Here is a 65880-nt window from a genome sequence, read left to right as displayed (position 1 = left end):
CCATGTGTTGGCACAGACATGCTGCCTTTTAGGAACCCTCTCCTTTATTATTTTAATAAAATTATCTGAGTTGGATTGAAAGTTTTCAAATAAAACAGGACTTTAGGATTTTCTCTCCATTATTATTTTATTAAAATTATCTGAATTGGATTGGAGACTTCCAAATAACAAAGAAATTAGGGTTGTGTTTGATGACTTTTCGTCTTTATCCAAGAATATATTCTTGATCTAAAATGCATATCGAAATCAACTCTTCTCTATTTTTCTTGGTTTTTTAAATCCAAAATTTATTCCAAGCATGTAATAGTACACTATGGAATTTCTTTTAGGACAAATGGGAAATAGAGTAATAGGCAGTAAAAACCATTACCAAACATGAGCACGACCGGTCTTCTACCACGCGTGGAGATCTTCTTGTCCTTTCAAGTTTCAAGTTTGGACCCGGATGGGAAGTGGGGTCCAGTACGGACTGATATTTCTTTTTGGTTTTTGGTAATTTGCTGATGTTTCTTTCCTATCATAAGAAAGTAAACTAACTACAAAATGGACAGTGAAATATACGTATATGGTTTACCAAAAAAAAAAAAAAACGTAAATGGGAAGGAAAGATTAGCCTGACTCATGGTTTGTGAAATTGGTATCGAATCGGTGAATTTATATAGTTATTAGTAGAAAATTTATAGATCAAAATTGATTTCTGATCAATCCCGTATCGATAGATTAGTATCGAACAAGTTGGGATCTCTTCTCTTGCATTCTCATTGGTGTGATTCCAACTCTCTACAAAATTATGGGTTTTATATTGTAATTCATAGTCCCACTAGTGTTGTTAGAGTATACATAATAGACTATAAAGAATGTTGTTGTTCTCTGTCTCACGTTTGATGTGTAGAGCTGAGAGCTGTGTTGTTGTATAAATAATGTGAAGTTGTTACAAGTTATCACTCTTCCTAGCGAGTAGTTAGGAAGGATAAGAGTTAAAGAAGAAAACAGATGAGAATTTACATTACATGGGTTTTGAGAGACTCGGTCAATGTTAATTGAATCTTATCATCATAGAGTTAAAGTGGCGGTGGTTCTTTCTACTAAAATGGTAATCCGCTTAATTTGCAAATTTGATTTTGATCTCATAAGTAACCTAAACCCTAAATAAAAGCCAAAATGGTTGTCCATTTCAAATTAAACAAAAATAACGATTGGAATTGACTGATTCAACAGATCCACTAAATTACTTGAACCATGCTCTAACTCTTACTTGGAATGGAGGGTATTTTTATCACAAGGGTAGGGATATAAGGATACACGCCCAGAAGGTGTAATAAAGATGATACTTATTCGAATCTTGATTTGACAAAATAGAAGATATTGTCCATAAATATAAGTATGTCTTTTTCATTAACATCGATCCCAGATATACTCTGTTATAATTAGGGCAGTCAAACCAACTCTCATCTGATCCTTTACGTCTGATCAATGCTGATACCGACACAAATCGACTGATACGATACCATCTTCGAATAGGAAGATGGGAGTAAGGGGGGGGGGGGGGGTTGTGTAATTGACCGAGTCAGAGTGAACACTGTAAAGTACCATTTTGAATCTGATGCTCTGCGCTCACGTGAGGGTGAGAGACCGTGTGAGTGAGACCACCACCCTGAATTAGTACGGACATTACATACTTACTTACTTACTTACTTGTGTTGTAGAAGACTCTCCTCTAGTGGGAGGGAGTGGTCTGACCGCTTCGATGTGCGGAAATTGGATTGGCTTCTCACTCATTCACCATTAGAGGGGGTACATGACTACACACAACACACGGGGGGTGGGGGGACAGACTACAGAGGGAGAGAGAGAAGTCCTAGAGATTTCAGAACCAAATTGAAACACACTATTGGTTGGGGGTTTACCTCTGTTCTGTTTTGGGTGGGGTTCTTGGGAATGGGGGAAAGTAAATGTCAGACACGCGATCGATACTTTACTAGTTTTTTGTTCTTTTACTTGCCTACTGCCAACTTACACTGTTACGGTTTAGGAGTTTGGCTTTAGAGCTTCATAGATGATTGTACGAGAAAAACTGTAAGAAAAGAGAGAGAGAGAGAGAGAGAGAGAGAGATTGGTATCTGGTACGAAAAAGTCTGAAAATAAATAATTCAATTCTACAAGGAAAGTCAAGAAATTACTTTCAAACTTGATACAAGTAAAACATGCAACAAAAACAGTCATGGGAATGAAGAAACCACGGGGGGAATTTTCTGTTTGTAATTTCCACTTTCATTGCATCGTCCTATCATTTCAATTGTATAATAAATTATAATAAATAAATAAATGTGAAAAAAAAAAAAAACCAAAAGACTTGTCACGTTGCAGATTCCTGCACATATTCAAAATCCCTAGATGGTTTGGTCATTAGCCAAAAAACATATTAGATGGTTTGGTTCTTCACCGTCACCGCCTCATACTTTCTTTTATTTCTTTTTGGGTAAGAACTAAGAATCGCCTCACACAATGCACGGCGTTAGGAAGATGGTGTTGGAAGCATGTGACCAAACATAAATGTATTTCGTATCATTTTATTTATGCACATCATTATTCAATCTTTTTATTTGGGGCGCTGTTCTCTGTGCCGCAGCGCAGGCTGCACTCAGACACATGGGGGTGGGCGCAATGATCACCCTGCCCCCTACACAGGCTACCCGTGTGCCTGGACGCAGCCTGCACTGCGGCACAGAGAACATTCTCCATTTTTATTTTTATTTTCTTATGTGGCATATGACATATTCTCTTTAGTTAGGTCGAAAGCGACTCATTGTTATTGATAAGCTAATTCTCTAGTGAACTACCTTACTAAAGAAGTGGTGAAACATGGTCTTTCCACTGATTTGAGTGTTTTTTCTCCTTATATGTTATAGAGGAAACTCAGATAGGCTTGTTAAGTAAACCAAGATTTCGTTTTAATTAAGACTGTTCACTTTCTATGCCTTGATTTTTTGTATCCATTTTGGTAGAATTGACTTCCTCTACTTCCGCCTGCCCCTACTTCCGTGTGTATATAGCTCTGAAGGTTCGGGTTCATAAACAATCAACGATGTGACTACTTATGTACATATGTTTTTTATTTTCTTAATTTAATTATCTTTCTCATAAATAAATAAAAAAACTTGTATAAGTCGTATTGTATGTTTTGCTTCATTTTTAATGAATATTTGATTTTTAGACAAACTTACTCTTCCTACAAACCATTCCATCGATACAAGATCGATCAAGTATCAATCTCGGCTTCGGCCAATACAATTGATACTTATATTGGCATTGCAACCCTCATCACCAATTTTCTTTAGGAGTTAGGAATTGCCCACCACTTCTTTCTTTCATGGGATTGAGGTCCTAGTCTAGCAGCATATCGTACGTAGGTTAGCACTTCCTGTGACTATGTCTCACATCCCACATAAAGGCAGATATGTCATTCCGTGGGAGAGGATGAGAGGCACAGACCCAGCCAGGCATTAACATACGCTACGTAGCTTGGCGGCATTCTTCGTCCATGTTTTTATTTAGAAGAAAGTATTCCTTCAAACATGGGAGAAAGTAAACTCACAATCTGACCGTCATAATGACACCCTCTCTTTCTCCAATATAGATCGTCTACGGCCCAGCTGCCCGTAGCAGCCTGTGCGGCACAGACTGGGCCGTGCGTGCAATGACCGCCTTAACCCCTGCCCAACACCTTATCCGAGCAAGGATAAGGCGGTCATTGCGTGCACGGCCCTGTCACATCGCACAGGCTGCTACGGGCAGCTGGGCCATAGGAGATCTGGATCCCTCTCTCTCTCTCTCTCTCTCTCTCTCTCTCTCTCTCTCTCCCCCTCTCTCTCTACTAATTGAATGTCTAAAATACCTCTCTTATTTATGGCATCCATCACACCTCCATTAATTCTCACATTGAAGGAATACCTCTTTTACCATGGGTGAAGGAAAACCATGCCTTTATATTTTATTTTTGTATGGTATGGCATTGTAATATTTTAGTGGCTATATTAAGAAGGGTTTCATCTTCCATGATTAAGGGAGTGATATTAACTTAGGTTTTGCTTAAGAAACAAAAAAGAAACAGACATTAAGCCTAGGTAAATGGCTCACCTAATTTTACCACATGGATAGAAGACCTAAAAATCCCCATTAGATAAATAGGGTGCATGGTCATGTGTTATATTTCAGATGAAAACAACAATCACCTCCTCAAAACCACCACAATATATTTGCATTTTTGTTATATATATATATTTAACCATCATATTCTTCAACCATTTTTTTTATAAACCTTTACCACCCCCATGGGATGGACTAATAGGGTTCATATCTACTCCTTTCACTACATGACGCTTGCCTAGTCAACGGTTAGATTTGGTTTTATCTGAACTTTTCTTTGTTCATTCTAACATTACTCACTTATATATCCAAATATTGTTGAGCAGTTTTTGGATTTAAATCTGGCAAATTTCCCCTTTTATATTTAAAGATTTATTATAATAATAGATCAATTCTACTTGGAATAAAATTTGGTTTATAGATGGGTTATCATAGAATATATTTGTTTAATAAATTTGGGCTACATTGCAACTTTAAGGGAGGCTTCTTTGGGCGACCTATTTAGGAAAACTTATGCTAAAATATAGAGGCTAACGCGTGAACATAATGTAATGCTCACAACTTCTCTCTAGACCTAGTTGTTGTTGAAGCTCCATCAATAAATGGATAAGACTTAGGGTCTTAGAGTATGACACATTGAAGGGGGTGACATGGCAATTCTAGCTGCTGTATAGAGAACTTTGTAATTTTGACACCTTATGTTCGATGCGCTTTACTTCTTACGGAAAAAAAAAAAAAAGATTAGTCATGTGTAAATTTTTAGAGCTTACTTGAGTCAAATACCCTCTCATTGGTACGTAGCCCATACATTAGCTAGTTTGCACCCCTTTGATAGTCTTGAGCTTTTACAACTTAAAAACTGAAATTTAACATGTGAACAGGAGGTGCATTTCGCGGCAAATACCTATTCGCTAAATTTGGGCTCTATTTTACCATGTGACAAACATCTGAGCCATGCTGGAAACCCTTTCCAAGTTGGGCATGTAGGAAAAAATCATTTTTTTTTTTAAAAAATACCTTTAAATCCAAAATTAACATCTTTCACCAACACTAATAAAGGGATCATAAATTTTATTTGAAAATCTATAAATATTAGTAAAGGCTACAAGATTAGATTTCAATCCTTAAAAAAGACGATGAATCAAAGACCCACGGAAAGGGTTCAAATAAAAATGAGATTTGGAGTACCAAAAAGGAATGAAAGGTCACTTAAGAAAGCAATCTTTTTAACGTGCTTGACTTAGTGGGTATAGATTAACAAAGTTAATAAAGAATAAAGGTTAAATATTAGGTCGAAATATCCTGTTTAGACTTTAATAATGATGTTGTCTTTTGAGGGGGATCACACAGGTCACTCTCAATTTTACATCTCCATATTTTTTTGACTTATCAATGATTTTACCAATCTGATAATGTTGGGTTTGTCTATAATAATGGTCTCATAAACTTTTTACTGATAAAGAAAATTGAGAGGGAGAGGGGGGGGGGAATTCTGTCATTGATTCTTGGTAAAAGCCCACTAATCTGTTTTTTATTTCTGTTTTGGGTGCAAGGGGCCCATTATAGGGGTTATACAAGGGATCCCCAGAGGGGTCAAGAAAAGACCCACAGAGGCCAGGAAGGACCAACAAAAGGACCAAAATTGGGATCAAGAGGATCAGACACTTCTTGGTGGTGCGTATTGAGAGGAATTGATCGTTCCACTGACCAATCTTCGGGTAAGCTCTTAAGCGAGTATTGCTTAACTTCCGGGCCAAGGCCCACTATTCTAAAGTCCATGCACGTCTTAATTTTGATACTATGCCAAAAACAAAAAAACTCAAATACTTGAATGGCAAGAGAATACTATTTGATCGTGTGGAGCATGCGTGTAAGCATCAAGGGTAGCAGGATTTTTGTCTTTCATAGGAATGGGACAGTCATTTCATGTCTCCATGTGTCTAGGTGCAATTGTTAGAAATTTTTCAAATTACGACGAGTGGGCTTAATTAATTATTGGATCGATCATTGATGGGATCAAGAAATACAAGGGCTGACGTGGCTTGTTACTATTTATTGAGATGGATCGGACCAGTCTGGCCCATTGTGGAAGTGGGTTAGGGTTTTGGGGAGTATTATAAATACTAATGATGAGGGGTCTTTGCAGTCACTATTCTCTTTTCTCTTTTCTCCACAAGAAAGGGAGTTGTGGGAGAGTCTAGAAGACTGTAGAAGATCCCCATCGCGGATGTCCGAGATTATTTGAGGACTTGCATTCATTCTCTGACAGATCATTGCTGCGATTGGGTGCGTTCTTATCTGTTCTTCATCAGTATACGTGGGTGCCAGGTACACTTTGTTTCCCTGTTCTTTTTAATTCAATCGTATTCTAAATATCTGTATGAAAACAGATTCGAATTTGACAAAACCCTTACTTGTTAGGATCGATAATGGTTGTTCACATGATTTACAACAGAAAAGAGAATGAATTCCAACAGGGGTAAAAGGGGGAAAGACTTAAAAATTTAGACATGGTAAGTTATGACGCAGAAATGTCCAGAAATCTTAACACAAAACCAAGGCTACCAGTCTGACAGGTAGTAGAGGAAGTAGCATAGGTTTTGGAATACTTGGACGCCCAAAAGTGCTATAAACCTGCTCCGTGAAAACAATATTTTTTTTCTATATTTATTTCATATTTCATTAAAGAATAGGACATAACTTTAGGGCACACGGGAATACGGAATATGGGTGGAGTTTGGATCATTCAGGGGATAGATCAATCATTTCATCCACCTCTATGTGTCTGATTGTATCCTATACCTCTGTAGAGGATTTTATTTAGGTTTTTTTTCTTTTTTTTTTATGCTTTTCTTATCTTTTAAACATAGCCTCTCTCTCTCTCTCTCTCTCTCTCTCTCTAACCACCTCACTTGCCCCCTTAGGAACTTAGCTTCATCCCTCATCGTTGATGTGCTCCCCTATGTTGCTTACCTTGTTTTTTTTTTCCGATGATGAGCCCTATGCTGCTTACTGAGAGACTCTCTTACTTATCAAGTTACAATTGGGAAAGTACAGATTTCGATCAATCGAAACCTTAGAAAATAGAACCAAGAAGAAGGAACGTTTATCATAGATTTTTATTGTTTTATTTATTATTTGAAGTTTTGAATTTTTTTATTCAAAAATTTTGTAGATCTAACTAGGATAAGTAATTTTCATTTATTTTATGTTATTTATTGTTTAGAAGGAGGATAATGACAAAAAACAACAAAGATCAAAGAATAGCAATGGCAATAGAATATAGACAATTCCAAAATAGATAGTCGGTATGAAAATTCAGTCGATTCCCAATTGAATTCTTTAAACCATGGTTTATAACCTAAATTATAGTACTGTTCATCTATGCCTTTGGAGATCAATAGGCAATAGAATATAGAGTATAATCATGAGATGACAATAAAATCCAAGGAGCTAATATTTGAAAGGAGAAAAATCCTCCATAGAGAATGTATCGCCCAACTCAGATGCAGAGTGGGAAAATGATCGCCCCACCCTCATAAAAGGCGAATATCCTGACCGCATAATGCTAACATTGGTGCTGTCATTGGTCCTGCACGCCAGCAGAGGTCACACTCTTCCAAGAGAATGCCGACCTATTTAAATTATGGAACAAATTGTTGTTTTCCTAAATTCCCCATGCATGGTGACACATCACTGGAGCAAATTATTTGTCAAGTGGATTCCCAGATTCTGTAGAAGTTAAGTAATGTGACATTGATCAATTAAATAGTGATTCAATAATAGTTTGTTTTTAGGGAAAATTTTCCTTTCCGTGGTGGGAGGAAGGATTCCGGTGATCGATGTGACTATTAAAGGAAGGACTCTTGTCCATTATAAATTCTCACCTTTATTGTTTGAGGTCAAAACTACCCCTATCCTTGGCATCTGGAACTGGAACCTTGGTCCTTCAATTTGTCTTTTCAATCATTCGTGTTTTCTTCGTTAATAAAAGATTTCCATAGGATCAAGTTTTCCTTCAGCTATGGTAGGGAGAATCCCTTGATCAGTGTGATCGATCAGTGTCGATAGAATATCACGCAATTTAAGAGTACATTTGACCATTCATAAATAGGGGGTTTTTTAGGATCCTAGGATGATGGGTTTCCCTTCACTCCACTGTGAAGAAGAAAGCATTTGTCCATAAAAAATATATAAATAAAAAAGTTCCTACTGTCCATCACTCAGTTCAATTGCTTGGTTTGCTTCATGTGTTTACAATGGCTGGGTTAGACTAGATTGGATTCATACCGAGTTTGTCCTTCATCAGACAATAGGGGGACTTTTTTGTTTCTTCTTCTTTTGATCTTGTAAAGGACAAAAAAATTGTATACAAATTTGTGTACCATATAATTTTAGAGAATAAGATACCGTTTGATAATGTTTCTGTTGTTTCTGTGTTGAAAGCAGCAGCAGAAACAGTTTTCTGTCTAGAACTTTCATGTTTCTATCTCTCTCCTCCTCAAAACAAGGGGGTAGAGATATCTTTTCATATGAGAAGGATAGAGATATATTCATGGGAATACTGGCACAGGCCACACCCCCGGAGAGAGAGCTTTCTCCCATAATTTTATTATTACCCTTTATTTTGTATGATCCATATCATATTGTGAAAGTTCAAATGCATGATCACTTGGGGAAGAATAACCTTTTGTTTTTTCGAAGATAAACTGTATTGAACAATTTGATATCGATCATGTGTTCGATTCTGGGCAGAGAGAGAGAGGTGGGTGGGGCTTTAGCCTTTAGATGTGGAAATGAACCATGCACATCATCCCCAAGTGTTGCTAAAGGCAGTGGAACACCATCTTTGAAAACTTTTAGAAAAGAATTTCAAAGTTGAAGTCTTTTTATGTTGCTTTGAATATTAGAGAAGGCAAGAGGCTTTGACTTTTAATTATGAAAGAGGGTTTTCCATAACGTCAGTGTGGGGAGGAATCTATAATTTGTACATCCTATCAACGTGAGTGCAGACAATGGTATCATCCATATGGGACTCAAATCGTTATCCTCTCCAATTCCTCAAATTCCTCATATGGAGGTGGAAATGATCACCCTACCCTTGTCCGAAAACACTGCCCAAGGTGGGCTCCACTCCCCCCTATTAAAGGAATTGGAGATGCCTGCAAATTGGAGGTGATAATTCAACATGAGAAAAGTGTTAGTATGGACCCCCACATCTCAAAATGTTTTTGTGAGATGGTGTATGCTAAACTTTTTATTTTTCCTTTTTTTGTTTTTTTTTTTGCTTACCTATCTAACTACTCAATGAAACTTTAACTATAGCTATAAGAGGGGGAGGGGGAGGGGGAGGGGGAGGGGGGAAGGGGTGCCTTATGGCACAAGGTGAAGACCGGACCTGCACTCTACCAGAAAGCTAGGCACCAACTAACTGAGCTAGTAATTGTCTTCTTACACTAGGATGTCTTTATGGATAAGATCCATATTGTTGGACTGGCTTTAGTTAAGTTCTTCAGGAGTTAAGATCCATTTGATTCCGTCCTCTGAGAGCTGGCAATTTATTGGGCTCAGGTCTGGACTAGCTCGGGGTATGAGGACCTTGTGCCAGGCCCAGATTCTGGGCCTGATGTTGAGGGCCAGGCCTCCCTAAACAATGGGCTTTCATGACCATTTGATAAATATATATTTTGTCAAATCTGCAGACTTTGAAATTACTGATATAGGTCGACCTATAGTTAGTAGTTAGTTCTAATTTCCTTTTCTTTCCTTGTCATCTCACAAGCATGTGTCACTATCCTAACCTGGTATCACACTTGATACGACCCACTTTTTGTTTTAATATAATATCGGTATCGAAACATTCTTCTTGTTTTTTAATGGGCTTATGGTTTTTGTGCTGTAGCGCAACCTACGCCTAGACACATGGGCTACTGTTAGTGGGGTCAAGATAGTCATTTTGCCTATCCCATGTGTCTGGGCACAGCCTATGCCGACAATATCATCTTATCTGGTGTGGATCAAAATCCTCCATGCCCAATCCCAATTTTGACCACACCGGAATGACAGATTCTAGGGTTTTTGGAACCGGATCCCTGAGTTTCAGATATAACTCAGCAATCTATCTGTTCCGGATCAAACGTGTCTTGTTTTTGTCATTTTTAATAGAGTTTTTTTTTTTTTTTTTTTTTTGTTTGTCACTTTTGTAAGTACTTAGGTGACAACCAACTTTTCCCGTACAGCGATACTCCAAAACTTCTCTCGTTTTGTTATTTCTCACAGCCTTATTTGATAGATAGATAGTCACACCCGAATCCTCCTTGTTCAGAGTTATATGCATCAAAATGACTTCTGCATCTGCATTGCCCACCTCTTACAGACCCGTCATCAGCTTTTCTCCAACTCTTCCTTCTTGCTCTACTAGAACCCCTAAAACCTTTCTTTCGCCCTCAATCCCCACGTTAGCACCGCCTTCCATTGGTGGGTGTTCCTCGAGAAGCCCCATTTCTCAGAGGAACCTGGTTATTTGGCAGAAAAGCAAGATTGAATTTGTTAGAACTGCATCTCATAGTGATGGTGTTGAGGGTGATGAGCTTATAAAAAGAGAAACTGTCTTGAGTAACGTATCATTGGAGTTTACTCCAGATTTTGTTTCCCGGGGACTGGAAGCCACTGTTAATCGATTGGTTAGTAGCGTCTGTTTTGCATTTTTTTTTTTTTAAATTTCCCGCTTCTGGATATTTAGTATTGGAATTGTTATATTCTGTGCCATCCATGAACATAACAGCAGTAGATGATTTAAATCATATATGGTTTCCTCCAATGACATGGTTTTTTGTTTTTTCGATTTGTTTTGTTTTTGTTTACTGTCTTTCTTAACTTCTGCTTGTGCCTCTGCCATCCTTTCACGTGGGTTCCAGGATTCCTAAATGTTTGTGAATTTTACTTCCTGGAATGTTTGCCCGCATTTGTGCCTGGAGTGAGTTGGCCTTGCGTTTTTGCGCCAATGCTTTGCCGAATTTTATATCCTTTACCAAACTAATGCTTTCATGTCCAAGATTGAAACCTAAAGGTTCTTACGAGAGTATTAAGTTTTTAATGTTGTATGACTCTTCTCAATTTTTTGGGTTTCTCAACAGAAATCCCTCTATCAATATTTTGAATGTTATTCTCTTTTGATTGCAGAGCAAGTGGCTAGTCACAGCCATTTTGGGGGCTTTCATCCTTTATAGGCATGATGCTGAAGCCTTGTGGGCTGCAATTGGGATTATCGTAAATTTCAGTCTCTCTGTTACTCTGAAGCAAATTCTCAACCAAAAGCGACCCATTTCCAATTTGAAGTCTGACCCTGGGATGCCATCTTCACATGCACAATCCATCTTTTTCGCCATCATTTTTCTAATACAATCATGTCAGTTCTTCATAATTACTGCTTCATTTATGCTTTACTTTGACCTGAATGTTAGGGCCTGCATCGCTTCGATTATTCCAAATTGGTGTAGTTCCTGTATTGGATGTCATCTTTGCATGCACAACTTATCTTTTTCTCCATCATTTTTGTAATACAATCATGTCAGTTCTTTACAATTACTGCTTCGATTACGCTTTACTTTGACCTGAATTTAGGGTCTGCATCGCTTCGACTATTCCAAATTGATGAAGTGCCTATATTGGATGTCCTTTCGTATTCCATTCCTTGTATGGCATGAATTAATATCTTTGGTATATTATGAGTTTTTATTATAATGGAAATAAGTCATAGTGATGCAGGACAGGTAGGGCTTAGGCCAATTTTTTTTGGCTATGACTAAGAAATTAAAAATAGGGGAACAACAAATAGAGGTAATAGGATTGATGGGAGAGGGAAGATTTAGGGAAACCAGAGAGGAATTAAAGGGTTCGGTTGCGGTGGGTGAGATGGGGAAAATAGGCTGATATGCTCGATAGTGTAACAGAAACATGTTGGCTTAGGCTTAGTCAATTGAATTTGAAGGAACTAGAAAACAGAATGAGACCATGTCAAGAATGACATCAAGATTTAGGATTCTGCTTTAAAGAAGCACACTAAAGCATTGCCAAAATTAGATCTAAAGATCTAAAATTGAGATTCACAAAGTAAAAGTTTCAGGTATTGAAAATCACAATTCAAGAAACTAGAAAAGGTATAAAGAAGTGAATCTCTTTCTCTTTTTGGTGCAAGGTGAGAATTTGGATCAAATCACAGCACTCAGAGCTCTTGAATCATATCACATCTTATAACACCAAGCTTAGAGAAACATTTTCTTTCAAATAAACCATGCTCCCTTTAGAAAAGATTAGGATAACTTAGCCTCCTCCTACTTCTGTTGGAACTCTTCAAAAGTGGAAAATAAAGACTAAAGACAGAATATTTTTTCTGAAATGATTTCTGTTACTTATGTAAAAACTAAAAGAGTTTCAAAAGCAAGCTTGGGCAGCCTGTCAGTGCAGACAACCAAGGTCATTGGATGATTGAATTGTGACTCAGCTACAGACTGCAGAGTATATAAAATCATCCCAGGTGATCCCGCCGGTTCAGAATATTTCCCTTTGGACCTGCTGGTCCGTTCCAAAAGTCCTCAAGGTTCTCCGTAATACCATATATAGTTTTAACTCTGACAGGCTGTGCAAACAACCTAGATTCTTGGAGATTTTATTTTTTTTTCCTGTGAGGCCCAAGGAGAGTTGAACTCATGACCTCTAAATTGTGAGGTATTGGTCCTTGCTAACTGAGCTACCCCCTTGGGGTTAAATTTGAATCTTGACTCAGTGACGGAGCATAGAAAATCATTCCAAGTGATTCACTTCAGTTATGCTGACCCACAAGTTTCTTCATCATACCGTCTACAGTCTAAATATATTTCCTCAAGTGAGGGTTAAACATTTTGTAGAATAGCTCTTAGCGAAACTGGTCCAATGAGACCCAAACATCCTCCTTTTCATCAAAATGTTTAAATATGGTTTCATAATTTTTGTGCATTAAATCGCTTGAATGCCATTCAATTATTAATTTATTTTCAGTTATTCCTTGTTAAACCTTTTCTGGTGTCAAATGTGGAGCCCTTGTCACTCCAGAAACTAACAGTTTTTCTTGGTCATCTATTGAACAGTATGAGACTAAGCAGAAAATAGCGACACTTAGGACCATAAGAAATTTGAAGAATTCATTATCTGGTATACTTTCTTCAAACCTGAGAAGATAATATCAAAGGAAACCAGATCCTGACCATCTAAATGAATCCCTGCACCAGTTATTTGGCATCAGCTGTGCTTAACATATTTTGCAATTTCACTATCCATAAGGCTGTATAGAGGGTGGGCCTTGGTGCAATGGTAAAGGTTGCTCCATTGTGACTAAGTGGTCACAGGTTTGAGTCTGGAAACAGCCTCTCTGTAAAAACAGGGGTAAGGCTGTGTACGTTATGACCCTCCCCAGACCCCGCAGTAGCAGGAGCCTCATGCACAGGGTGCACCCGTTTTTTTTTTCTTACTATCCATAGGGTTGTATCTTCTGTAAGATTATAAGCCCTCGTGTTTTGTCTCTCTGCCTTCGACCAAATTCCTTGAAGGATGCTGTCACAATATATGAATATCCTATTCAAATTAACTATTTTGAGGCATCTCTAGGTTCTTCGTAACCTTTATCCTTACATTTGGTCCCTCAAAAATGGTTTCAACTTAGGGACAGCCACTAGACTCAATTGGAAGTGGTATAATAGCTGCAAAAGGAAACTTGAAATAAAGTATTCATTGCCCAAGTTGAGTTAGTTGTCCAGTTTTGGATTACTGAATAGTGAATAGAATGGTGTTCAGACAGTGAAGCTGGTTCAACTTGAATACACATTCATCCACTATTTTTTTTTTTTAATACTGCTGAGCAGTTTGCATAACTTGGTGATGTTGTTCACTTGGGCATTTTTAGCTGAAGAATTTGCATGGAACATGTATGATGGCCATTTCTATTCACATATGTTCTTTGGAGCCAGGTTGATTGTGTACTATTTTGGTTACTTTGTTCAGTATTGAAACTAGAGCTTGGTTTGCTGTTCTTATCAATTAGACATCATTACTGGCAACTGCACTTCTCAGATGTGATGCTTTTATCCTTTTCTGTGCCAGTGGTTGAATGGCTGGGGGTCAATGAACTCACAGTAATTGTTGGAACACTTGTATTGGCTTGTGGCTCATATCTTGTAAGTTCCTAACATTATGTCTTTCAACTTCTTATAACAAGTGATTTTTAATGTCAGTTGGTTAAGGCCCCACAAAAGAGGGTTTATTTTTTCCCATTCCATTTATTTACTCTTGACAATAGGGAAGGGACATGTGGTGAATGAACACATAAGTGCATTCAACAATAATTATTGAGAAGATAGCTGGAAATGAACCATTCTTATGAATCATTTAATTGAAACCATAAGGATTAGGTTTTAAAAGCCAGAAACGGTGAAAGCTGTAAAATGAAGAGGAAAGATTAAAGTAAAAGGTAGCTGATATTATGCATTTCAATGTCATCTGTGTTGGCAGTCATGGCTACGTGTGGCTCAACAAAATCATACCATCAATCAAGTCCTTGTTGGCGCCATCTTGGGGTCCATTTGCTCCATCTTGTGGTTTTGGTCATGGGATGCAATTGTGGTCGAAGCATTTTCTTCTTCTTTGTGGGTTCGAGTCATTTTTGTACTGGGGGGCGCTGGATGTTTGGCCTTTTTTCTGTGTGTAGTTCGATACTGGCTTGAAGAACAGTGAGCTTGTATATAGGATTCAGAACTATAAATTGATATGCATTTGGAAACTGAGAACAAGATGGTTGCACATTAGCAATCCAAATTTTGTGTAAGCAAGAGTTAAACCAATATTCACTGCACTTTTTCTAGCCAGATGCTAGCTAGTATTCATGCTCACAGAACCCAGTTGCCCCGTCGATCCTAAATGTTGATTATCCATACCTAAGAGAAGGCTGATTTTGTTTGGACCGTGGGAACTAGATGGCCATAGTTAAAAACCAAATAAACATATGACAATCTTGCATAGTGCACACTTAAGTACGAGTTGGAAGTACAGGACCAAGCATCCAGATGGGCTAGAATCATGCTATGCTCCTATTATTTGTGATCTTTCAGGTGACATGTTGTTGATTGGATCTTGATTCAGACTGGACTTTTGGATCACTAGTGCTAGAAAGAACGGTAACTCTCAATGGTATTTGCATCACCGGCATTTCTGGCTGGTTGTTTGAATTGTTTTGTACTGTTTTCCTGTGGAAATCTCCATATGACATCCAACTTTCGACGATGGTACGATTTGAGTTCAGGTACCAGGTGATATGTATTTTATATACACAGGACGAGTTGATGAGTTTCCTTTCATCCACAATGAAGAGAAAAACTCTTAATCCATGGGATCTGACCCTCTGATTGAACTAAGAAAGTACATCAGACCTTCAAAAATAGGGGCAGAAATTAACGATGACATTTGTTGTTTTAGGAGTCCAAACATAGTGTCAAATCTCCTTGGATGAAGAGATTTTCTCTTCCCTGGGTGGCGGGAAAAATTTTCCATACATAGAAATGAAGGATAATCCGATCAGATCTTATTTTTTCGGTTAAATATGTTGGGCTGCATTGGGGTATAGGGGCTAGGGTCTAGACATTTGCCTGTGAAATAATGAAGATCCGCTCAATCCCAAGCCATGTGAGCACTGACTTAACAAATTACATGAATGCATTAGTACTTCGAAAAAAAAAATATGGGCTGTATATCCACCAAGTTGCAAACTAAATAGGATGTGTTTGGTTGCATTCTTGGAATACATTCTAGATTAATAATGCATTCCACTAAATCATATCACATGTTGCCTAAGATTCAATACTTCAATCCTGCCGTTGGATCAAAATCCATAGAAACACACACACACATGAAATTTTGTTAGAGGCATGGGATGAGAGGAAGGTCCCCTATAACACGGACACATGCATCATTAACTAGTTTTGGTAAAACTAGTTCGTGATGTTAAGGTTTTCACCACTTTTTCCTTGCTTGGTTTTTTGTGTCGATAGAGTCCTCGAATAAGGAGGAAGCAAACATTGGAGGGCCAATGGACACGGGAAGAAATAGAGTGAACAAAATGGGTAGTTGAGGAGTTGTTCCATAGTTATATGCAGTAATGTAGAGCATTTTCCTTGCCCCAAACATCCGATTTTTTTCCTGTCCTGTTCCTTGTCTGGTACAGTGGTTCAGTTTCACTCATAGGGAGGCAGAAATGACATTTTAACCTCCCTCGGGCAGTGTGTTCGAGCAGTGGGTTAAATCGTCATTTTTGACTCCCTATGAGTGGAATTGGATCAGTGTACCGGGTAGGGAACTGGAGGCGATAATGATCCCTCCTTTCCCCCCCCCCTCCCGAAAAGATGAAGTTGGTGACGACATCCTAATACTCCGGAAGTCTGGGCTTCAGGATGGAGCCGCACACTAATGGCAGTTTATATCGTTTGGTGGGATTGTGCGTGTAAAAGGGAATAAATAATGAATGGATCAACTATGATAATGCACAATCTCAACGGTCACCTAAGGATTCAAAAGAAGAGTCTTCAAGCAACAAAACTCTTCAAACGTCTCTCTCTTAGTTTGTAGATAACAAACTCATGTACATCTCCATCTCTTGTAACAGTCACAAAGAAGTTCAAATTGTTTATAAATACAAGATATCCGAAACCACTAGATAAGGTGTGAGGACAATTCAAATCCCATCCGTTTTCAAACTCTATCATGGTATCAGCCTAAGTGCCTAAGCACTCGATCCTCCCTTCTTGTCTCCTTTTTTTTAAAATTTTCAAAGTCTCGTAATGGCCACTTCCCCTTCGTTGGCTTCCTCTGTCTCATCTTCCCTAATCTCTTCTTCTCCATCAACTCCTTTTGGTTTTGGAGGAAATATTTCTCATATCCTCCAGATCAAACTTGGCAAAAATAATTATCTGTTGTGGCGAGCTCAGTTTTTACCTCTCTTTCGACTTCATGGATATCTTAAATATGTTGATGGAACGTATCCTTGCCCACCCGCCACTGTCACGGCAACACCCACTGCCAACACCACTGTTGCTGCCTCAACAACCATGGACAATCCAGAGTATGTGACCTGGCAGCAGCAAGACCAAATGCTTCTTTGCTGCCTCATCTCTACCCTAACCGAATCAGTTTTTTCATTGGTGGTTGGTTTAAATACCTCTCATGAAGTTTGGAATGCTCTTGAGAAGCATTTTGCATCCCAATCACAAGCTCGGGTTATGCAACTCGAATTCCAACTTCGATCCTTGAAGAAAGGAAATGTCTGTTGCTGAATATGTTCAACAAGCCAAGACTTTGGCTGTGCATCTGGCTACCGCAGCACACCCAGTCCCTGATTACCAAATGGTGCTCAGTATCTTAAATGGACTAGGACTTGAATATGATGGGTTCGTGACTTCGATCACTTCACGACTTGAACCCCTTCCGTTGGATGACTTTCTTGGCATTCTCAACAACCAAGAGGTTATCTTGCAAAGTCGAGCAACTGACGTAGTTCCAACAGCTCCCAGTGCCAATGTTGTTGTCAAAGAAAGCACTACAACTCCTTCTTCCTCTTACAAAGGACGAGGACCAGTCGTGGAAGAGGTCGTGGTCGGTTCTACAATGACAACATGGACCATCGATCCACAGTGTACTACCAAGTGTGTAATAAACCTGGTCATACAGCCATTAGATGCTATCAAAGGTTCAATCCGAATGTTACACAACAGAATCAACTTGCTACCATGTATGCTGCTTCACCAAATACTGCACCTGATGCTGCCTGGTATCCTAATTCTGGTGCAACACATCATCTCACATCCGACCTGGCAAATCTCTCCATTCCTTCCACCTATAATGGCACCGATCAAGTTCGGGTAGTAAATGGTTCAGGTTTGCCTATCTCTCATGTTGGTTCCTCTACTTTGCGTACTCCTTTGTCTTCATTTGCACTCAAAAATATTTTTCATGTTCCAAATATACAAAAAAATCTACTCTCTGTGGCCAAATTTACCAAAGATAATGACTGTATATTTGAGTTTTACCCTGATTTTTGTTGTGTAAAGGATCGATACTCGGGGAACCTCCTCATGCGGGCCAGAGTAAAATGATCTCTACCTCCTCAATGGTGCAACTGCCTCAAATAAATCAGTTTTCTCTACTGTTCGATCGTCTGTTTCAAGTACTTCCAATTCTGCCACTGCCTATGTTGGTGAAAGAGTTCCTACAATGGTATGGCATGATCGGTTTGGACACCCTGCTCAACGTGTAGTGACCTCGATTATTTCAAAACATGCCTTACCTGTAGACCCTTCTTCATCCTCTTCTAAGTTTTGTGAACCGGCCATGTCAGTTAAGCAAGTCTAGTCTTTTTCCTTTCAATAATTCTGTTTCTCGTTGTAATGCACCATTGGAATTGATTTGTTCAAATTTATGGGGTCCATCTCCACTGCCATCTCTCTCTGGTTTTAAATATTATATCTCTTTTGTGGATGATTATAGCCGTTACACTTGGATGTTTCCACTGACTGCCAAGTCAGAAGCTCTCTCTACTTTTGTTATTTTTAAAGCACATGTGGAAAATTATTTTGGCATTAAAATCAAAAGCTTTCAGTCAGATGGTGGAGGTGAATTCAGGAAATTCAAAGATTATTAGCAGCCAATGGCATTTTTCATCGATATTCTTGTCCACATGCACAGGAACAAAATGGAATTGTTGAAAGAAAGCACGGGCACATTGTTGATTCTGGACTTGCACTCTTGATAAGAGCCAATTTTCTCAAGACCTATTGGGATCATGCATTTGGTATGGCAGTATTTTTGCTCAATAGAATGCCTACACCGGTGCTGCAGAATATTTCTCCATATGAGAAACTCTTTAAGAAGGCACCAGACTATATTGTTATGCGGGTTTTTGGATCTGCATGTTACCCTTGGCTACGCCCATATCAACATCACAAGTTGGAAAATTGCTCATTGCAATATGTGTTCCTTGGTTATTCCATCCAACACAAGGGTTATAAATGTCTTCATCGTCCCACCGACAGGATATATATTTCGCGCCATGTAGTGTTTAATGAGAATAAGTACCCATTTGTGGATCCTTCCCCATTACCCACTTCCACCTCAAAACCATACTCACCCGTCATCTTACCATTACCCGTACCCATTGTGACTCAGGGGGTGCAAACAACAACCAGTTCACCATTATCTATTTTATCTAACCAATCTCCTAGCATAATACCACTACCAGCCCACCCACAGTCAAATTCACCATCAACCCAACCGGTTCAGTCGGCAATTATTCCTTCTCCACCATCACCCCAAATTGAACCCACCACTTCCATCATAAGTCAACCATCACCTCAAACTACAACCGTGGAAGCTCATCAACCAAATCCTATCTCCACTCATCCACTGCAAACCCGGTTCAAAAATAATATAAGAAAATTGAGAGCCTTCAACTCTGAGTTACAAACTGTTTGTCCACCTATATCACCCAATACCACACCCTCTAAATGAACATGTTTCACCACAGCCAATAGGATCCACAATGGCGAGAAGCTATGGTCGCAGAATTCAATGCATTGGTTAGAAATGGGACGTGGGAATTAGTACCATATCAACCTTCAATGAATGTAGTTGGGTGCAAGTGGATTTATCGGATCAAGATCAAGTCTGATGGTACTATTGACCGATATAAAGCACGTTTGGTTGCTAGAGGGTTCACTCAAGAGCCTGGTTTTGACTACGATGAAACATTCAGCCCTGTGGTTAAACCCACTACTATACGCCTTGTTCTCTCTCTTGCAGTCACATACAGTTGGGATATTCGGCAATTAGATGTTCAAAATGCCTTTTTAAATGGCAACCTAACTGAGAAGGTGTTTATGGTACAACCACAAGGGTTCATTGATAGCCGGCACCCTAATCATGTTTGTTACTTGCGTAAGGCGCTATATGGGCTTAAACAGGCACCAAGTGCCTAGTATCATCGATTAAGTTCATATCTTATGTCGGTTGGTTTTCAAGCTTCACAAGCCGACTCATCACTGTTTATTCAAAGAGAGGCTGGTCACATACTGTTGCTACTTGTCTATGTTGAGAATATAATAGTCACAGGAAACAATTCAACTAGCATCTCTTCTCTAATCTCAAAATTGGGAGTTGAATTTGCTATCAAAGATCTTGGGCGGTTGAATTACTTTCTTGGCATTGAAGTGAGTCACTCTAGCACTGGTATTCACTTGACTCAAGCAAAATATGTAGCAGATTTGCTCAACCAAACCAGCATGATGGACTCTAAGCCATGCTCCACGCCTATGGCTCCATTGGGTTCGAAGCTCACAAAGGACACAGGGTCTGAATTTTCAGATGCAACCTTGTACAGGAGCACGGTTAGTGCCCTTCAATACCTTACCTTGACACGGCCAGATCTGTCATTTTTAGTCAATAAGGTGTGCCAGTTCATGCACAGCCCAACATCGGATCATTGGATGGCAGTCAAGCGTATTCTTCGGTATATCAAAGGCACAATCAATTATGGACTCTCACTTAGATCGGATCCAAAATTGGACGTCACTGCATTCACTGATGCTGACTGGGCAGGGTGCCCTGATGATCGCAGATCAATCAGTGGCTTCTGTGTCTACTTTGGTCCAAATCTGATCTCTTGGAGTTCGAAAAAGCAACCAACCGTAGCACGCTCAAGCACTAAGTCCGAATATAAAGGAATTGCCAATGCCGCTTCGGAATTAATATGGATACAGTATCTTCTCCATGATATGGGCTTTACGCTATCCAATCCACCGTTAATATGGTGCGACAATATTGGTGCGATTTATTTAGCCGTCAATCCGGTTCTTCATGCTCGGACAAAACACGTCGAGATCGACTATCATTTTGTTCATGATCAAGTGTCCAAAAAATCCCTTGATGTTCGGTACCTGTGCGCCCAAGATCAAACGGCCGATGTCATGATAAAGCCGTTATCTCATTCACGATTCAGATATCTCAGGGACAAGCTTACTATTCAAGAGTCCCAGTTGTGCTTGAGGGGGTGTGATAACGCACAATCTCAATGGTCACCTAAGGATTCAAAAGAAGAGTCTTCAAACAACAAAACTCTTCAAACGTCGTTCTCCTAGTTTGTAGATAACAAACTCATGTACGTCTCCATCTCTCGTACCAGTCACAAAGAAGTTCAAATTATTTATAAATACAAGATATCCGAAACTACCAGATAAGGTGTGAGGACAATTCAAATCCCATCCGTTTTCAAACTCTATCAAACCACACGTAGCAATTGATGAACGTATATCTTAGAGCTAATAATCATATTTTAATTTGTTTTCATAAAATACCGTCCTTGTAAATGATAAAAATAGTACAGATGGTTGATTCTCACATGTAGGTTCACTTGTTGACACGGAACCAAACTCATAAATAATAGTCGAACGAGTCTACTTTGCTACTTAGAATAAGATGTTAGATGTGTCAGAAATAGAATAATATTTTCCCGCGGCTTACTCACGCGACTCACGCCAGGTGATCCCCTTGGGCCTTTGTACTCATTCCTTTTCCCAACTGGAATGACAAGGCAGCTCAGCAGAGTACTCGCAGCAGCAGTCATCAGTTCATCACTCTTCACTGTCCCCTTACTTGGCTTCTCCCTCCGTCTCTTGTAGCCAGGTAAGAGCTGTGAGCAACTGCAATTAGTAGAAAGGGAAAACGTAGCGAGAAATTCCTGTCCTCGAAAATTTTTTCTTCTTCTTCTTCGTTTGCGGATTCGTATCTCGTCGTGGAAATTAGGGTTCATCATCATCTTGACTAAGAGATACCGGAGACTTTTTTTTATATTATGAAAGATTTCTAATCGTGTCTTCGAATTTGCTTTCCCCTCCCAATTTGGTCTTTTCAACATCTTCTTTACCGAGTTTGATCCTTCTGTGGATGGCATTGCAGGGGATCGATTGAATCCATGGAGGTTGTTTTAGAGGAGAAAGACGCACCCAACTGGATTTACAGAGGAGAAGGGGCTGCGAATCTTGTTCTTGCTTACAACGGATCTTCTCCTCATTTTGTACGTTTGATTAACTTCCATTCTTTTGCTTTTGACCTTTTCTTTGTTATTTAATATATTTTTTAGACCCGAGTTTCCGTTTCAAGGAGACTTCTCGTGTTCCAGACCTTTTTTGTGTCATTGATGTACTGGTCCAGTATTCTGTCTGCTACGAAAACTAGTTGCGAAAGGTAACCAAAACGAACACTATAACAACAAAAATTTATAACTGCGAGGCAGAAATAGCAGCAAAAACAGCTTTACATTAAGACCTGATCACCCAGATAACAAAATTTCAGTAGCAAATGAACAACTGTTACAGTAGTAATCTCTGTGTTCCTTTATATTTACAACTCATAGTAATTTCATTTTACCATGTTACAGTAGCAATGTTTTCTACTGATTTTGATTTCATATTCTACAATTCCCCAGAGTGTTTTTTCCCCTTTTAAGATAAAACTCAAACAGAATGAGGAAACTAAGAACCCAAGATTCTTGATTCTATATGTCCTTAGAAATGATCAAACATGGTAAAATGAGATTGCTATGAGTAGTTTTGTTTTAAATCCTATTATAAATAGGGATTTGCTTATATAGTAATCCTAATTTACTGAAATAATACAAATCAAATATAAAAATGAAATTGTAAAAAAAATAAAATAAAATAAAATAAAAGATCTTGCTTCTTTGTTAGAGCTCCACAGTCCACACTTACATGCACCACCTATAGTTTGGACTGCCAATGTATCCTTTACTTCATCTGCACAATAGGAGACATAGGTACCATGTGGGACCCATACGATCATCGAATGTCCAGCTCCACAGATATTAGTAGTGCCTTCAATAGCTCGAATAACTCCAGTAAGAAAAACTGACTGAACTTAGGTTGTATTGCACCGCATTGGAATGATCCAGAAAATTAAATCTCCATGTTCTATCCACAGTTGTACTTGTAATCCTTAAAAAGTATTGGTGATTTATCAATTATGAAGGCCTAATAGATTTTGGGATTCCTCTTCCCGAGGAAGTCCTACAATGTTAGGTCTCCTCCTCACTCTCCCTCATATAATCTCATTTTGTTCCTTTCTATAAAAAGGGAGTGAGGCCATGAGAGGGGTATAACCCCTTTTCCTATGCGAGAGTGAGTGAAGAGAAGAAAGGGAAGAAGATAAGGTGCTCTCTCTCGTGTTAGTCTTACGTGTGTTGTGGCGTGTTGGCGTTCTCTCTATCTAGGAAAGCAGGGAAGGTACTATTTCTCTTCATGTAGTTGTCATGATGAGTTTTCAGGTGAGAGTATTATAATCTTGATCCACCTTGTTTGGTGAGTTATTCTGTTATCCAAGAGTAGGTTGTTATTCTTGATGTTTATTAGCTTTTAGCACTGCTTAGAGAGAAGATCTTGTAATCCCATTATTGATTTATTATTAAAGGTTTTACCTGGACGAGGTCCCGTGGTTTTTCTCTTTCGCCTTGGAAGAGTTTTTCTCCTTAAAAATGGTGTGTGCTTTTGTAGTTGCCTTGATTTGTTTCAATGTATTATTTATGTTGTGCATACTTGGTTATCGTTGTGTATCTCTATTAATTGCATGATAACACAACTGACTTCAGTTTATATGATAATTGTTTAGAATTCATTGCACATCTATCCCATGATAACACAACTGACTTCAGTTTATATGAAAATTGTTTAGAAATGATTGCACATCTTCCCCATCACTGAAAATCAGAGATTTGGATCTATGTTCACCTTTGAAGATATTGATTTGAGAATCCCCAAATCCAGCAATAATTTCATGTGTGGATTACCCACATCAATTGAAGGAGAAAAATGTACACAAGAGAAAGCAGATCAATCTCGTTCAGCAGCAGGGTTTTGACACCTCTGGCTGGCTTCCTAATGCAATTGTGCCTTCACCTCTCTACAATAGCTACAATAAAAAGTAACTTAATTTTATGCATCATTTAAATCAAATATAAGAGATTGGGTCGTCATTTGAAAGTCTTTAGATCACATTTCCAATGCATTTTGTTTCACAAAAGAATATTTTATATGAAAGTTATGCCTATTTTAGTGCAATATATTTTGTCTTTGCCAGGATCCATGTAGCCGACCCCATTTAGTTGGGATAAGGTTGAGTTGTTGTTGTAGGGTCATACGAGGCAAAGGGAATATTGAATAATTTTGAATATAAAGGTCAGTTGGCTAAAAACAGTTATGTTGTATAATAAAGGTTTTGAGGATGAGTCAGGATGATATAAGCCTTAATGCATCTATGTAACTATCACGGCCTTTCGCTCTCAGGTATGCATTTTTTCGTTGTTAACCTGTGTCAGGTGAGATCATACCAAAATTGGGTGTGTGCAGTTATACATCTATATCATATCAAACCTGATCTTGGAATTGGAAACCATTTCCTCATTGCTGCATCAATTCTAGAATTTCCAATTTGTTGTGCGTTCTTTATGGCTTTTTTCCCGTCATCGATTTATTGTAATGAACTGGTTTTACTCATTGGCTGTGGTTCGTTGTACAAATATGCTTCAATTTGGATCTCGTATCCATTTCTATTTTGTGTAATCCATCTTTGGTTTGATGGATACAGGTCGGAAAAGTGATACGCATACAGAAGGCTCTCCGGAATGGTTCCCAATGTATTACTGATACCTCAGTTTTGTCCTCACATGAATGTCTTCTTTGGAAAGATACCAATGACCTTGTGTCATCCACTTCAACGGAAGCTGTTCGGCAACTATTTGTGCACTATGTGATGAGACCCTTGCTAGGCTCTGAATATGTTGATGCTGGGGTATGTTACTTTTGTAAGCGTAATTGATATGATTTAGCCTTTGAGGGATACAAGGAAGAGGGTTGACTGAATTTTTAAAATCTGTACTGTGATCAATTTGAATAACTATCATATATATTGGTTTGCCCTTTCTAAATTTGTTGAACTTTGTGACTTTTATTATGAGTTAGGAAGTGACTTGATTCATAGTAGGTAGAGACTTGAGCTTGATGCATAATAGCATCCAGCTTCTTGATGAATCTGGAAGTCTAAAGCCCTACTTTATTTCTGATCTGGTTGGAGTTCAGGTTTAACTTGTTAATTAATAATTATGACCTAAGCCTGTGACCTTTAACTAAAACAAATGCTACAAAAACTTACAAGACTACAATTGGAGCCCAAACAAGTCCACTTGACACCAAATACTAAAACTACCCCTTTAATCCAAACAGAAACAACCTTATGCCCCCTATGTAATTAATTAGAGATAATATTGAAGATGGTGTTGTTCTTTCTTGAAGGCAAGTTGAGAAGCTATAGTGACTTATGTGATTTGGTGGCTCCTTCTTGGTTGCTTTGGCTTGGTGTTTGAAGGAGTTTGTGAATTTTGACATAGCTTACTCAGGGAATCTATGGCAGTCCATGATTCGCTCCTGAGAATCTTCTTATGTTTTGAAGTTGTTTGTAGATTTGGACATCTTTTATTTTCTTTGTGTAGCACCTAGAATTGAAAAATAGTTGTACACCTTGACTATTTACATATTAATAAATATTTTTTCCGTATTCTTTTTTTTCCTGTTTATAGTTCTCCTGGATATTCATGTTTATATCTTGTATGGCACATCATATGCTTGATTGCATATTCATCTATGCTAACTGTTCATTTATTGCTGAGGAGAGGGGGGGTGAGGGGGAGGAGAGGGGGGAAATGGAAACTGGCAGCACTGGTCTTACAGTATGCAAGAGAGGGCATAAATTGGACATTAAGGAATATTGCTATCAAGGTGTGACATTTGGCTGTTGCCAAGTTTAGAATTGGCCAGCTAAATGATTTATCTGGATTGATTCATTTTCAATGTAGTTTGTTGATATAACATGGAGTTCAGCCGATGTTACATTTGATGGTAAAGATTAACCTGAAGTTCATCTGAAAATGGCAGGCCGGTGTCCTTGTGTCTAGGAAATTCTTGGAGTCTGTCGAAAACAATGTTTCCGTTCAGCGTCCTGCTTGGCGAGTAGATGCTGCCAAGGTTAATACCCTGTGTGATTCAGCTCTTCTTATTTCTGATCATTCAGTTTTTCCTCATGGTAAACCTCTTCACTAAATGTTTATTTTGCAGAATGTTTTTTTTTTTTTTTTTTAAATATTTATTCTCACAGAATTTCACTTGTGTGAACTTACAAGCTATTTTACACAGGTAGGGATGCAAAGGTCAGCATCCCATGTGGGTACAGAATTTTTCTTACCGAAAATGATTCAAAAAGAACATCTAAGGTGCTATTAGGCTGTCAGCTGTCAGGTTGGAATTTAGTTGGCATCCTTAACTGCAGGTATATAAAGTAATGCTCCTCAGATTCCTATCCAGCTGCTGATAGCTCGGTAGCACCTACAACAGTGCATTCTAAACTGCTGAGCTTTGTTGTATCTTTTTTCTTGTTTACAATTAAAGCATCCCATCGGAGAGGAGGTTTGGCAGGATCCAGTGTGATTAGTACAGAAATATGTGAATGAAATAAAGTGGGTGGGAAAGGGAAAAGAACCCCACCCCCCATTGAGCTAGATCATTATGTGAGAATTTGAAAGTAAGATTGTTCTTTCTGGAAGCAGGTTTTTGCTGTATCGAAAATATTACTCCCTCTGTCCTGCAAAGACAGTCCTTCTTCCCTTTTTTTGGCTACCCCAAATTGTTTGTCCATCATACAAATTACGTAATAGGCTTTTAGGAAATTTACCATATTAACCCTTGTATTTATTATCACTTTACATTTATTATCCAATTTGAAAAGCATTTTCTCCCAAGTTATGTAAAGGCAATTTTGGAAAAACAAAGGGACTTTTAATGCTTTATACACTTTTTTTTCTTAAACTTCATGTTTCTCCAAAGAGGATGGTCATTGCAGGACAGGGAGTAGTAGTTCTACTAAAAACAAAATTTATTGGGACTATTTCATGTATAATGGTTAGCCATTACCATTATGGTAGTTTGTTGCTTTCTGTTTCTTCTGATATTCCCATACAACCAAAGCAGCAACAAGAGTTAATTTTTGACGAGGAGCCATTGATGGGTGTGATGGTAGAAGCTTGGGTTGTCAGCATGAAAATATGGCTTCAATTTTGAGAGTGGCCACTTCATGCATAAATTGACGAAGTGTAGGACAGAATCCAATCTACCTCTCCCGGGACTCTTCAATAGCAGAACTCGCACTAGGTTTTGGCCCTTTTATGTATTTATTTTTTTAATTATTTTTTACAGATAAATTATTGACAAGATCATTAGCACTAGAAGAAGTGCAAACAAACAGGTTTGTGTTATGCTAGGGATATCTTTGACTTAATCTAATTAGGCAGTTGATGGAAAAGTTTGGAAGGAAGGATAAAGATCTTCCTATTGTATTTAGTGAATCACAGCAAGCATGCAGAGGGTTCATTGACACACTAATGAAAGGTATAGGATCCATTGAAGTATTATTTTCTGTGTTCAGGAAAAAAAATGTTTCAAGTTGCTGTATTGATGAATTAAGAATATGTGGGAGAAGGATCACATTCCTTATCCTTTGCACCATATCTAGTTTAATATGAGAAGGAGTCTAGTAATCGATTAGGTGCAAGGCACAATAATGGGGAACCTCACTGAAGTAGACTTTGAATGCCCTTGCCTTCTTGGTTTTGAAAGAGTGGTCTAGTAATCAAATATATGCTATATATTGCCGACAGTGGCTCAGTTCTGCTCTGTTTGGCTCCTTGGCTTGTGCCCTAAACCCTTAGAGAAGAAAATAGGGAACAAGAGAAAGAAGCCAGAATCTAATCTAAAGACACATCTTTTCAGCTACAAGCTCAATTTGCTTTTTCCTTTTTTCTTCTATTTCCTCTCCAGTATTAAATTCTGCTTTACCTAACACCCCTCTCCTAATTTTTCCGAAACAAACCAAGTACTGTCTTCTTGTTCTTCTTCTTTCAGCTCTGCCTTCACTTTTTTTTCTCCTTTGCTTCTCTCCTTCTCCTCCTCCAACACAACCAGGTACTTATTCTTTTTCTTTCTGTTCCCTTCTCTTCTTCTTCATCTTTCCCGACTTTTGTTTTCCCAGCCAAAGACTGCAAGGCTTTTGCCTTGTTGGGGAAGAGCCCTTGGTTGTCACATTAAAACAACTGTGCTAATATGCTAATGTTGGTCTTTTTAATTGTCATTGTTGACTTGAACCGAGAATGGGTGAATGGCTTGAATGATCTATGAGATCAATCAAGCTCTCTATTTATAATAATAAAAGAGATAACAAGGGGAAAACACTATTCACTACACTGTTCATGTGAACAGTGTCACATCCCTAATTACATTTCTACCCTTGCTCATAAATACATAAATAAAACACCCAAAAGACCAGAAAACTTCCACAGTATTCTAGATTACATATTCCAACACTCCCCCTCAAGCTGGATTATACAAATAAGAGAAGAAAGAAAAACCAGCTTGAACTAAAAAGAAAAAAATAACTCCATAATAATGCTAACACTCCCCCTCAAGTTGGTGCATACAAGGTACTAATGCCCAACTTGAACAAAATGGGAAGAAACTAAGTTGCATAGAATCCAGCTTGACGAGAGATGAATGCAGCTCCCAAATAAACCTTCAAGAACTTTAAATATAGATCTTCAAAAAAATAGGCAAACTTGATCAAGAAAAAAAGGCAGCTTTCAACAATCTTCTATAGCTATCCGGTGATGAATCTCGATGATAATCTTGAAGACAAGCAACTAGGGCAGCAAGCGGCGAAACAAATGAATCGAGCGACAAAAAGATCAACCCTCAGAAACCTCATATAGGCGGGTAATAACCAAACATCTTCAATACTCTTCATCTCCCCCTTACGGAAAATTCATCCCAATAAAGAAGGATTCCCAATAGCAATGGTGGAAACACTGATCTTCTATGTTTTGCACCAAGTATTCCCGCAAGTTCGCTTCTACAATGTCTACAGGTGTCGTACATAATCTCCCCCTCACGTGTAGTAGTACACGCGGACATAACGATGATAATGTAAGAGATAAGGCAAAAATATAATATTCCAGAATTTTCCAAAAGGTGCTAAGGGAATGGAAAAGGAAGAAATGGCAATTTAGAGAATACCATTATTGTCCAAAGTGGTTATGGGTATATGCCAAAGGTATGTTAGGGGAGGTGGTCAAGTGAAAAGAAAAGTTGTGGGATAATGAATTATGGAGAAAAACAATGCAACATAGAAATTGTCCACCATCTTCAAACAACCAAACAAACTCCTTAGATGGAAACTCCTGCAGGGGAGAAACACCGAACTCCAATATTCACATCTCATAAGTCATAAGTATACAGATCTGATTTGAAGTAAGGAAAAGCTCCAATCTTCAAGGCTTGATCAATCTTCAAACAAGGAAATACAAGTGTGCAAAAACTCCAATTTATAAACTCCATCATGCTAAATAGAACTAACGAAGATATCTGGACAGAATTGATGTAATAAACTTCAACAAAAAACTTGGATCGGATTTGAATTAGTAAACACTGCTAGGAACGAGCTCCAAAGTAAGCCGAATATGAAGCAGTAGAAGAGCTTCACAAAACTGAATAGGTTCGTAGTTGCAACCAATAACCATGGAACAATGCTGTTGTAATCCCAAATAAGCTGATCTCCAAGTTAGCAAATTCGAGTCTTCAACAATGAAAGAAATTCAAACTCCAATAGTAGGATATTCAGACTCAATAATAGGACAGCAATAGTCCTCATAAAGGCAGCAGTAACATGTCAACTAGTCATGCTTACAGAAGCCAATCAATAGAGCAAGGTATGTAGTAAAGCTTAATAGAACCAGCAAGTATAAATTAATTAACTCAACAGATCCATAGGTAGTTGAAGCAGCCAGCCACATAGGAACAAGTAAAAGAATAGGTTGATAAATGATGAAATCGAGCCATAAGTGTGAACCTGAATTTTTTTTCAAAATAAATCCATGAATGATGTTGAAACTTGGGTCGAGTACTCCTCTGATGGTTATAAAACTCTCCTAAAAAAATCAGCAAGAGAGGACTGCTTTAACCCTTAAATCGATTATATACCATGTTGACTTGTCAAAGATTGTTGATGGTTTGTAATAGATGCTGTCCAAAGCTGCTTGAATGGATCTCCAATACGAATAACCAACCTCTTTTTTTGATTGAGACTTGATCTTCAAGAGGGAGAAACACAAAAAAAAATGCAGAAAAATAGGGCAGCAGCTATCTTGTGTAATATAACTTCTTCAAGCCATGAATAGTTGAAGTAGAATGTCCCTCTTGATGGTAGAAACACCTCCAAAAAAACTCCAACAACAAATCAACCCTAACCCTAAAATCGATATGTGTCGGGGTTTTGTAAAACCACGAAAAGGAGGATCGATTGGGGTTAGGGAGTCTTCAAACACTTGGAAAGAGGCTAAGACTGAGGTCGAGTGGTCCTTGTAGTTGGAGTAATCATCCCTCAAAAAATCAGCAAAAACTGAAACCTGTAACCCTTATTTCAATTGGAGTCAGGGTTTTAGCAGGTAACCAAATTAGCAAATTAAGAAAGTTTTGCTGTATAAACAAATCCATCCATCAGAAAGGGTCCAAACTTAGGTCGAGTATGGCTTGTAGTAGTAGGGAATCACCCCCAAAAAATTAGTTTCATCTGAAAAGGGAAACCCTAAAATCAATTGGAGTCAGGGTTTTGAAAAACCTTGACAAGTTGAGATCGATTAGGGTAGGGGTTGGAAAGGTTAATGAAAGATGGAGAAATAGAAAAAAGGGAAGGAGGTCAATGGAATAGGGTAGGAAGGTGCTGGAAAAGAGAGCAAAGGGAGCTCCAATGGTGGAAGGTCAACCTTCATTAGTGATAGGAAGTTGATCTCCAAAAAATTCTGGAAAGCTCCAATTCGCAAAGATGGTTCCAGCAGAATTTTAATGGAAAAAAGAGATTGAATGGAGGAGGGCAGCAACTAAATCATTGGTTAAGGTTTTTACCTCATTAGTGCTGCCCCCTTACAAGGATGAGAAGAAGAAAACCAGAAGGAGGAGAAGCCGAGAAAGAGAGAAGGAAGAAGTCGATTGGAGAGAAGGAGTAGGGTTTTTTTCCTCTTTTTCTAACCTAGATCAGACCAGCTCTGATACCATGTTGACTTGAACCGAGAATGGGTGAATGGTTTGAATGATCTATGAGATCAGTCAAGCTCTCTATTTATAATAATAAAAGAGATAACAAGGGAAAAACACTATTCATGACACTGTTCACCTGAACAGTTTCACATCCCTAATTACATTTCTACCCTTGCTCATAAATACATAAATAAAGAATAAATAAAACACCCAAAAGACCAGAATACCCCCACGGTATTCTGGATTACATATTCCAACAGTCATGTTCATTGCAGTTTAATTTTAAGCTTTATAATTACTATATATATATAATATAGGGGAAAGTGTTTTCTACCACGCCAGAGTGCAGTTTCCCACCAATGAGAGTGTGGGAAACCAAATCGTCCAGTAAGGGGTTTTAATGAGAGAGTGTGTATGTGGGGTAAACGGGTAGGAAGTGAGAGGGTTTGTGCAGGAATCTGCACACTGGCGTTGTGGCAATATTTTTTTCCCTATATATATAATTGTGCCTGAGAACTCTTAGGCATGTGCCTTGCCTTGAACCTGACACAAAAGGGGGTTGTTCCTTGAGTGCACTTGTTTCAAAGACGTTGCAGCTATAGTTGGCTTCTTTTTTACCTCAAATAGAACTGATTGGAGGGCGAGGATCCATGTGTCTGACCCCATTTAGTTGGGATAAGACTGAGTTGTTGTTGTATGTGCAATGGTCTTAGAAATGCTTTAGTCAATATTTCAAGATAAGAATGGAGATTGTAGTCATACAGCTAGAGAATGTCATTTATTTCAAGTAGTTTTGGTGGTGTTAGAAGTGGCCTAATTAGTCTTTTCATTTCAGGTCTTCTTAAAGATAGTCCATGCATATCAGTGGAAATAAAGGTGCTTCTCTGCAATTTTCTCTTCATCTTTGTTCTTGATGGCTTCTGCTGCTGCATTTTTTGTAACAATTTTTTTCCCTTTAAGTGCCTTATCATGTCCTCCTTTGTTTTTGTTTTCATCTTGAGGAAGCACAGCCCAAGTGTGGATTTATTCCATGTTCAAGATTCATAGCTGAAGGTAATGCTATTAAAAGGAGTATAACTCGTTTCAGAATGCACCAAGTCCTGAAGCTTCATCAAGGAGAGGTGATTTCCCATCCTTTACATTCTTTTCTAGACCAAATTATTGTAATTTATTTAAATTGTATTATGAATTGCAAGGTACTCTTTTCCTAATAAGCAATGCTAAGATGCCTAGATAAGTATATGGATGTGCAAAGGGGATGTGGTTCTGTATTTCTAGACTTGGAACTGGGGTATGGATATTGATGTTGAATCCAATATGTGGATGCTAATCTTTAATTACCCTTTTCTTGGATACTCAATATCAAATCCAGTATGCTATGCTGTGCTTTAATTCTATAGTTTGTATAAACTACTAATTTCATTGCTTTAGAATTATATCGTGATAAATTTAATGAAATTTTTTATATTGCTCACTATAGAATTAAAAATCGCTCAGGAACATCACATGAAAGACCAGCTTGTTTCGTCTTGTCATAGAATATTATGCAATTAATCGCACTTTATAGCATTCCATGGCTTTTTTTTATTGGTAGTCATGTACTGCATAGAATACCACGTTCAAAGGGTTGCGATATCGTGACCCATGGAAGCATAGATTTTTCATACTTCCTGAGCCCTAAAAGCAACGTGGGGGACAAACCAGGGAACTTGGGGCAGTTTTGTACCTTTTTTTCGAAATAACTTGTCTGAATCAATTTTGCCTAACTAGTGGAAGAGGTTGTCCAGGTGCACCGTTTCACCATTTTATACATGGAAGGATGAATGTCTCAGCTTTCATCGTAATTCAATTTTTCCATTCAGAGTAATCACTGTTTAAATAAGCCAGTCAATAATTTTAGCTGGGTTTTTTAGATAAAAAGCAAAATGCTGGAACTGTGTTCTACCTATGTCCAACTCATAAAGACGAATCTGATTTATATGTATTCAACAATTACACACCTGTAGAGGGATTTATTTTGAATAAATTGCACAATTCATATTTGATTTGGTCATTTAAGATTCAAGGTAGGGACCATCACCTCTGTGATGGTAAAAGCTTGGCTGCCAGCATGTAGATATGCTGATTCAAGTCTCAGAAGGTTAGGACCGACTCCAGTGCACCCCTCCAGGGAACCTGCGAAAGCAGGACTGCACTGGGTTATTGCCCCTTTTTAGTTTAATATTTAAGGTGAGCCACATTGTATTCATAAGCTTATATAGTTACACATTTTCTTCCAGCTAATGGCATATGTTTCTTCAGATTTCACAGATAAGTGAGTACGACCCACTAGATCTGTTCTCTGGATCCAGTGACAGAATACATATGGCTATCAAGGCTCTCTTTGCCATACCGCAGAACAATTTCCGCATATTCCGCAATGGTTTTCTGGTTTTTGGGGACTTGGGAGGTGGCACTGGCAATACTAATTTCGTGGATAGTGAGGCAGTTGAAGATTCGCTTGAGGTTCTTATCCAAGCGGATCATGGCCTGCGTACAGAAAGTTTTCTACACCTTGTATCTGAGGCAATTTTGAGATCTGGAGTGTTGGACCGGCTTTTGAAAGCACAGAAGCTTGATCTGTTTGACATTGAAGGGGCTATTCATGCATACTACAACATTGTTTCTCAGCCTTGCGAGGTATGTAAAGATTTGGCGGACAGCGAACTGTCACACATATATTTGTCTCTGCATTCTCTTTCTTTGGAAGAAAGCCTGAAGATTGTGAGGGATTATTTGATAGCGGCAACTGCAAAGGATTGTAGTCTGATGATCAGCTTTAGACCAAGGGAAGACGGGGATCAAGGGTCCCCGCATAGCACTGTATATTTGAAATCAACAAACCAAAGCTTCGACTGCAAGGTATGATAATTTCCCAAGTCTTAATGTTCTTTTCTTGGATAGGTACCAGTCAGTCAACTGCCATGGATTGCATAATAATTGGTGTCAATAACAGGAGTCTCTAAGCCCCACTTGGTTTGAATTCATCCTGAACTCTTCTTCATGAATATACCATTCATGGAACTTTTTCTTTTCATGATAAAATAGCATTTTCTGGAATTTTCTCCCTTAATCATAAAAGTTTTCCAGTCTATCAGTAAGTTGATATGGTCGTGGCAAATTGGATTATGCTAAATGAATGCCCCAACCTGATCTGACACTACCAAATCAAGACCATTTCCTATATATTGAATTTCTTATCTGAATTGCCGCATCAGCACATTTTACAGTGTTTATTGTAAGTCGATGTACACTTTCTTTATATTCTGAAACCGAGTAGAGAGCTGCTGCAGATCGTCGGAGATGATTGGAAAAACGCTAGTGGAACAGGAAGAAGCTCCATTGATGTGAAACCTTGAGCATGAAAACACGAAAAAAGCCATGGAAACATCGGGAGGTTGCCAGACGCATCTGAAACCTTGAGCCAGTAAACCCTAAACCTGAAACCTATGACAACGAAATTCCTCGAAGCTTGATGACCCCACCCACCATTAATCTTTTTGTTATGAACCTCGTTGTCGGAAACAATAGAGAAAGGGAGAGGGAGGGGGAGCAACTTGAACTGTGGGCAGGGGAGAGGGATGGTCTGAAAATCAGGGAAATGCGGGAGGGAGAGGGAGAGTCAATTGAATCCAATGGACCTCATTTCCGAATCACTTGTCCAACACGTCATTACCTATCCTTAAATCAGCGGTAGGTTGACCCTCCCTCAGACATGACATGCGTTCTGTCATTAATAACAAATTGTGCATTCCACTTCCTTTTAGCCTTGGTGCTCATTATGATCTATCTTAAAAAGTACCGAAAAATAAAAAGGACTGTTCATCTAAAATTGGATGCCTGAAGTTTAGGTCAGTACGACACATTTCATGTTCACCCGCTTGTGCCGGCCCATCCCAGCCCACCCAGGTGCAGCTCTAATTGATGAATGTCGTGATAATTTCCTTGATCAGGTGTTAGTAGGATGAATATTTACCCTGGAGCCTTTACTGCTCATTGCTTAGCCTCCAAGCTTTTCATGCACTTAATCACTCATCCTGAAAAGATGGGCAGCAAGATAGGAAGGCTTTCTTTGTTGGATTTTGTATTAATTTTTGTTTATTAGTTGTTTTGTTGAAGGGGGGGGGGGGTTTGGGGTTGGGTTTGTGTTTGTTTTGGTGGTTGGTAACAAGTTGCTTATTTGTTGACATGCATTTGCTTGTAAAGTGCTTCTCCCTGTAATTATGCTTTATACTCCTTTGAGATCTCATTTGGGTTGTGAACCTGTAGGTGCATTTCATTGATTTGGATATGAAACCCCTGAAGAAAATGGTTCACTATTATGAATTGGACCAGAAGATAGTGAGCTGCTACACTCAAATGGAGATGGAGCATGGACCATCAAATATTGCTAGCAATGTGGGTTTTGAAGCTAATGATATTCAACCCAATACCATCGATGAATGTCCTCAGTGAATTTTGAAGGAAGTGGAAAGTACTTCAGATTTAACAACGTAATCCAAATTGGGTTTAAACATAATTGTAAAATCAGTTGAACCAAACCTATGTTAAGATGGCTAAATACGATGGGAACTATGGTCCTTCCATAAATTTTTACTGATGGAATAAAAAATTCCTGATTTAAGAGGTAAAAAAGAGTAATATGTTCACCAGGGTTGTTATCATAGTTATACACCTTTGCTCTTTTTCTTTTTAATTTTTTTTTTTTTGGGGGGGAGGGGGGAACGGGGTGTGGGTGGTAGGATAAAACCTTTGCACATCTCAATATATCATCGAGCAAAAGGAATATTTTCAATACAGTCAGAATCAAAGCAACCTTCTGATAGAACTCTTAGGGTAATCTTTCTTCCCTTCCCCCCCCCTCCCCCCCCCCCCCCCAACCTCCCAACAGAAAAACAATAATGGGTAAACATAGCTACCAGACAACTGAAAGTTAATAGTACTCCTCCGCTAATCAGCTAGGCTCTCGCAAGTACTACAGAAAATCTAAAATTCTAACGTATAAAAGAGCTACCTCGAGTTCTACAACAGTCCCAATTAATGGTTAAAGAACATAAATATTTGATCAAAGGCCCTGAAAATATCTCATATGGTCCTCAAAAGTCTCTGCGTGCCGGATTTTGGCCACAGATCCATCTTCTTCGACCTACAAAACAGAGGTTGGTAAGTCGTTTCTTAAAACAAGAAGAGTTATCAACAGTGTTTCACCCATAACCCCAAAAATAGAGTTGAAACACAGACTTTGATTCACAAAGCATGAAGGGGTGGAGCAGCGGTATGTGGTACAGCTTTTTGACTGGGATTTTTACTTGACTTGGGGAGTCCAAGGAATGGGATTTTATTTATATAAATTGTGTGGCTAAAAGTGATAATTTACTGACACTAACGCTTGTTTTTGCTTTCTAATAATAGGTGCAGTTTCCATGGTTCAAATTAGGCCTGATTTGGTATGCTTTCTATTTCAAATTCAGGAGGTGATTTCTATTTCAAAAATTGTTTGGTTTGATTTCTACACCTTAATTCAGTAAAATAGAAATCCTGAAATAGCTGAGGAGCTGTTTCAGAATTTCTATTTCATGAACACATGGTTAATTTGATGGACAGTATTAATTCATGTTAAAAATAAAATATCATCCATCATTTCCTAAGGCCTGATTTGATATAATTTCTATTTCAATTTTGGATCGATTTCTTGAAATAGTCAACAAATAGATTTCTAGTCAAAAAATTGAAATTGTTTTGATTGTATCAATATGAAATATTTCAAGAATAAAAAAATCTATTTGATAGTTCAAATTCTAAGAATGGATTCTCTATATTTCTTTGGGAAGGATGGTGATGGCGGCAAGGTAGTAGTGGTGGTGACGGTGGTGGCAGGGTAGTGATGACGTGTAAGTAGTGGGGGTGGGGGTGGGGGTGGGGGTGGGGGTGGGGGTGGGGGTGGTGGCGATGGCAATGGTGGTGGTGGCGGCGGTAGCGGTAGTGGTGGTGGTGGTGGTAATAGGGTAGTGGTGGTAGTGGTGGTGGTGGTGGTGGTGGTGGTGGTGGCGGTGGCGGTGGCGGTGGCAATGGTGGGAGTGGGGTGGTGATGGTGAGACCATTAGGAGAAGAAGGGTGGTGTTTTATTTTTAATATAAAATTACTACTTTGCCCATGAAATTAACCATGTGTTCATTCAAGAGCAAGAGTGCTAAATCAAATGAAATAGAAATTCTGAAACAGCTCCTCAGCTATTTCAGAATTTCTATTTCACAGAAATAAGGTGCAAATATCAAACCAAACAATTTCAAAAATAAAAATCAACCCCTAAAATTGAAATAGAAATCATACCAAATCAGGCCTAAGTCTCACCACCACCACCACCCTTCCCAAAGAAATATGGAGAATCTATTCTCAGAAATTGAACTACCAAATGGATTTTTTTAATTCTTGAAATATTTCATATTGATACAACAAAAACAATTTCAATTTTTTTAACAAAAATTTACTTGTTGAATATTTCATGAAATCAATCTAAAATTGAAATAGGAACTGTACCAAATCTGGCCAGGTTTACACTTTAATTAATATCTATTTTAAGTGATTTCTATAAATAAAATATTGAATTCCATACCTATAATAAAAAAAACTGCCGCAACAGTAAACCCGCCCATGTGTACAGGTTGCTTCGGCTCAAGTCTCATAAGTGTCAATTTTGAAAGACTAGCCAAGGAGACTGAATTGAATAATATGCGTCACCTAAGTCAATATCGACTCAGCCAAGTCCTTACACGAAGAGTCAATATGTAGACTTAACTCTAGGTGCAAATCTACAAGTCAACTCCCAAGCAAGCAACCTATGACCTCCGTTACTCTCTATATAATTTGGTATATAGAGAAATGCTAGAAATCATACAAAATCGTAAGACCTATGATGTTTTGTTGATGTGGTCTTGGCAGGCAGCATGTTAGGAATCATACAAAAACTAATCAAAACAGGACGGGGACATACCATGTTTTGTTGATGTGGTCTTGGCAGGAAGTTTCTTTCAGGAGAAGGGGAAAAACTCATACAGAGCAGTGGTTTTATAGCCACCTTTTGGACCATATAGGAGCAGATGTTACTATTCCTAGACCAGTTTCAGCCACTCCAAGGTGTATTCAACATACACGAATTGTAAACTGCACTTGAGCAGCCACAGTTTTCAGACGAAACTGACAGATGATCATGTCTAACTCTCCCAGCCCAGAGATTTGTTAAGCTCAACTCTGATGGAGCTCACAAGAAAATCCTGGACATCACAGGTTCAATGCAACAGAAGGGTGGCAAGACTTGGACACTTTGGCATATGGTTAGACACGAGTTCCCTGAATATCCAATTCCACATTCCAATGGACAATCCACAACACCTCCCCCCCCCCCCCCCGGCCTAAAGGCCGAAAAGCACTAGCTTTATAAAGACAATGCCTAATCAGTAAAAAGTCCCATGAGCACCAACCGGGTCTTTTATTTCCTGAATGGGTGATTGTGTCTAGACACTCAACATCATAATAGATTATTAGATGCAAAGGGATCCAGGGCCCAGAGAGAGAGAGAGAGAGTACCCAATACTCGGGTGGTCGCATCTTGAGATTGTATGTTGATGCCATGCTCATGCAATATGCCCCTGCATCGTGAACTACCAAACCAGTACCCTGAAAAATAAAAACTGCCGGTGAGCAGCAAATCATGGGAGAAAAATAAAAATTAAAATCATGAAGTGTCACCTTAGCAGGAGTAGGGAGCTCTCTGTCCTTTCCCAAGAAATCTGCAGACTCACAGACAGGGCCCACCACATCAAATGTGGAAATCTCTGCTTCAGGTGGTGGAGGAGAAACCAACTCTATGTGCTATAACAAATGGCCAACAAGATTAGTTAATCAATACCAATCAAAAAGCAACCAAATTCAGGGTTTATCAATATCACATACAAATTAATAAACCTTAATTTACCAGAATACAGAACTCCAAGGAAGTAAAGGTAACACAGTCAACTTCTTCAAGAATAATCAAGCAATGTTACCACAGATCTACCACAGAATGAAGAAAGCAATAGGGTCCCAATTTTCTCAGCTCACTGATATAGGAAGTAACAATGAGCAAGAATTTAGGAGGGAAAAATATTGAATATGACTTCCAAATTGGTTATAAAGCCCAACCCAATTGTTGTTGCTTTATGATATGTACATGACAGTAAATACTGGTTGCCAAATCATAATTCAATCCAGTAATATACAAGCTACCACCAGATGTCATACACTGCTTTAACATATTTGACGAATGTAAATTGGTGAAACTCAGTTGTAGTGTTCTCTGATGTTTATGTAATTCCTAATTTCCTTATAGTTGGATATGGGAAAAGAGAGTCGGAACTTCCCTGAGAAGATTGCTTAGTAAATCGAATCGGATAAAGGCACAACTATAAAATCACATTGACAATAGAGTAGCTACTTACTTGATAAGCACCATAAAGACTTGGTCGGATAAGTTCTGACATGCTTCCATCAATAACAATAAAATTTTTCGTTCCATTTGTTTTGACCCCAATCACTCGGTTAACTAGGCAACAAGTGTTGGCAATAAGTGATCTCCCAGGTTCAATGATGAGATGAAGGTTATGAGAAAGAACCAGCTCCCGGACCTACAACAACAACAAACATGACAAATTCAATGAATATTTCACATTGGTTATAGTTAGCAATATTCCACAAATGAAGGCATCAAGTAACACACCAGTGCCCTTTGATGATACAGTATTGAGAAGGGAGCAAACAATCAAATATTAAATGGTAACCATCAAATAACAAAACGGAAAAAGGGTTCCTACATGAACAAGATGATTTGGCATTCCAAACGTTTGATAGATGGGGGAACTGGACAGTCCACATATCAAATTTGGTGGCCTATCTGAATCAAATTTGGTGGCCTATCTGAATCAAATGACATACCAGTCCCAACAGTTAAAACTACTAAAACGACATGTGAAGAGATCAGATAGGCCTGAAATTAAGCACATGACAAGGTAATGTTGTGGAAAACATGTAAGCCAAATTCGGAGAGTTATAAAGCGAATTTTTATCCGCTGCTGTAACTGCAGCGCTGCTGTGTGCATCATGAGGCGCAGCAGCGGCCATGTGTGCACAGTGGGGTGCATGATGAGCACAGCAGCGCTGTAGTTACAGCAGTGGATAAAGGTAAAGCTGCCACGTAGCAATTCTTAGCAATTAAAGTGGGTGTGTGGGAGGATTCCTACCACGGGCATGTAAGAACCCTGCTCCAGGGTCAGATACACGAATCATCTTTCACCATTTATCAGGTGAATGCACTAATTATCCTCAGTAAGTTTTTTGCCAAAAGATTCTTTTTTAAATGTATCCAATAATCTCAAAGCTTCTACTTGTTAAAGGTAACTTAGTAACGTTTTTATCATTGATACAAGATGTAAAAGAAATAACCAGTTGCAGTTCTATAATCTCAACAAAGGGGGGTTTCAGCTTGAGTGTGAAGCAACAGCTTCTATATTTGCATGTAAGAAGCTATTTCATGAAAACTGAATTATCACATTTTGTAACTGATAAAAAATTAACTCATGATAAGAGGACCATATTCGCCATAATGCCTATTATTTTCTTCAACCATTTTACAGTGAATCATTGTATGTGGTTTTACTACTTTTGATTGTTCTGGGTAAAACTGGTAATGCCTCAAGAAGTGAGATATTTCTATTCCATGACCAGACGAATCTTGAATTTGTTCCCTTTGCAGTGGGCTGGGGGGAGTATTAGGCCATCATTGACCAGCAGTTTTTGCCCAAAAAGATTCTGTTTATCATCAGAGTTTACACATGTAATAGATAATCTACTATCGCATTAATCAAAGATATAAGATGTAAAACACATAATTAGTGGCAGTTCTGTAGTAGCCAAAAAGGTGGATTTCAACCTGAGCAGGAAACAACAGCTTATAAATTTGTTGTAAGAGGATATTTCATACAATCTCATTATGAAGATCTTTCAACTAATTGACGATTAACTCATGATAAAATGGACCATACTTGTCAGCTATAATGCTAATTATTTTCAACAGTTTTAGAGTGAGTAAACATACATGGCTTTTCTTCTGATTGTTTACAGGGATAATGCCTCAGGAAGTGAAAGACATTGTTATCCATGACCAGAAGCTCCAACTGAAAGACATTGTTATCCATTATCAATAATATATTACCTACAGAGAAGTGTGCTTCCTGATAGGTCAGATCAGTGCCCAAAAACTTCAAAGATCTATCCAATGATTCATTGTTGAATAGTTGGATTTCCTTGAATTAGATTTGTTCTCCGAAAGGAGATTATATACGTGAGTGTTACAGCCTTAGCAACCGAGATTACAAAGGATAGAAAGAGATCAAAGAGATTTGTTTTATCACATGCCACAAATTAGAAGTGGTATAGAAGGAAAGGGAAGCTACCGAATAAGAGTTTCCATATGGTGGGGAATCTCTTATATTGGTCAATATTCATTCTGATTCTTACACTTTATTTAACACTCACTTTCTTCTATGATCTAACTTCTTGTTGGACATTCAACAACTATGTTTCCTACAATCAAATTGTGCTTTCTTCCATTCAAAAAAAAAAACTGACAGTACACTCTTCCCAAATTCAGATGGACCTGACCCAATATTCAGCCTGGCTGGTTACTGGATGATGCAGTAGCCTTGGACTGGCTATCACCACAATTCTGGTTATCTACCTTTTCTCTCTCCTGCAATCTCCCATCTTTCTCCATGTCTCCACCAGTGGCAACCCTAGTTGTAGGACATTTTTTCCCTTTTATCAAGCTTCATTAACAGGTGTTAGATCTTTCATCATCATATCTGTTTTTGAATACATATCTCACATGCAGTTTCTGTTATGCTCTTCATTGATCTGATTCACATATCCTGCTTTAGAACTAATATATATTTTTCTATTTCAGATCTGAAACATTAAATATATTCTGTTTCTCAGAATCTGAAATTCTGATATTAGTTGCTGAATCTCTCTCATATGATTCCAGAATTGTTAATTAGCTCCTGATCCATACTCTCGGGTGAATAAGAATCATTTTGTCGGTCTATCTCATTTGAGTAATCTGTTTTCTGATCTTATTGCGTTCTTTCAAACCAGTACCAATAGGTATTTATACCTGTGGAACTGTTAGCTGATTGGGATCTGATATTCTTTAACAGAGAACTGCTGGATACCACCCTGCATTACAGGACCAACAGCTTGGGTGAGACTTTGGCCCAGATCATCAGAGCAAACCAAAGGGATAGTTGAGCTTTTCCCCAAGTCCGGCTCAATCAACCCCAGGAGGGCTCAAGTTACAGTCCACTTGTTGTGGACCCCACATGATGCAAATCCCTTATCAGTCTAGTGCTGCATGTAGGTTACAGGAACAGCATCTGGTGGACCATCCTCAGGTTCAAGGAACTCTCTCCCATATATTGCACTGTTCACTACAAGTGTTAAGTGGCATCTTTACACTCCATTGCAACTTTCATCTGCCAAAGAATATGAACACATGTATAGTTGTGAAGAAACAGATTCAACACATTCATGATCTATCATTAAAACAATTATAATATATTCCTTATTGCGCACTATTCACAGGCTACATTATAGAACAAGGATGATGGTGCTCACGGTGTTGATGAGATCCATGGGTGTTGGAAGGACAGCCCCACTGTGATGATAATCTATTCCCAGACCGCCTCCAATATTTAGGTATTCAATTTGAAAGCCTTGGGCCCGGATTTGGTCAATATAGCCCACCATAAGGATTGCAGCATCCCTGAATATGTCCACCTGAAATATATTTCAACTGAGAAACAGCACAAAGGCATAATTGAAACCTTGAAATCCACACATGCACAAACCATGTAATGCAGATGAAAGTAGATGGTAAACACACAAGAACAAGGGAAAGAAAAGGGAACATGCGTATGTGTGTCTGTCTCTGTGTATGTGTATCCCAGAGAGAGAGAGAGTGATGTTGAAACAAGGTTATAGAAGCAAAACAGAGGAGGAAGAATCTGTCACAGCCAGAATGACATCCTGACAGCAACCATGAACATTCAACAACTAGGTTTCTGATTTGGTATTGTGGATTAAAAGACTGAACTTTTGTGTATTCAGGGTGCATTCCTTAGTAGAAGAGTGGATTCTCTTCGTAGTATTTGGTGGATCCCTAGCCTGGTGTTTAGTTGGATTCCTAACCTGTTTTATCCTTCTATCTCACTATCTATTCTTCTATCTTTCAATCAAGCTACAGATCTGACCTACTCTACTCAACGACCTGCAGTTGTACCTCTTGCCCTCAACTTTCAGATATTGTTATTACCTTTAAGACCTGTTGCTGTACACTTCTTCTAACTTCCATTTGTTTGATATTTCCCTGATTTACTTCTCTCTGAATTTCTGTTTCAAAACTCTGAATAATGCAATTGAAATTTCAGTTTTGCTTTTGTTTTCAAGTTTTCTTACTTGCGAACACTTTGCTCATATTCTGCATACCTGATCTGTAAACAAAACAGATCCTTCGACTGAAATTGGAGCATAATCTGAACTGATTAGCCCTAACTGCTGATATAAATGCCAAGTTAGTAACATGTAGGGATTGCTTTAGATTCAAAAGGTTTCAAAAGATTCCTAAAAAAAATTCATACAAAGTGTGACTCTAGTAAAAGTAGGAGAGTAGATGCTGGGGTCAGGATTGACGATAAGCTGATACCCTATAATTTTTTATTAGGTTCCACTGCAAATAAAGGAGAAATTGGGGAAGATGACACTCGTAGAATTAAAGCAAAATGGATGATATGGAGGAATACTTCTAGAGTTTCTATGTGATCAAAACATTATATTTAATGCAAAAAAAAATAGGACAGCCATAAGACCGGTAACATTACATGGAGCTGAGTGTTGCCTGGTGAAGAAACAAATGTAAATATAATAATCGTAGTTGATTTGAGGATGTTAGGGTGCATGAGTGGCAAAACCAAAAGACATAAAAATCATTAAATCAAAAAAAGAAATAAACACATTTGAACTTGGTTTATGTAACAATCATCTGAAAACATTCAAATTTGCTCTTTCCTTCTTTTAGCTCTGCTTGATTGGCAAGGCTATCTTGTGATCAACTTTGTGCTACTTATAGGTTCCCACAATTGTTGGTTTCTATTTCTATCATTGCTAGTTTTGCTATTCATTTAACAACCACGTCCCAGCTTCCGTCAACTCAACATATGAATCCAACTAAACTCAACTAAGCCTTTTCCCAACTAAATGGAGTTGGCTATATGAATTCAGTTTCGCTATTAAACCCTGTTTAAAGTTATATTTATCATTAAAGCAAACTCCCTCTTGTCACTACTTCTTCCTAGGTAATCTTTGGCCAACCCTTAGTTTTTTAGAGCTTCTAATCTGCAAAATGTTAATCTTCCTTACTGGTACATTGAGTGGCATCCATTGTAGATGCCCCAACCACAACATCAATAGATTTCAAGACATGTAAATGGAATAACACTGACGTTATAGTAGGGGGGGGATATATATATATATTATTATAACAAAAGCGACCGAAACCGTTAATTTACCTTGGTAATGGTAGACCCAAGATGGCAATGGACTCCCACAAGCTTCATCTCCATAGGATGTGCGTTCACAGCATCCAAAAACCATTGCAGCTTCTCATTTCTGATACCGAATTTTGAGTTTTTATTCCCAGTAGCAACATAAGGATGAACCTAAGGAAAAGTATAAGAATCGAAAGATATGAGATTTAGAGAGCAATTACTAAAACCAATTAATTAATTATAAAATAATAACAGGTCTCCAGTAATCACAGAGCACGTTTAGTTTGATCCCATTGTTCTAAAACTGAAAAGGGACTTGATAAAGAGCCCAACCCAAGTCACAAAAGTAAAGTTTGAGAAGCCTGTCAAGCTCTTCAGTATTGACCAAGTAGATTAAGATACATGGTTCTCAAAAGTAATTTAGTTCTAGACTCAGTTTTCTATAAGCATATGTCACCTAGATAAAAGGAATAATACAACAAATGTAATGGTGACTGCACCTGAGGATCAACATCAGGATTGATCCGAAGCAAAACATTGACCCTCTTTCCAGCAACTCTTGCCGCTAATACAATATTTTCCAAATCAAATTCACTGTCCACATTAACAAAAACTCCTTCTTGGGCAGCCAGCACCAGGTCCTCCAAGAGTTTCCCATTACCATTAAATATACACCTGAGTTCCGAAATATTAATGAGAGAAATTAAAACCCATAGGAACATTGCACCCTTCAATTGATGCAAACCAAAAGGCAAACTCATCAAATTAGTTGACAGAAAAACCAGTTCTTTGTGAGAATTCTTAAGAACTTACAATGACAAATGTAGTGAAAATAAAATCACAATCATCAACATAGGCCAATTGTCAACCCCAAGGCCTCTCAGAACCAACATATTTCAGGGGAATGTCTGTATAACCATTTTGAATTTCTTCAATTAGCACCATCCAATCAATTGTGGGTCGTTCCAGGAAAGTGCATCCCACAGCAACCTTTTTAACCACTAAAACCAGGTTTGAAGGAAATTAAATTTCCAATGGAGTTCCTAATGGGTATTGTTGAGTGATGGTTTCCATTAGGGACCATCATGGGAGACCTTCCTGAAGGCCCAAGTATGCAGCAGCCTAGTTGGAGCTCAACTTTTATAGATATGTCCACATCACCATCTAGTCATGTAGTAAGTTTCAGCACAAACCCATTAGCACAAATAGTTACCAAAAAAATAAGTTTCAACACAAACACATTTAGCCACGCCGTACAAGGTACTGGAACATGGCTGAAAAGTCAAACCTTCCAATAAAATGGTATGAAGGCTGCAAATAGGAGAAGGGCCAATCTAAAGGGCTGATGATACCCTATTTCAAGAATTTAAACCAACATTTTGTTCCAGCACTATTACTGGCTAAAAAAGGGCCCACAAGAGGGGAGACATAACATGTTAACTCTCCATTTTCTTATGTTAAATTCTCTTTTCATCAATTGAAAATAAACAAATTCTTTAACCAAAAAAAAGAAAAGAGAGAAAAATCAGAAATAGAAGTCCTTCATCCCAAGCCCTGACCCTTCCCCTCTTTCTCCCCTTGCTGACCAACAGAGACATGCCATTGCTGATTACAACATATCTCCTCACCCTCCCCTTCCATACTCGCCTTCCTTTCTCTCTTTCTTTCATAGTTGTCAAGGCATCACCTAGGCAGCGCCAAGGTGTTTTTACAGAACTAGGCATGCTCACGCCTTTATGTTTGCAAAAAGGATCCAACCTTGGTTGACAAGGCATCGTTTTGTCCACCTTGGCCAGGCTTGACCTAGGCACACTCCTAAGTATAAAATGCTTTTATTTTTTATTACACAAAATTGATGCCTTATCTGAATTTTTTGATTTGTGTGTACATAGTGTAGGTACATTGTCATGCATGGTGTCTTGCATATTTATTAAAAAAACAAAAGAAAGAAAAGAAGGGGACGAGAGAAGAGCTGAAGAAGTCAAACAATGGATAAGATCATATTTTCTAAATGTGAGAATAGGGGATATCGCATAAGAAGAAGGGGGAAGAAGAGTGCACACACACAGCCACACAGGCTACTCAAGCCATAACTATTCCATTCTATTCAATCTATCTTTTTCGTTTACAAGCTGGTATTTTAAAGATGAAAATAAAAGACTCCTAACGTAACTCTAAAATTGAAATAGAACTTGACTATATCTTGGACTTTAGAAATAAAATCCTAACTCTAACTCTACCACGACTCCATCAACGACAATAAAAAGAAATTATGAAATAAATCAAACTCCTAATGTACACAATTACAAAATAAACCAAACATAAAGTAAAATATCCTACTGAACTAAAACTCAAACTAGACCAAATTCATCTCCATCTGGGTTCTCAAACGGGTTTGGATCATTTTAATGCTGGGGTTTTCCTCAAATCTAAAAATTTCATAAATCTTAACATGGTAAAACATTGCTAAAAAATAAAAAAAGCGGTAAAATATTCATTTGTTTTTATATCTAAAAATAATGATTTCATTCAGTGTGATTTTGACACGCACACCAAATAAGGTTTGACCCAAACATAACTCCTTCAATATAAATCAGATTTAAGAAATCTCAGATTTGTTGAAAAGTAGGTTTTGTGCTCTACCTAATACAAAAAGTCCCATGTAAAAATAAAATCATTTAACCAATCAAACTTCTTAGAGAACAAGAACATTTCTCTAAATTGAGAACAGTTTAATTACTTATAGATAAGAATATATTTTCTAAATGTAAGAATAGGTATAATAGGATAATGACCAATTCCAAGAATAGCATAAACCAAAAGTAGGTTTTGATTGTTTCAAACTTCCAATAGCTTACTTCTTCAATTCTGTTGTCTTCTAGTTCTATGTTGATTTTTGATGACTTGATGTGACTTAATATTGATTTTTTTTATGACTTGATGCAACTTAATGTTGATTGTTGATGACTTGATGTGGCTTAATGTTGATTTTTTGATGATATAAGGTATATATTGTAGTATACTAAATAATGTTAAAAAAAAGAAAAATAAAAAATAACACTTGGGCGCCTTAGTCGTGTTGGCAACTCCTAGGTAGGCACCTTGTCGCCAAAGCACTTACACACACCTTCACCGCCTTGGGTCGCCTTGCCGCCTTGGAAACTATGAGCAGCACACCTAAAGGGAACTCTGATACCAGTCTATAAGCATAAAAAAAATGAAGGAAAACACAACTTGATTAGGTCGCATCATTCCTCCTCCAGCCATCGCTGCACAACTACAGCGATCTCCGCTTTCTCTAGCGAGCTTCTTGTCTCCAGCAGCCACCAACAATGCAAAGGTTGTCTTCTGGCTTCTATAATTTCTCACTACTTACAGCAGAGATGGTGTTTGCCATAATCCATCAACTGAAGCCAGAATCCCTAAACCCCAATATGTCTCAAACTCCCAATAACTCCCTACCACAAAGGTAGTTATAGGTGGTTTTGATAACTACCATCACCAGCTTTGCTGATGTGGCAATTGGGCTATATCAGTGAATAGCAAATTGCAAAAAGTTCTAGAGTTTGCTCCCAAAATATGATGATCGGAAAGGTGGTTGAGAAGGAGAAGGATGGGAAGAAAGAGAATCCGAACCATCTTATTTCCCTTGCAAACAATTTTAAAATGGGAGGAGAACTAAAAGCCTCACGTCTCCCTTCTTGTGGACCCCATTTCTTGACCAATGATAATGCTGGAACATTATATTGGTGTAAATAAATTCTTTAAACAGACGATCCGAAGTCGCCATGGAAAGGATTTGCTCTACGAATTCAGACGTGCGGAAAGCACTCTCCATGGTCGACATTTGAGATTTTATATGCATTTGTAGATTTGTTTTTCTTTATATATATAAAAAAAAAATCGTGCTAATTAATGCACACGCTTGAGGTCACAGAAACGAATATAATCTTACAACGAAATTGATGCACCCAACGACCTCAGAAAAAGAAAAAAAAAAATACAAAAATTGCGCCGAATGTATAACAGGATTTGTCCAGTAAGAACTCAATCACTCACCTTGCCGGATCGAACCCTGCGCGGAGTGCCACTTTCAGCTCATTCCCGCTAACTAGCACGGCACCACAACCCAATCGTCTCAAATGCTCAAGAATTTTCAAGTTATTATTGGCTTTAATTGCGTAACCGATAACTGATCTCAAGCCTTGCAGAGCTTCCCGATAGGCTTCGAAATTTCGAGTAATTTGGGGCTTACTGTATAGATAAAACGGCCTCTTCTCCACTGAATCCACTATATCTTGAACTTTCCGAACCTCGCAGTAGAGAAACCCGTCACCAGACTTGCTGAAGCAATGCTGGAATTTTTTCTCCTTAGACTCGGCGGTGACGATAGTAGGGCTATCGGACAAAGCCGACCTAACCGTAAATGACTGCGTAGAATATCTAAAGCTAAGTGATGGTTTCGAGATTGCGTGATCTGAGCGGTACTGTATACTTTTCGCAAACGGAGATTGAATGGTGAAATGAGCAGTCGACATTTTCGAGCAAATCAGCCAATCCGGAATCTTGGGAACTCGTCAGACGGTGAGGTCGGCCCGTTGAAACCAATCGCCGGTGTCAGGGACGATGCGGGATGAAAGAGGATAGAACTTGAAGTTGTCTAATCTTAACGGCAGATGGAGCTTTAAACAGTAGGTTGCCCGGTCGCGTTGAAACCAATCCTGAGCATCTTAACGGCTGATGGAGCTCTGAGCATTAGGTTTCCTGATCTTCCTGTGGCGTGAATGCTCCCGAGAGCTTTTGAAGATCTGAACCTGTGACGGATGCTTGAATGGCGTTGTGGAGACCACCGTAGGTTACGGAGGAAATGTTTGCACACAGATGTACGCGACCAGGCGTTATGTGGACCACCACCAGTCACGTACTTCCTCTTTGATTTTTCCGGCGACACCAGAAGCCCAGAAGAACGAGCGGAGTGAGGGGCTACGGCGGGAGAGGACCGGACGGTAGGGAAAGGGCCGAAGGAGAGTAAAGGGAATTAGGGTATGGGTGCAAGATTAGTCGCAGAATTTATATGCAAACCGGTCGGATCGAGCCGGATGCGGATCACCGGATCCGGACGAGGGTCTCAAGTCTCAAGAATATGTGCGAATCGATACCGGTTTTTATTATAGGGAAAATTTCACGGACACCTCCTCTAAGTATATCGAAAATCATCATAATTGTCGGAAAACAATCATTACATCAATGCGGATGAACAAATAGTCATGTTCCTCCAAATAATTCAAATAAAATGTGGGCATAGAAAACAGTATGAAAGATTCCAACATTTTGGTGCAACTGTGAATCGCTTCTTTACAATAATGTAAGCATTTTCGAAGTTGGGGAAGAAAAGATTGAACATCTACCACTATCCATACTATAAGATAAATTCAAAAAATTTTATTTGAACTTTTAATATTGTTCTTCGTGTACACTTATATTGTTGAATATGACCGCAACTTAATGTCCTTTTTTTTTTTTTTACCAAAAAAGACATGAAATTTACACTAGTGTATGCAGGTTGGGAGGGAAGTGCAGATGACTGTTGAGTATTTGCCAAAGAACTTCAAAATTAATGGTTGATATTTTCTCACCAACCTTTAGGATAATCAACTTAAATCTACAACCTTAGCATTCCAATTCAAGTTAATTAGTTTTATTAACCTTTTATTGGTTATTATTCTTTTCATAACTATATTATAAAAAAATATTACATTGTGGACTATGGATACTCGATTTTTCGAGGTTATTTGACACTTTTTAAGGGAGAGATATATTACTTGCGAGATTACAGGGGAGGGGAAAACTTGCTAGAACCCCAAAAGAATTGTTTAATTATACATATTCAACTTTAAAAAATGTGATTGAACAAGCATTTGAGGTTTTAAAAGCTCAATTTAATATTTTAAAGTCTATGCCTCCTTACCCCCTCAAGATTCAGAGCTTCATCTTAATTGCATGTTGTGCTCTTCGTAACTATATTTAGGGATGAGCAAATAGTAGACATTGAATTTGTTAGATTAAACGCTTACAAAGTTTTCAATGAGAAACAAGAGACAGAGTCTATTGCATCTGAGGCAGCCAATGGAATAATTGCAAAATCTAATAATCCACGTGACAGTGCAAAGGAGATGCATGATCTAAAGAAGTATATAGCGAATCAAATGGCAAACCGTCACAGAATGCAACAGCTTTGATTGGATTGAACATTGTTGGATTTTGGATTTTTAACTTATTTATGCAATTTGGAGTGAACATCTCTAATATAGTTTGTATTCATTAAGTACTTTTTTTTTATTTCATCAACTCATCAATGGAAATGTTCACATTACATACTTTATGAGATGCTTAATTATTTTGTAAGGCTCATTAATACTTGCGGAAAATGAATGATATTCATCCACCTATGTGTAAATGGCTGGATGGACATGAGGACTTCCCCAACAAAAAATAATCTGAATCGGCAATTTTACACATGTCTGGTAGAGACAAAGCATTCATGGTCATTTACGTGGGTGAAGGATATCTACAAAGGAGAAGTAGACCGAGGGGTTGATTACATGATTCGTTATATATATATATAGTTCGTGAAGTGATTGTAATGTAATCGTTTAAAGGGTAAATTACACATCACGCCCTAGTTTTCAAATGAAACTCAAATCATCCCTTGGTTTTGGAAAAAAACTCAAATCACCTCATGGTTTAGACCCCAATATGATAAATTGGTCCCTACCATTAGTTTTATGTTGTCAAGTGATGATGTCAGCTAGTTAAATAAATTTAAATCTCTAAAGTACCCTTGACCAATGTTGAAGATGAAGGAAGGGTAGTATTATAAATTTAATTATAATGTTTTAGTACAAGGGTAAAATAATCTTTTCACACCAATAACTAACAGCACACTAACACCATTACTGTATAGAGGGTGATTTGAGTTTTTTCAAAAACCAGGGGGTGATGTGTAATGTACCCTAATTTAAATTATCAAAATCAACGATTGTACTGGTATCCGTGACAACAATTTAGTAAATAATAATGTTTTTATTTATTCTGCTTTTGTTAGAAACTTGAAAAATGATTTTTGCACAATTAAAATGGCATTTCTATGGTTATCAATGTAGGGATTGAAGTGATTCTATCAAATGTATACCACACGTTAATTTTATTTGGAATCTATTCCGAAATCAATTTCAGAAATATTTACGAAGCAACGATCTTATTCTTAAGAGTCATGAAATAAAATAAAAAAAAAATTCAATTCCATTCAGAATCAAAGAATCAGAAGCAAAATTATTATCAATCAAGACCTAAGTGACTCAACTTTGAAATTGTTATCAATCAAGACCTAAGTGACTCAATTTTTAAATGCTACATGTGTATGGCTTACGTCACTTTGTTTCTCACGTTATACACAATATAAAAATAATAATAAAATAAAGGTTGGGCACACCGCTATGTCCAACCTAAGACTGTCTCTCTCCCATCTCTGTAGAAGTGACCCTCTATCCTTCTATCCCACCATCTCCATTGCGGCGTGCCTAACCCTTTCTCATAATAATAATAATAATAATAATAATAAATCCACAGAGGGGACCACCACAAAACCCATCTGCCATTCTGCCAATCAGCTCTATATGCTTTTCAGTTTTCAACATCTCAATAAATAAATTAACACGCGCTGTGCATTGATTTTGGATCATAGGGAAGAACTCCATGTACGGTCAAGTCAACACTGTTCTCCAAAGCTAAAAACCTAAACTCAGATTTTTGCTCGGCTTGGATGATAATAAATTAATTAAAAGTAATAGTTATTTAATACTACAATAATTTATGGAAGAGGGTTCTAATATAGGGAGGAATCTACACCTCACACCAGTGGCTTTCCTAATAAAAGTATCATCCATGTAAGATTTATACGTTCAAAATATAATAATAATATTCATATGAAATTTAAATTACATTGTGACATTGTGGGGAAGTCTTTTCCATAATTTATAAATATTAGGGAAAGGTTCTCTTAGCTGTCGAGAAAGGTGCATGGTCGCATCCATCATATGGAATGTATAGTACTCACATATGATAATTTGAACAAGGTTGAAAGTATTGTAAATAGGAAGATTCCAAGGTTCCATCAAGTTCATATAATTCATACTTGAAAGGATTTTGTGAAGTGATAAATCAAAGCATCGAAAAATCTAAGTACTGCAAGATAAGGCATGCCTATGCTTGGACTACGAGAATATGCATGTTAGTAGATGAGATGGTATATGATTGAATTTTGCATTTTAAAGTTAAGGGAATTCATTCTATTTGGGAGTGTGGCCCTTGTACCAATGCAGGGATAAATGGAAGCGCACACAAAAGCATCAGGATTTTCTCCTTTCATAGGGGGTTGGGTGGTCATTTTACCCTACGTACCTAGGCGCAGGAGCTGCACCCTCATACGATCATTTTTTCCCTAAAATTAATGTAGTTTATGTGGAACTATTAAAAACACTTTGAATTTGAAGAGAGAAAGACACATAAATCAATCATTGATGACAACAAATGTATGTGAAAATTTAATTATTTGTAGTTATTAGGAGAAAGATTTTTTTTAGAACAACCATAGATGTGGTATGTAAATTCCTTCTCAAACTAGGGTTATGAGGGAAAATTATCCTCTCCAATTCCTTAGAGCTCGACAGTGTAGCAGTGCTAGGTGGAGATGTCGATACATGGCAGCTCAAACACATGGCAATACTTGGATGTCCGAACTGCCATGTGTTGGCATCTCCACCCAGCACTGCCGCACTACCGAGCTTTAGGAATTGGAGAAGTTGTGAGAGAAACCCTCTTCGAAAATACAAGTACAAGAAAGGATTACCCTACATAAGATACTTTTTTCTGCTCGTCAAATTGGGCTGGTGAGCTAACTAACTATAGGTTCCCGAGGGTGACCAAAATCGTTTGCCTTGCAATGAAACCGCATAGGAACAGTGAGGAATAAAGTAATAAAATGGATTGCCATAGAGTAACTTTGCCGGGAAAATGTGGACGTTGTTGTGGAATTAGTTAAGGTTGGTTGGAAAGGGCTGTTAACATTTGAATGGAGTGGCTCGCATTTCGAATATCGATTATCGATTAGGTAGATCTCTCTCTCTCTCTTCCTCTCTCCCCCGCGAGAAACAAACAGAAAGCTTTAAACGAAAATGGCAGGAGACTTCGTCAAGTAATAAAACAAACCCGAAAATTAAAAAACAAAACAAGAAATCGAAGTTTCTTTCTCTCTCATCTTTGTTTGTTCAGCGTCGTGTCGTCCTCATTGTCCGTCCTCCGTTTTCTTAGGGACCCTTGAGAGGATTATTCGGTGATTTATATGCTTCTCTTTTCCTGAATTCCACATTTTCGTCAGAGGTAATTTTCTTGACTCCCCCCTCCCCCTATCTCTTCTTCTTCTCTCTCTGCTATTGTTTCTGTTTTGTTCTTGTGAATCTTAGCTCCAGTTTCTGGGTTTCAACTCGAATCTGAATAGTCTCTCTTTCGTGTATTAATCTTTTTCTTTTTTCTGAGTTATGGATATATCTATTGTCCAATGTCTCTGTGTGATATGGATCCCATCGGTTCTGTTTCTGTTTTCATTAGTGCTTGTGGATGATTTGAAATCCATGAGCTTGGTTCCTCGATTTATTGGGTTTTCTATTGTCTGATGCAATAAGTGGAGGGAAACTGCTTCCCCTACCTGCCCTCTTTCTATTGCACATGAATAATAATGGTTGTGATAGTGTATTCTTGCATTCTGAGGTTTACCCTGTGTGTGATGCAGGCATTTGTTGGCGGGGCCCTTCGACTCTCGTATCTTTAATATGAGCGCTTGATTCTCCTGCCCTTTACTGTCTCAACGGAGCAAGCTCGCAAGCAATAATCATGTGTGAAGTAATGTCTGGACCTCTCGAGCGTTCCTTGAGACCTGGTAAGAAATTTAATTGTAAATTCATTGTGTTTCTTCTTTTCATTTACTTTAAAGTATACATTTTAACTGATATGGACGAAAGTCTGGTAAGTAATTGTTTCCAATAACCCCTTCTGATGTAATGATTCTTGTGAAACTAAAGAAATGGTTGTGTGGAGCTCTCTTCTTTCCTTTAGACATGTAAAACTGCTTAAATGCAATGGTATAACTAAAAATTAACATGTAGATCATTGTTTTCATCAATCAGGGTTTTAGACTCCACCAGAATAGATATAATACATAGTTTCCATGCACCCTGATGATAAAAAAAACACATTCTGTCTGATCCATATAAGATTCTACAATATATTTCTCTTACCGTCTGAATGGCAGGCAGCATTGTTGATATCTTTACTTTTTCATTCTTTGTTTTCAGGTCTCGAAAAACCCGAGATGGAAAACTCAGAGGATGAGAGGAAGACTAGGATCGGGTCTTTGAAACAGAAAGCTATTAATGCCTCCACCAAGTTCAGGCATTCTCTGACAAAGAGGGGTAGGAGAAGCAGTAGAGTTATGTCTGTTTCCATTGAGGATGTGCATGATGCAGAGGAGATGCAGGCAGTCGATGCATTCCGTCAAGCACTTATCTTGGATGAATTATTGCCCTCTAAACATGATGATTACCATATGATGCTTAGGTGACTTTATCTTCAATGTTCCTTTGAGATAGTTATATATGATGCATGGTTGCAAACCTTGTTATCGGTTGTGTTGCAAAAGAGGAAATCCTTTTCTTTCTTTTTTTTAAATTTTAGGAGATTCTTTATTGTCAAAACCTCCAGAGAATAAAACAAAAACCAACAATGCACACTTAATTGAAGTAAGTTGATGGTTATTATTATAGTGAGTGATGAACTTAGACATATCATATCAATACACAAATGACAAGATATCTCTTTAGACATTAGTATCACAGAGAGGAAAGTTTGGAAGAATGTTGAAAGATTTTAAATAGTACTTATTCATTTATGGACAAGAGATCGCAGCCTGGTCGCATGGCCCCAGCACCAGTGCGGGGCCAATGAGAGCACACGCAAGGGCATCAACATGGATGGGATTTTTTATTTCACAGGGGCGGGGTTGTAATTTCACGTGCTCATGTGTCTGGATGTAGGGGTCGCGCAACCAGGCAGCATTCTTTTTCCTTTCATTTAATTATTTAAGATAAGAGTATGGATGACAGAAATGCAGATGTAGGCAGAGAAGGTAGTATGTAAGTTTAGTTCCACTCATTTAGCAAGTCAGTGAAAGCAAGATGGCCTCATATAGGGGTCTTTAGTTATAGTAATTGTAACATAAATTTTAGAATGGCCTTCTAAAGCAATCATGGAAGTACTTCTTCCCTATTTAAGAAATTAACTTTTACTTAATTATGTAGATTCTTGAAGGCTAGGAAATTTGACATCGAGAAGACAAAGCAAATGTGGGCTGACATGATCCAGTGGAGGAAGGAATTCGGTGCTGACACAATCATGGAGGTATAAAGTGGCAGTCGAAAGTTAAAAGAGTCCTGTTCATTGAATAATCTGACAGTAGATTGCTGCTAATGTGGCTTATGTTCCTCATTTCCCACTATTCTTTAGGATTTTGAATTTGAAGAACTCAATGAAGTCCTACAACACTATCCCCAAGGACATCACGGAGTAGATAAGGATGGACGTCCTGTTTACATTGAGCGCCTGGGAAAAGTTGATGCCACCAAGCTATTGCAAGTCACTACCATGGATCGGTATGTGAATTATCACGTACGAGAGTTTGAGAGGACTTTTGCTGTTAAGTTCCCAGCTTGTTCTCTTGCAGCAAAAAAGCACATTGATCAAAGCACAACCATACTGGATGTGCAAGGAGTGGTATGTGAGGATCCTTAAACCTATTTTGTTATTACAGGCGTATTTGGGGTTTAGACATTAATATTCTAGTGACAACTTCCCTTGGACTCCTGATTTTTGGGCATGACAGATAATAGTTATATAAATTGTTAGTGAGGGCAATTTGTTTTTTTTTTTGTTGGTTGGGGGGGAGGGGAGAGTGGAAAAAAATGGGTAGCTCGTAATTTTCTTTCCAGGAGAGTTTTTTCGTTTTATTATTATATTAAGTAACACATAATCTCCCACTCTACCATGCTTAATATATGAATTGGTGTCTTAGGGACTCAAAAATTTCAACAAATCTGCCAGGGAACTTATTGTGCGTCTTCAGAAGATTGATGGTGACTATTATCCTGAGGTACTTATATTTATTCTTGGTCAAATTAATATGCTGCCACTTTTAAGTTGCTACTGCAGAGAAGAGTTTTGGTGATATGGTATGGAAATTTTCCGTTTCCTTTGCAGACCCTTTGTCGCATGTTCATCATTAATGCAGGTCCTGGATTTAGACTTCTATGGAACACTGTTAAGACTTTCCTTGATCCCAAAACTACAGCTAAGATCCATGTAAGTTGCTACTAATATCATTACCTTGTCATTCCATTGTCTGTTGCTTGTTTGGATCGAGCAAATCCACTTTAACCGCTGTTGGTTGTTACCCATCAGGTTCTTGGGAATAAGTTCCAGAGCAAATTGCTTGAAGTAATTGATGCTAGGTAAGTTGTTCTATGATTAATGCAATATATATTTTTCTTTTTACAATTTTGGTTTCTCATTATTATGTAATCCAGAAACTTGGCTGCTGAATGTGTAGTTACTAATTAACTTTGGCTGTTAAATGTGTAGTTAACAATAGATCGAGTTGTTAGCTTTCTTAACTAGTAGTTTCTTCATTGTTTTGCTTATTTTAAATCAAACTTCACCGCTGTTTCTGTTTCCTGGCTTTGTATCAGTGAACTGCCAGAGTTTTTAGGCGGTACCTGTACTTGTGCTGATCAGGGTGGCTGTATGTGTTCTGATAAGGGTCCATGGAATGACCCAGATATATTGAAGGTTATCTGGCACATTTTACCCTTTCTCTTTATGAGGTCTTATGTTCTTATTTATATCAAATAGCAATAGCATCATGTATTAATATTGCAGTTGATATCCTGATAAGCAGATGATTCAAAATGGTGATGCCAAATGTACACAAAAAACTGAGGCACCAATTGCTGATGAGAAGACAATTTCTGAGGATGAAATATTGTATCCAAAGGTATTTAAGTACTTGGAACCTGTCTTCCTCCCACACCTAGTGCTCTACCTCTGTTCTCTTGATTCTCATTGAATATATTTTCAAGGCCAAATTATCTATTGTCTTCCTAACCTTGAGTCTGCAACAAGTTTGTGGCTGATGATTTTCTTTTTCGTCTATTTTTTTCTAATATATCAAGGAATGTGATTCTGTGAAGGGGAAGGATGCTGATGATATGCGATATCCCTCACCCAAACTTCAAAGGGAGTACATTGAGCATCCACAACTCTCTCCTGTTCATGAAGAAGTAAGTTTTATAGAGCTTCCACAGCTGACTCAGGCTTTTGTTTTGTTTGTTGAGTTAACTGGGATTTGAAATATGTTTTGGACTATTGACCACTTTAGGAGCAGACTTTGGAGGCTTTGTTCCTCTTAATGTAAATGTCCTCAGTGCGTTCCTGGAATTCCATTTACAGGAGGATGTCTGAAGCTTCATTTGTTCAGAAAGTGTCACATAAACATATTCATGTCGTTTTTAGATCTAAAATTGAGTTCCTATTTCCAACAGTGGGCTCCTAAAAATAGATGAGAATTTGGATACTCTAGAGTGGTTGAAATGGACCAACTACTAGCTACCCTCATTCCAATTCAATCTACATGTATTGCCTGGTTCAGCCTTCTTTGTTATCTTAGAGTAATTAGGGAATTCGTGGAAATGTTCACAAAAGAGAAATCTTTCACCTTTCATATGCATGAATATCCCAAGTATTTTGAATTCTGGCATAGTAGTTTTCTTTCACCTTTGTTACTTCATTTCTATTATCAATTTTAAAGTTCGATAGCATCCCAATATTTAAAAACATTCCCTGCAGGCTCATATTGGCAAAAATAACCATGGCGACTATGGGTATGATCAGTTCATCCCAATGGTTGATAAGGGTGTGGATGCAACTTGGCATAAAGCAGTAGAAAATAATAAGCTGGCACTCTCTAAAGGTACATGGTTTTTAGTTGTTCCTCTGTATGTCTATGTAGTGATAGCTCATCCACAGTGTCTTCTTTGCATTGGATCTCACTAAGGCGATTCATCTAGGTCGGGGATCAACATTAATTTATTATTGGCCTGCCATAATTTTCCGAATTATGTGCTAATTTACTTTTGACATTGTTATACATGGAGGACCTTGATAATCCTGTTGAGTGTTTACAAAAAGGATAACTGTGTATTTGTTCTGCTTGTCCAGATTTTCCTTTATATTACTGCCATTTTTTTTCTTTGCCACTAAGTTGAGTGAGAAAACCAAATTGAAGGAATACAAATGAATTACTTGTCAGCTTATTTGTTTCCAAAGCACATCACCATCACTTTATACTTAAAAAATTGTAGGTTGCTACCCTATGGATGATTCTTGTAAGGGTTCCGATGGAATTAGTGGTCAGATCTTCACTGGGATCATGGCCGTGGTTATGGGCGTTGTCACTATGATCCGAGTATCACGCAACATGCCAAAGAAGCTCACAGATGCAAGTCTCTACTCCAGCTCTGCTTACTGTGTTGACACAATGTATAAAGGCCAGATGCATCACCAGCAGTTGCCTGGGCCTGCCATCTCCCAGGCTGAATACATGACTGTCATGAAGCGTATGGCTGAATTGGAAGAGAAGGTGACTGTTCTAAGCATGCCTGCAGCAATGCCAGCTGAGAAGGAGGAAATGCTTAATGCTGCTGTAAGCCGTGTTGATGCCCTTGAGCAAGAGCTTATGGCAACCAAAAAGGTAAGATCAGTACTTTCCATTAAATTTTCCATTGTTCCCAGTCCCTATAGTTTATTATTGAATTTTCTTTTTCTCTTTAAAATTTTGTTTTGGTATGCTTTTGCCTTTTTCTGTTGTTTTCTGTAATTTTGAAAAGGGAAAAAGAACTCTGCCTGGGAGAGTGGACTACACCAGCACTCCCATGAATCTTTCTCTCTCCTCTTTATATGAAAAGACACCTCTGCCCCCTTGTTTTGAGGAGGAGAGAGATAGACATATGGGAGTGTTGGCGTAGGCCACACTCCCAGGCAGAAAACTCCTTCCCTTTTGAAAAAGTTCCAAATTTAGGAGAACCTGCACATAGGAAATGCTTTATATTTTATAGTAAACCTGTGATTTATACAAGCAAACATTTCCCTCACACTAGGCTGCAGTGGTACAGGTCCAGAACAACATACTGCATAGATGGGTGGAGCAGGTGGTTTTTTTTTTCTCAGAAAGTAGCACTTGTAAATGTTTTTTTTTTAATCTTATAGTATAAATCAGCAGACACAGGATTCGAAGTAAAATTTATTTGATCCTTTGGTAGAACAAAATGTTTTATCTTGTGAATATGCAGTTTGGTCAAACTACGTTGTCGCTCTCACAAAACTCAGTCACTCCTCCAACCATGAGATTGAGAACTGAAATAATACTTGTATATATGTTATGTGCATATATTTTTTTATTTCTTGCTATTGGTCGATGTTCCAAGCCAATATAAGTGGGGTTGGGGAGAAATAACCTCGACTCTTACAGGGATTTATCCCTGGAGTGATTGATGTCTTTATAAGCCTAGTTCAAATAAAACCAAAATAGTGATTCTAGTTTACTAGGTTACGTAGATAATGAATAAAATACTAGAAAAAAGAGCAGTCCCTCCTTCCCCCCATAAGGCAAGGAGTTAAGGAAAAAAAAAAAGAAAAGGTTTCTGCACTAATAACTCAAGTTAATTTGTGCTTGTGCAGGCTCTTGAGGATTCCCTTGCACGGCAGGAAGAGCTTATGGCCTACCTTGAAAAGAAGAAGAAGAAGAAGAAGTCGGTAAGTCATCAATGGCCGAATATTTCTTAATTGATTCTCTATCTGTTTATTCAGATCAATTTTAAGTGTTTTCACCTTTTTTTAGTTTTTTGGCCTGTGAATACAGAATCTATTCTGCTGGTAAAAAGGGAGAGACAGCAGGCACTGTATGATGCTCAGAAGAGAGGCAAAGACGTGAATTTTGTTAAAAATGGTGATGTTTGTGATTCTCAATTCTTCAAAACCATTCAAGTGCTCTGTGACCTATATTTACAATACTGAAATTCAATCAAAAGTTCTGATAAATATATACTTTATCATTCTTTCACACTTACCACTAAATTCATAAATAAAACTGATCATGGCAATGGATTACCTGTAGTTCCCAGCTAAAAATGAAACAATGCAGTAGGGGCCATCGAAAGTGGTCTGAAAAGCTTTCTGATATATTTAGTTCAATTTATCCAAACATCCAAGAGAGGTTTCAGTTTGATCCACTTAAACATTCCACAAGCCACTCTAGTTGTGGGGGAATCAGGTGTTGTTTCAAAATCAATAATGGATTAGCATAATCACTGCTTACATCAACCTTGAATACTAGTCCTGTTTCATTGAGCCTCTCGGAACTTCTGGAATCGAATTTTCATTTGTTTCAACAAGAATTACCAACATTATAGAGATTTAATTAAATTAATCCATGTGTGGAGAGAAGTAGAAGTAGCACACATTTCATAACAAGCCAAGATCAGTGGGTGAGGAGCACATTTGCTGAGTTTGGAACATAATTGACAGCAACTCCATCTGCACCTTTGCTGGTTGAGGGTGGCAAAGGAACATGGAGGTTGGATAAATTGGTATAAGTCCTGTCCTTCCACGTGCACATGGCTTTAAAAAGTGGGGAAAACAAAAAAAATTAGAGGTAAAATGAAGAAGTAAAAAATTTAAAATTTTAAAACCCTAGCTGTTCATAGGACAAGCATTCCTTCATCCTATTTCCTCATATCATCTCCAAAGACACATTTAACTGGGAATTAAGTTTGCAAATACCAATGAAATTGGATTTTATGAACTGGTTTGAGGCGTGATTTTAAAAAAAATGGTATTGGGATCAATGTCGGGCACAAGCGATACTTATATGGATAGATAGGCTGATACACCCGATCCGATACTGTTTTTTTTTTTTGGTAACAATCCGATACACCGTTTTCTAAAGTGGTATTCAAAATGCAAGAAGTCGCCATCAAAGAAAATTATAATGTAACTAGCAAGACAAGTATGTGTCAGCCCACCAACAGCTGCATGAGTGCAGTTGGTGAGCTGTGGTGCGCTTCATGCCCATGGTTTCCAATTCCAAAAATAAATAGTATGTGCCAGCCCGTGCGGAGGCAGGCTACACTAGCACCTTTGTGTTTTTATCTTTCTCTCTTCTTCATGCGAAATGATCTTGCTGCTCTTCAATGTATGATCGATACTGTTCTATCGCTCCTCTTTGCCTATCCAACTCCTCGATAAAAAAAAACACATTTTTATGCTCTCCTGCCAGCAGGACCTATTTGCTTTGGGATGCAAGATTCTCATAAGTTTTACACTACTTCTCCCCTTAAGGATACCAGCTCATCATTAAGCCCTCTGAGTCTTTTCATTTTATAGCAACATTGATTCGGTTACCAAAACCATTTTAATAACTGATGGCAGCTACGATCCAAAAACTAAGGAAAAGGGATGGAGCGCGGTGGTACTTGCAAACTAAGAGTTTATTCGTGCATCTATAAACTATGGTTTTGCATGGAGTGCACAAGAGACTGAGGCACACGGACTCAAGCAAGGGATCGAGAAAACGTTTTCGTTCGGTACAAACCCTTAAGGGGAGAAGTAGTGTAAAACTGTGACCTTAGAAATTTGGACGGACTCATTGAATTTGCACAATTGACTTCCAAATCCTGACCTGCATCCATGAGACCCTGACCCTGGGAGCTATTTACTTTTCTTTATGATTACAACATTTCTTCTTGGGAAATTATCATTCCCATCCCTGACTTACATCCTTATTTTAATGCTAACCCCACTAAGTACCCAAATATCAAAATGAACCCAAAATCTAATGGGGTTAACATATAATGCTGTTAAGGCATAACCATCAAGTGTGTCTTCTCCAGTGCCAGTAAGAGGTCTTAATTCATCAAGTGGAAACGCATGCTCTGCTCCATACGTATATATATATATATACCCATCATCAAAGGCATGATAGAACATTTCATGCACCTCGTCTCTGAGCTGTCTAGCTTCATCTGGAGTAACGCCTTCTGCAACTTAGCAGTACATGATGAAGATGTCGGAGAAAACACGAAGAAGATCGACGACGATGAAGAGAAACGATTGATTTCAGAATTTTATTTATTTAATTTCTCCATTTCACCTCTCCGATCGACATTAATCGAACTGTGTCGAGCGATTTGGCTACCTCGGTGGAGGTCTGCCACTCTGCCTGGTGCCGGAAGCTTCACTCTACGGCTAATTCCTCCTCTGGGCCATGGCATTCAAGGGGATCACCACCACCACGCGTGGAAAACGAGCAATCCATATCCGGCTCATCCAGATCCAAGCCACAAAAAAGTCCATCTTCGATCTCCCCGTTTATTATGTACCAACTCCGAGTTCATTTGACTAGGGAATCAAAGGCAGCAAGTGACCCCACTCAAGCTTGCAGAAATCAAGTTGTTCAAATCTCCCAACTGATCAATAATATGGAAGACTAACTTCGTCACCTCGTAACATTGATTTGAGGTAACATTGAAATCCAACGGTAAGAAACTGTGAGGGGACTGGGTTTTTTATGATTTAATGTACAGAGATAGGATCATCTGCACGTACGTACCAACACCAACAGGTGAACGTACATGTGAGAGCCAATCGTCTGTCCTGTTTTTGTCATTTACATGGGGAGAAGGGGTTTTTATGAAAATAAAATTAAAATATGATTGGCTCTCACATTTACGTTCACCTATTGGTACATGCAGAGGAACTAAACTCTAATGTAGAGGGCAAAGTTCAAAATCTAGGTATTAAACTCGGGATCGATCATGGCCGAATCCTTTCCAGATTGGGATCGGATCGGTCCAAATCGATCAAAAAACCCCCTAAAATCGCTTTTTTATGGATCGGGTCATGTATCGACAAGAGTTGGTGGGTGTTATGATCTCGGGATTGGATCGATCGATATTACCTGGATCGAATCGATCAGAATCGATTGATATCGGTCAATATCGATCAAGATAATATAAAAGATTAAAGAAAAAAATTTAAAATTTGAAAAAATAAAAAAATATTCAGTTGGATCGGATCGGCCGAGCCAACCAAGTTGGGCGATCCAATCACCGATCCAATCAAACCTTGTTGTATCGATCAAATCTTGGGATCAGCCTCGACCAATACCGATCCAATCCGACTAATATCGGCCGATCCGATCCAATACCTCAAACCATGGTAGAGGGTATTTTCATCATTTGAATTTCACACAAAAATATTATTTTTTTTTTTTTTTTGGGGGATTCAGTTTGATACTAGATACTTAGTGGTATTACATTAAAATAATGGTGTATCTCAGGGGTGGTGCTGATAATTTCCTTTTCTTCTTTTGGACAATGTTTCTTTCTTTAAACAAGCACGACGTCTTAGTTACACCCCTCTCATAAGTTAGCTCAAATAGCTAAATTTTCTAAGCATAATTATATTTGTATGGAAGGTAAATTACACGTCACCCTCTGGTTTTCAAATGAAACTCAGATCACCCCCTAGGTTTTGAAAAAATTCAAATCACCCTCTCTACAGTAACGGTGTTAATCTGCTGTTAGTTATTGATGTGGAAAGACTATTTTACCCTTGTACTAAAACATTAGAATTAAATTTACAATACTACCTTACCCTTCATTCATCTTCAACATTGGTCAAGGGTAATGTAGGGATTTAAATTTAGGGGGAATTTCTTAGATCTATAGGACTAAAAAACAGATTTATAAAACTGGAAAGTAAAAATCATGTTTTACATTTGCAAGTTATACTGTTGAAAAGATTTACTTAATTCCCATCTGAGTTAAAAAACATTAAGGAAAAACCTAGAATACCCCTCGCATCCTGTTTTTTTCTCCTTTCTTCTTCCTTGGACGAGCAACCACTCCCTCTTCCCTCCTCCATCCTCCCCCCCCCCCCCCCTCCTTCCTGCAATCCCACCCCTCAGTCCCGCACCAACCCATTACCACACGTCTAAATAACACCCATAGGGAGAGCCACAGCCAGACCTACGGCTTTATTTACATACCAACAAAAGCAAAAAAAGTGGAAGGGTGCTTCCCCTAGGCCGCCTCAGCCCTTTTCTTTTGCAAATAACTGGTGTTGGTGGTGTTGACAGGCGGCCTCCTTCCCATGTGGTTTGGACAGCCATGCGTGAATGATTCACAGAACATTTCTTCGTGTTTCGTTTTACCTATTTTTCTTAAACTTACAATGAAGAAAATCGATTCTCAAAATTCAAACTGACTTTGAAATCTGTAAATAAGTGTGCCCTCTTCAAATCTCTTTGATATTCTGTAATTCTTTGTTTTTTATCTGAATATACAGTGATGTTGAAAATTAAATTGTCTTAATTGAAATGCTTAATTTGTTCTAGTAGACGCATAGTAGCAAAATTGGTTGGGGATGAATGAGATCCGTAGAGCCTGATGTCATCTATGCTATTGTGTTTTAGAACAATGGTCAGCATTCCTTGCAACTACACGAAGACACCAAAGAGCCATAGAGCCAAGATACAAACAAAACATACCAACAGGAAGCAGTTCTACCAGTGGAGC

General features: G+C 38.2%; 4 protein-coding genes across 10 annotated transcripts; 3 read left to right on the top strand and 1 right to left on the bottom strand.

Annotated features, from left to right (window-relative positions):
• Positions 1 to 10487: 10487 nt before the first annotated feature.
• LOC122661729 (lipid phosphate phosphatase epsilon 2, chloroplastic-like) lies at positions 10488 to 14945 on the top strand. Its single transcript, XM_043857227.1, has 4 exons — positions 10488 to 10829; positions 11329 to 11554; positions 14281 to 14354; positions 14689 to 14945. The coding sequence occupies exons 1-4, from the start codon at positions 10488 to 10490 to the stop codon at positions 14908 to 14910; spliced, it is 864 nt and encodes a 287-aa protein (XP_043713162.1). The 3' UTR covers positions 14911 to 14945.
• Positions 14946 to 22077: 7132 nt separating this feature from the next.
• Positions 22078 to 35915, top strand: LOC122661798 (inositol-pentakisphosphate 2-kinase-like). Of its 4 annotated transcripts, none has more exons than XM_043857307.1 (7): positions 22078 to 22288; positions 24871 to 25074; positions 26214 to 26361; positions 32248 to 32288; positions 32414 to 32533; positions 33714 to 34313; positions 35739 to 35915. In XM_043857307.1, exons 1-7 carry the CDS (start codon positions 22187 to 22189, stop codon positions 35904 to 35906), a joined length of 1383 nt encoding a protein of 460 aa, XP_043713242.1. In that variant the 5' UTR covers positions 22078 to 22186; the 3' UTR covers positions 35907 to 35915. The 4 variants fall into 4 exon arrangements, with proteins under 4 accessions (XP_043713242.1, XP_043713240.1, XP_043713241.1 ...); XM_043857305.1 differs by having other exon boundaries at positions 35721 to 35915; XM_043857306.1 differs by having other exon boundaries at positions 22079 to 22288; positions 32423 to 32533; positions 35721 to 35915.
• A 547-nt stretch (positions 35916 to 36462) lies between these two features.
• Positions 36463 to 49757, bottom strand: LOC122661797 (diaminopimelate decarboxylase 2, chloroplastic-like). The gene is made up of 8 exons (XM_043857304.1): positions 49142 to 49757; positions 45583 to 45757; positions 45104 to 45253; positions 43155 to 43316; positions 39926 to 40111; positions 39198 to 39320; positions 39036 to 39125; positions 36463 to 36597 (listed from the first exon to the last, which is right to left on the bottom strand). The coding sequence occupies exons 1-8, from the start codon at positions 49618 to 49620 to the stop codon at positions 36517 to 36519; spliced, it is 1446 nt and encodes a 481-aa protein (XP_043713239.1). The 5' UTR covers positions 49621 to 49757; the 3' UTR covers positions 36463 to 36516.
• Positions 49758 to 54295: 4538 nt separating this feature from the next.
• LOC122660812 (phosphatidylinositol/phosphatidylcholine transfer protein SFH12-like) lies at positions 54296 to 61343 on the top strand. 4 transcript variants are annotated; one of them, XM_043856048.1, is made up of 15 exons: positions 54296 to 54520; positions 54930 to 55076; positions 55492 to 55753; positions 56494 to 56593; positions 56699 to 56965; positions 57264 to 57341; positions 57449 to 57550; positions 57650 to 57699; positions 57937 to 58036; positions 58146 to 58241; positions 58438 to 58527; positions 59093 to 59216; positions 59608 to 59996; positions 60983 to 61053; positions 61164 to 61343. In XM_043856048.1, exons 2-15 carry the CDS (start codon positions 55031 to 55033, stop codon positions 61207 to 61209), a joined length of 1821 nt encoding a protein of 606 aa, XP_043711983.1. In that variant the 5' UTR covers positions 54296 to 54520; positions 54930 to 55030; the 3' UTR covers positions 61210 to 61343. The 4 variants fall into 4 exon arrangements, with proteins under 4 accessions (XP_043711983.1, XP_043711982.1, XP_043711984.1 ...); XM_043856047.1 differs by having other exon boundaries at positions 58420 to 58527; XM_043856049.1 differs by having other exon boundaries at positions 58420 to 58527; positions 60983 to 61057.
• Positions 61344 to 65880: the final 4537 nt, after the last annotated feature.

Source organism: Telopea speciosissima, chromosome 5, assembly GCF_018873765.1.
Source record: "Telopea speciosissima isolate NSW1024214 ecotype Mountain lineage chromosome 5, Tspe_v1, whole genome shotgun sequence".
NCBI classification, from domain to species: domain Eukaryota; kingdom Viridiplantae; phylum Streptophyta; class Magnoliopsida; order Proteales; family Proteaceae; genus Telopea; species Telopea speciosissima.
Note: the sequence above shows the minus strand (reverse complement) of the source record. Positions and strands in the feature narration are given on the sequence as shown.

What these genes read in the sequence shown, in the direction of transcription:
- LOC122661729 (XM_043857227.1), top strand. Translation starts at nt 10,488, where the DNA reads ATGACTTCTGCATCTGCATTGCCCACCTCTTACAGACCCGTCATCAGC. An exon ending in AAGCCACTGTTAATCGATTG is followed by an intron (nt 10,830 to 11,328) that starts GTTAGTAGCGTC and finishes TTTTGATTGCAG; the next exon opens with AGCAAGTGGCTAGTCACAGC. An exon ending in TGGCTTGTGGCTCATATCTT is followed by an intron (nt 14,355 to 14,688) that starts GTAAGTTCCTAA and finishes CTGTGTTGGCAG; the next exon opens with TCATGGCTACGTGTGGCTCA.
- LOC122661798 (XM_043857305.1), top strand. Translation starts at nt 22,187, where the DNA reads ATGGAGGTTGTTTTAGAGGAGAAAGACGCACCCAACTGGATTTACAGA. An exon ending in CTGAATATGTTGATGCTGGG is followed by an intron (nt 25,075 to 26,213) that starts GTATGTTACTTT and finishes TGAAAATGGCAG; the next exon opens with GCCGGTGTCCTTGTGTCTAG. An exon ending in TCATTCAGTTTTTCCTCATG is followed by an intron (nt 26,362 to 32,247) that starts GTAAACCTCTTC and finishes TTTTCATTTCAG; the next exon opens with GTCTTCTTAAAGATAGTCCA.
- LOC122661797 (XM_043857304.1), bottom strand. Translation starts at nt 49,620, where the DNA reads ATGTCGACTGCTCATTTCACCATTCAATCTCCGTTTGCGAAAAGTATA. An exon ending in GCAGGGTTCGATCCGGCAAG is followed by an intron (nt 45,758 to 49,141) that starts GTGAGTGATTGA and finishes TTCGGAACTCAG; the next exon opens with GTGTATATTTAATGGTAATG. An exon ending in ATCCTGATGTTGATCCTCAG is followed by an intron (nt 45,254 to 45,582) that starts GTGCAGTCACCA and finishes ACTTTTCCTTAG; the next exon opens with GTTCATCCTTATGTTGCTAC.
- LOC122660812 (XM_043856047.1), top strand. Translation starts at nt 55,031, where the DNA reads ATGTGTGAAGTAATGTCTGGACCTCTCGAGCGTTCCTTGAGACCTG. An exon ending in CGAGCGTTCCTTGAGACCTG is followed by an intron (nt 55,077 to 55,491) that starts GTAAGAAATTTA and finishes CTTTGTTTTCAG; the next exon opens with GTCTCGAAAAACCCGAGATG. An exon ending in AAACTACAGCTAAGATCCAT is followed by an intron (nt 57,551 to 57,649) that starts GTAAGTTGCTAC and finishes GTTACCCATCAG; the next exon opens with GTTCTTGGGAATAAGTTCCA.